The sequence below is a fragment of the Salvelinus alpinus genome, chromosome 1, assembly GCF_045679555.1.
Source record: "Salvelinus alpinus chromosome 1, SLU_Salpinus.1, whole genome shotgun sequence".
NCBI lineage: Eukaryota > Metazoa > Chordata > Actinopteri > Salmoniformes > Salmonidae > Salvelinus > Salvelinus alpinus.
The window spans coordinates 45,989,918-46,050,561 of record NC_092086.1 but is presented as its reverse complement, the minus strand read 5'-3'; the positions used below and the strand labels follow the sequence as shown (position 1 = coordinate 46,050,561).

The 60,644-nt window shown below is 41.7% G+C and overlaps 1 protein-coding gene across 1 annotated transcript; it reads right to left on the bottom strand.

Annotated features, from left to right (window-relative positions):
• Window positions 1–17,490: 17,490 nt before the first annotated feature.
• Window positions 17,491–52,752, bottom strand: LOC139577820 (protein shisa-9B-like). The gene is made up of 4 exons (XM_071404992.1): window positions 51,810–52,752; window positions 49,777–49,892; window positions 27,874–28,032; window positions 17,491–21,654 (listed from the first exon to the last, which is right to left on the bottom strand). Exons 1-4 carry the CDS (start codon window positions 52,328–52,330, stop codon window positions 21,236–21,238), a joined length of 1,215 nt encoding a protein of 404 aa, XP_071261093.1. The 5' UTR covers window positions 52,331–52,752; the 3' UTR covers window positions 17,491–21,235.
• Window positions 52,753–60,644: the final 7,892 nt, after the last annotated feature.

Below are 60,644 nucleotides of genomic sequence, written 5' to 3'. Positions count from 1 at the left end.
TTGAGTACATCTTTAGGCTTAAGTTCCTTGAGGGTTGTAGGCAGCAGAAAGTGTGGGAGCTTTAGATGGGATGATATATGTCAGTCAGGGATGCCAATTACAGGAGTGTGGATCCTCAGCATATGTGCTAAATGGAGCAGAAAGATCATCCCCTGAGTGCACCACGGCAGAGCCGATGAGCCATGTGGAGGCCAGGGAGAGAGTGGCCACTTGGGACCCAGCCAAAGACCCACCTATCCCATAGCTCAACTCTGTCAGTGTCACTCTCAGTGTCTCTTAGTGTCTCTCTGTGTCACTCATATAAGTATGTAGGCCTACCATACCCATCTCTGAGGGACACGGATAAGCAATGGGTTTAGGGTGTGAAACTCGTTGCGAGGTTCCAACACTACTGCATCAGCCAAACACTGGCATCACTGAACAACTTGTATCCCACATTAAACTAAGATATGAGGATGTATTAATCTTCAATAACTCCATAATATGTCTGTGCCAGATAAGGTCAGTAATGCAATGGGTAGTTTCATAGTAAAATATTCTATAAAAAGAAACCAGCAGAGAAGCCCAGACTCCTCCACTAGAGAAACCCAGAGTCCTCCACTAGAGAAACCCAGAGTCCTCCACTAGAGTAACCCAGAGTCCTCCACTAGAGAAACCCAGAGTCCTCCACTAGAGAAACCCAGAGTCCTCCACTAGAGAAACCCAGACTCCTCCACTAGAGAAACCCAGAGTCCTCCACTAGAGAAACCCAGACTCCTCCACTAGAGAAACCCAGAGTCCTCCACTAGAGAAACCCAGACTCATCCACTAGAGAAACCCAGAGTCCTCCACTAGAGAAACCCAGAGTCGTCCACTAGAGAAACCCAGAGTTGTCCACTATAGAAACCCAGACTCCTCCAACAGAGAAACCCAGACTCCTCCACTAGAGAAACCCAGACTCCTCCACTAGAGAAACCCAGACTCCTCCCAATCCATTGTCTCATTTACATTTTCGTCTCACTAGAGCTCTATCAATTCCACCTCTTCATGTGACATAGGGATAATGGGTCTCTGGTGCAGGCTGTGGCCAGGTACGTCTCTATAACTACCCAGGCAGAGAGATAGGAGCTAGCGATGCTATCTGTGGACCACATTAAAAACAAAAGAGTGTCGTAAAGACGCCCAGTGGGAAGTGACATGAATTTGACATGAAGTGGTCTCATCTGATGCAGCCTACAGTCTCCTGTGGATTCTCAAGACAGGCCTGTGAGAGTGAAAAATGTTCATCGCTACTCTCCAGCCTGGAGTCTACAAATGTAATTCTACTACAGCAGCGATTTCAGCCCAGATGCACTCGTTTTTTTGGTCGTTCATCAATCAAATGCCAAGCAGAAAAATCATCCAGAGACAGTACACTTGAGAAATCTGGTGCTTAGTAACCTACAGGACTTGACTGCAAATACCATAATATTTGTGATTTATTCAAAAATGCATTCATGATGCTTCATCTGAATATGCCATTCTGTCAGCAATATGATTTATCATACACAGTGGGGGCATGGTCATTTACTAAAGTATGACAGAATTAGGTTATTGAGCTGATTTAATTTCCAGAGGGAAACACCCCAGTGGAAAAAACATGAATTGCCAATTAACAATAATCTCTCCCGTCCTTTTCGGGGACATTACAAAAACTGCAATAGCTTTTTAAAGCTAGAGGTTTAAATGAAGGCACAGAGCATGTCCATAATCATGAGTAAACTCGGTGGAAATTACAGAATGTTAGTTGTTATATGCTCATTAGTTTCTCCAGCGTTGTGTTTATGTACAGCTGCTGTCTATTTGATAAAGACCACACTAGGTTAACCTGTACATACAGTATTTTATGATAAATCACACTAATATGATCAGTTCATGATTACAATGAAATAGACAAACGAGGATATTACAATAATCAGAATAAGCACTATTTGCTTTGAAATCAACCGAATACAGAATATAAGGGGAATGATGATGATGAATTATTGAACTATCAAGTGCATAAAGTGGGCCGTCATTGGAAATAAGAATTTGTTCTTAACTGACTTGCCTAGTTAAATAAAGATTAAATATAAATATTTAAACAGATTTTTTTCTATAAACATCTGTAGTTATGCAGAACAGGATGGTAAACAAAGTACATTATTTCCCAGCTGTCAGCGGCGCTAATGATGAGCCATTCAAACCCCTGCAACACAGTGAGGATGCTTTGACAAGTGGAAAATCAGAAAGATGACAAGTCATCTATAAAAATACTTACGCTGAAGATAATTAGTCATCTCTGCATACAACCATGAGTGGAATACCAAGTAGCTAGGCCTATAGCAAAATATATTTGAACATCAATTTTATGTGTATATTTTTGTAGTTTGGGGTCATCTTGAAATGGGGGGCCATTTTAATCAGGCAAGGGGAAACTGCTGAAAAAAATATGGTTTGGATTTTGTATGGAGAGCTAATGTATTTTGCTGACACATCTGCCTGGCTCCATCACAGAGCTTATGGTCTGCAGGTCCCAGCTGTATGCCAGCACAGAGTTCATGCTTTAGTGTGTTAGTGTGAAATGTTTGTGTGTGTGTGTGTGTGTGTGTGTGTGTGTGTGTGTGTGTGTGTGTGTGTGTGTGTGTGCGTGCTCGCGTATGTAAATGTGTGTGTATGTGTTTCTTTAAGAGAGAGTAAAACCAAATTGTGCATGTTTTACATGGTTGGGATGTGGGAAATGTGAGGGGGACTTGAGCAAAACGTGCTTTCATAGCTCCTATCTTGTCTTGTACATCTCAGTTTTTCAATTTCCTTCTGTTGCTGTAGCAGGACCCAGAGAGCAGGAAGGTTGATTTGACCTAATCAATGTTCTGAAGAACAATATACAGTACCAGTCAAAAGTTTGGACACACCTACTCATTCAAGGGTTCTTCTTTATTTTTACTTTTTCTACATTGTAGAATAATAGTGAAGACATCATAATTAAGAAATAACACATATGGAATCATGTAGTTACCAAAAAAGTGTTAAACAAATCACAGTATATTTTATATTGGAGATTTTTCAAAGTAGCCAACCTTTGCCTTGATGACAGATTTGCACACTCTTAGCATTCTCTCAACCAGCTTCACCTGGAATGCTTTAACAACAGTCTTGAAGGAGTGCCCACATATACTGAGCACTTGTTTACTGCTTTTCCTTCACTTTGCGGTCCAACTAATCCCAAACCATCTCAATTGGGTTGAAGTCGGGTGATTGTGGAGGCCATGTCATCTGATGCAGCACTTCATCACTCTCCTTTGACATTTTCTTAAAGTGCAGTTACAAAAACCATCAAGTGCTATGATGAATCTGGCTCTCATAAGGACAGCCACAGGAAAGGAAGACTCAGAGTTACATCTGCTACAGAAGATAAGTTCATCAGAGTTAACTGCACCTCAGATTGCAGCCAAAATAAATGCTTCACGGAGTTCAAGTAACAGACACATCTCAACATCAACTGTTCAGAGGAGACTGTTGAATCAGGCCTTTATGGTCGAATTGCTGCAAAGACACCACTACTAAAGGACACCAGTAAGAAGAAGAGACTTGCGTGGGCCAAGAAACTCAAGCAATGTACATTAGACTGGTGGAAATCTGTCCTTTGGTCTGATGAGTCCAAATTTGAGATTTTTGATTCCAACCGCAATGTCTTTGTGAGACGCAGAGTAGGTGAATGGATGATCTCCTCGTGTGTGGTGGTTCCCACCGTGAAGCATGGAGGAGGAGGTGTGATTGTGTGGGGCTGCTTTGCTGGTGACACTGTCTGATTTATTTAGAATTGAAGGCACACTTAACCAGCATGGCTACCACAGGAATTAGTTGGGATTAGTTGGACCGCAAAGTGAAGGAAAAGTAGCCAACAATTGCTCAGCATATGTTGGGACTCCTTCAAGACTGTTGGAAAAGCATTCCAGGTGAAGCTGGTTGAGAGAATTCCAAGAGTGTGCAAAGCTGTCATCATGGCGAAGGGTGGCTACTTTGAAGAATTTCAAATATAAAACATATTTTGATTTGTTTAACACTTTTTTGGTTACTACATTATTCTATATGTGATATTTCATAGTTTTGATGTCTTCACTATTATTCTACAATGTAGAATGTAGAAATAAAGAAAGATCCTGGAATGAGTAGGTGTGTCCAAACTTTTGACGGGTACTGTACAAAGCGAAAAACTTAGCTATAATGTTACAAGCTGTATAGCTGAATTTCCCATTCACTTGAAGGGAAAGATTTGTACCCATGTACCCATGTACCCATACATGTGTTATTCATATAGTGAGCTTCATTATCTCTCAGTTAATTGAAAATGCTGTGCTAATTATTTAATGATATTCCTCAAGAACATCTGACTACTGCAGAGACTACTGATCAAATAGCCAAGGACATTTTGGTTACTTGTACAGCATGTTAGGCTACAGCAAAGAGCATTACAGATTGAAAGGCTTTTGTTGATTCAGTAAAGACAAGGGCTTCGTGTTGTACTATTCCTGATGTGCAATGAGCCTGTAATGAATGCGGTGTGGAGAGAAAGGTTATTCTGACCCCCAGCCCTGCCAAGTCTTAACATTTCTTCACATGTTGTCACCCCATTAGGTAGCAGTAATTTTGGATTTCACAGGGTCTTGCACTGTTGTGCATTGGAGACCCCCTCACCCCCCATGTTTGTACTTGTTTTGACACATAACAACCCACAGTCCTGTCTTTTTTATGATTTGACTGTATTACACTGTCTTTCAGTGGGCAAAGACAAAGCATATTTATATTGCAGTGTTAGCAGGGTCACTACAGATCTGGGTTCGATACCAGGCTGTGTTTCAGCTGGCCACGACCGAACATCCGACTTCAAATATATATATATATATATATATATATATATATATATATATATATATATATATATATACTGTATATACAGTTGAAGTCAGAAGTTAACATACACCTTAGCCAAATACATTTAAAATCAGTTTTTCACAATTCTTGACATTTAATCCTAGTAAAAATTCCCTTTCTTAGGTCAGTTAGGATCACCACTTTATTTTAAGAATGTGAAATGTCAGAATAATAGTAAAGATAGTGATTTATTTCAGCTTTTATTTCTTTCAACACATTCCCAGTGGGTCAGAAGTTTACATACACTCAATTAGTATTTGGTAGCATTGCCTTTAAATTGTTTAACTTGTGTCAAACGTTTTGGGTAGCCTTCCACAAGCTTCCCACAATAAGTTGGGTGAATTTTGGCCCATTCCTCCTGACAGAGCTAGTGTAACTGAGTCAGGTTTGTAGGCCTCATTTGCTCGCACACGCTTTTTCAGTTCTGCTCACAAATATTCTATAGGATTAAGGTCAGGGCTTTGTGATGGCCACTCCAATACCTTGACTTTGTTGTCCTTAGACCATTTTGCCACAACTTTGGAAGTATGCTTGAGGTCATTGTCCATTTGGAAGACTCATTTGCGACCAAGCTTTAACTTCCTGACTGATGTCTTGAGATGTTGCTTCAATATATCCACATAATTTTCCAGCCTCATGATGCCATCTATTATGTGAAGTGCACCAGTCCCTCCTGCAGCAAAGCACCCCCACAACATGATGCTTCACGGTTGGGATGGTGTTCTTCGGCTTGCAAGCCTCCCCCTTTTTCCTCCAAACATAACGATGGTCATTATGGCCAAACAGTTCTATTTTTGTCTCATCAGACCAGAGGACATTTCTCCAAAAAGTACGATCTTTGTCCCCGTGTGCAAACCATAGTCTGGCTTTTTTATGGCGGTTTTGGAGCAGTGGCTTCTTCCTTGCTGAGCGGCCTTTCAGGTTATGTCGATATGGGACTCGTTTTACTGTGGATATAGATACTTTGTACCTGTTTCCTCCAGCATCTTCACAAGGTCCTTTGCTGTTGTTCTGGGATTGATTTGCACTTTTCACGCCAAAGTACGTTCATCTCTAGGAGACAGAATGAGTCTCCTTCCTGAGCGGTATGATGGCTATGTGGGTCCATGGTGTTTATACTTGCGTACTTCTGACCCACTGGAATTGTGATACAGTGAATTATAAGTGAAATAATCTGTCTGTAAACAATTGTTGGAAAAATTACTTGTGTCATGCACAAAGTAGATATCCTAACCGACTTGCCAAAACTATAGTTTGTTAACAAGAAATTTGTGGAGTGGTTGAAAAATGTGTTTAAATGACTTCAACCTAAGTGTATGTAAACTTCCGACTTCAACTGTATATATACTGTATACTGTATATAAAAAAACATATGATGGAAAAGTGACTTACAGTATGTTTCACGTCAGTCATTTAGCAGACACTCTTATCCAGAGCGACGTACAGGAGCAATTAGAGTAAAGTGTCTTGCTCAAGGGCACATGGACAGATTTTTCACCTAATCGGCTTGGGGATTCGAACCAGAAACCTTTCGGTTACTGGCCCAACTCTCGTAACCACTAGGCTACCTGCTCAGTGTGAGACCACCTTAAGCAATTCTAGCCATTAAAAGAAAATATACATAATGACACACACAAACACACACACACACACACACACACACACACACACACACACACACACACACACACACACACACACACACACACACACACACACACACACACACACACACACACACACACACACACACACACACACACACACACACACACACACACACACACACACACACACACACACAGCTGCACCTGGGCGATAAATGGATATTTAAAGGGCTTTGGGTTACGCAAAGCTACTACTATATGTGACCCTATATAACAACACATTTCACTGCACCTATCCAGTGTATGTGACACTAAAACATATTTTTAGTTTTTTTCAGTAAAGTGCTATACATTTGTGAAATGTGTTTCTGCATGGCTGGGTAGTCAGTGGGCCTGACAAATGAACAGTGTTCACACTGATGATAGCACCATTATGGGAGCTCCTTGGAGAGGGACAGCAGAAACTCAGGTCCTCCTTGCTGGCTGCAGCTATCTATTACACTCCATCTAAATGGCTCTCTGGGGGAAGAGGATGATGAAGAGTACTAGAGGGGGAAGCAAATATTAAAATACAATACATAAGACTTGTGGGTAGACCTAACAGTTCAGGCAACCTCAACTTGGGATGCCTCAATGAGAGCATTAACGGGAGGGTTTCGTCTCAAGTCCATTACTGGAATACCTCATATGAACGTGGTCAAATAATGATCCTAGTAATGTCTGTTATTATAATGTCCTATTTAATCATACCGCTCTCTCCACCACCAATCGTTAATGAGAAAATGGAGCTTATATTCCCCAAAAGTTCTTCAGTCGACGATGAAACTATTTTTCCTAGTAATGGGGGTGTATCCTGAATCCAGAATGTCCAGTCAACAAGTTTACAAAATAAATGTGAGCCTAGCAAAACATGGCTAAAGGGCTGAGAGCACATTTTTAATTCATTTAACCCAGAAGTAGCAGCTTGTCCTCCCACCCTGCCATCTGTGTGCTGGCCACCGGCCCGCTCCTCCAGGTAGACAGCAGGACCAGGTCGACCAGGCAGGTCCACAACACTACACTGTGTTCCTTCTCACAGAAACACTAGCTTTACATTGACGTGAGAGATGAGTGTCATACTGTTCTCTTGATGTCACTGTACAAACAGGCACTTTATGGTGGTGGTGAACTCCCAAGGGGTCCTAACTGAGGATGAGGAAACTGTTGCTCCAAGCATTTTTTTAAATAGATATATATATTTAATTTAATATTAAAACATACATTCTACCTGCTCAACATTTACATTACATTCAGTCATCTAGCAGACACTCCCATCCGGAGCGACCCGCAGGAGCAACCTGGGTCTAACTCCCCGCCCAGGTCAAATCGGGAACCCGGACCAGCGACCTGTTTTTTTTATACGCCATATATCTTTCAACTAATGCTGTGATGTTTAACATACAATTAGAATCTATCTAATCGAATAGAATCCACACGTTTGTTGTGGAAGTTGAAGATAAATACTTTTACTAAGAGTATTAGTATATTAGTAATTGACTGACTAGGTCTCTTCAAATCTCCCAACAATGCTATTTCTAGGGTACATTTTAGATTAATGTTATGCTATTTCAGCCATTCCTGAACCTGAGACCAGAAACAGGCTACCTGAGGGCAATATCAGAAGAAATGATCTATTCGTTCTGTATCCTCACAATAAAATCTGCAGAGCTGCGATGATTGTATGCCACTGATATTCAATATTGTTTTGGTGGCAAGAATTCTGTACAATCATTTTAGCTGAAAGGCACAAAGTTTTGAATCTTGTGTCATTGTATATATCAGCTCAAACACCCTGTGCCATGGAATCAGTACATCAAAAAATCTCTTACCAGCTATTTTGCACAGCTGCACAGCTGTCAACCTCCTGGTCCTTAAATGAAACTGGTATACTTTCCTATTTATGCTATTTTTGTCCTGCTACTATTTTTGTTCCAGTTTTGGCCTTTATATTGGGCAGACAGACCAGTATCCTACCTCCTCCCGCTGCCACCTGCCTCCTCCATTTTTGGGGTAATGCTGTAATCAATTGGTTGTAATATTGGATTGAGTAGACCTTACCATACAATTCCAATAGCTCCATAAAGGACATAACTTTACCATTCCAATTTACAATATAATTTAAAAACAAAATACCCTTTTTTTTTACATAAATTCCAGTCTTTTATCAACCAGCACATTTGAGTTCAACCATAACATTTTTTGTAATATATTTTCTGGGGGATGAAATTGCAATTGTAACCAGCTCTGCAATGATTGTTTGAAAAGAGAGATACTTTGAACAAGGTTTCATTTTCAATTAATTGAAAATGAGACATGGAAATCTGCACAGAGGCAAAAATGCAATTTTTAACAAGGGATGGAGCTTTTCTTAGTAATCTACTTGAGAACCATTTTGGGTTCAAGTAAAGCTTTTGTATTCGTGAAGCTTTTAGAAAGCGGTTTAGTGCTTTGATATTTAATAATCTCAGTCCAACCAGGTCATATTCATTGTATAGATAGGCACGCTTTATCTTGTCTGGTTTAGCATCCCAGATAAAGCAAAATATTTTTTGCTCATATGATTTGAAAAGTGAAACGCCATAAGTAAGTGAGTAAACTGAAATATGACTAGGGAGTTAAATCAGTGTAATTTTTCCATAAATAGACAGGTATTTACCTCTCCATGGGTGCTGGATCTTGTCTAATTTTACTAGTTTTCTATTGGAATTCATTGTGGAGAGCTCATTTATATATTTTGTGTTATGAATACCAAGTATGTCTACTTCACCGTCAGCCCATTTTATAGGTAAACTGCAGGGTACTGTAAAAGTTGTGTTTTTTAAAGAAATATACTGTATGTCATATGGTACACTTATCATATTTTATGTTTTAGTTGAGAGACATTGCATGGATCTAGCTTGCAGACTTAATATAAAACTTGAGTCATTGGCATACATGGACGCCTTTGTTTTTAAGCCTTGGATTTCTAATCCTCTAATGTTGTTATTTGATCAAATTTTAATAGCTAGCATTTCGATGGCCATTACGAATAGATATGGTGACAGCGGATACCCTTGTTTGACTCCTCTTGACAGTTCAAAACTCTGAGAAGTAGCCGCTATTTACTATTTTACACCTGGGGTTGCTATACATTACTTTTCACCATTGAATAATAGACTCACCAAAATGTATTTCTATAAAAAATCCAGTCTTACTGCATCAAAGGCCTTTTCAAAATCTGCTATGAATAACAGGCCTAGTTGTGTTGTAAAGTTTTGTTGTAAAGTTTTGACTAACTTAAGAGCAATCAGATCAGAACCAGAATATCAGTTGAATCCAGTGTATACGGTAACTTCCATTCTTTTGGACAGACTTTCTGTTACTAACTATAACTTTCAGAACATTCCCAACTAAATGTACAAGAGTATAGTTACTCGTCTAATGTGTGGCTGAGACATCTTACAAAATGAGAGGGAAAAAATCTTGTCAATAATGCATGCATACTGACATTTCATGAAGGTAGGATGATCAAAGAAGACTGGCATCCACCAGGATGTTTACTTGTTTAACGGAAGGTCAGCAAATCAAAGCCCTGATGAGCTTCGGTAGGAAACCAATTCCATTGATCCTGAGGTGCAAATTCCACCCATCCCGGAACTTTAATGGGTGATCTCAATCAAGTGCAACTACACATACAATAATCATTTTGAAGTCACTCAGGTTTAAATTCAAGCACCTGCTGTCAGAGCATCAGCTTGTGAGCACATTGTCCAATGTTAACATAGCAGATATAACTACAACCGCTGCCATGCTGACAGACAGAAGGCTCACACTCCGATGTTCACCAAGTCCAAAGCACCATTCATTCTCAGTGTACATGATTGGACAGAACTAGCTTGCCAGGGGAATCATGCTTTCCATCTGAAAGCAACTCTCCATATAACCTGACCTGCACTCTCCCTCAAAATACCTGTTTGTTCCTCTCAGATACAGTACATCTTCCATTTTACTTCATTAGTCTGGATTTAGCTCTAATTGTGCAACTACAGAAAATATTGGTTTAAAAATAGATGGATGAAAGGTGACTTTCGGAAGGCAGGAAACTGCCAATTTTAGTCAATTTCAGGAAGTCCACTTCCACGCAGCCTTTCTCTGTACATCATCCTGATCCACAGATGAAATTGCTTCTCATTTCAGGAATTAGGATGTTCCAATCAAATTAAATCTCAAAAGGCCCTGTGTGTGAGTGAGACAATAGAAATTATATAATTTTAAAATGGCTCCCCAGTAGAGTTCTTCACGGGTTCGGGTCTGAAATTGAAATTTTTCCATTGGGTACGGGTTGGATCTGGGTCTGATTATCCTCGGGTCTGTTCGAGTCCAGATCCAACTTTTTGGACCCGAGAAGACCTCTACTTCACAGCCCCTCAATGTAAACCACACAGTACATCCCCCAAGGAGGTGTCACACATTAGTCTGCATCTTTATTCTGCTGCTATTCAACAATATCATATCTCAGTCATCTACATTATAGCACATGTCAAATCAAATCAGATTGTATTTGTCACATGTGCCGAATACAACCTTACAGTGAAATGCTTACTTACAAGTCCTTAACCAACAATGCAGTTTTAAGAAAATACCTAAAAATAATGAAAGAGCAGCAGTAAATAACAATAGCAGTGCTATATACAGGTGGTACCGGTACAGAGTCAATGTGCGGGGGCACCGGTGTTGAGGTAATTAAGGTAATATGTACATGTAGGTAGAGTTAATAAAGTGACTATGCATAGATATTAACAGAGAGTAGCAGCATCTTAGAAGAGGGGGGGGGGGGCAATGCATATAGTCTGGGTAGCCATTTGATTAGATGTTCAGGAGTCTTATGGCTTGGGGGTAGAAGCTATTTCGAAGCCTCTTGGTCGTAGACATGGCACTCCGGTACCACTTGCCGTGCGGTAGCAGATGGAACAGTCTATGACTAGAGTGGCTGGAGTCTTTGACAATTTTTAGGGCCTTCCTCTGACACCGCCTGGTATGGAAGTCCTGGATGCAGGAAGCTTGGCCCCTGTGATGTACTGGGCCATACGCACTACGGCCCAGTACCTTGCGGTTGGAGGCCGAGTGCCTTGCGGTCGGAAGCCGAGCAGTTGCCATACCAGGCAGTGATGCAACCCATCAGGATGCTCTCGATGGTGCAGGTGTAAAAACATTTGAGTATCTGAGGACCCATGCCAAATCTTTTCAGTCTCCTGAGAGGGAATAGGTTTTGTCGTGCCCTCTTCATGACTGTCTTTGTGTGCTCGGACAATGTTAATTTGTTGATGTGGACGCCAAGGAACTTGAAACTCTCAACCTGCTCCACTACAGCCCCGTCGATGAAAATGGGGGTGTGCTCGGTCCTCCTTTTCCTGTAGTCCACAATCATCTACTTTGTCTTGATCACGTTGAGGGAGAGGTTGTTGTCCTTGCACCAAACGGTCAGGTCTTTGACCTCCTCCCTATAGGCTGTCTCATCGTTGTCGGTGATCAGGCCAACCACTGTTGTGTCATCGGCAAACTTAATGATGATCTTGGAGTTGTGCCTTAGGCAGGGTACCTTACTTTTCTTGGGCACAGGGACTATGGTGGTCTGCTTGAAACATGTTGGTATTACAGACTCAGACAGGGAGAGATTGAAATTGTCAGTCTAGACACTTGCCGGTTGGTCAGTGCGTGCTCGGAGTACATGTCCTGGTAATCCGTCTGGCCCTGCGGCCTTGTGAATGTTGACCTATTTAAAGGTCTTACTTACATCGGCTGTGGAGAGCGTGATCACACAGCTGAACAGCTGATGTGCTCATGTATGTTTCAGTGTTACTTGCCTCGAAGTGAGCATAGAAGTTATTTAGCTCGTCTGGTAGGCTCGTGTCACTGGGCAGCTCTCAGCTGTGCTTCCCTTTGTAGTCTGTAATAGTTTACAAGTCCTGCTACATCCGACAAGCGTCGGAACCGGTGTAGTACGATTCGATCTTAGTCCTGTATTGACACTTTGCCTGTTTGATTGTTCATCGGAGGGCATAGTGGGATTTCTTATAAGCTTCCGGGCTAGAGTGCTGCTCCTTGAAAGCGGCAGCTCTACCCTTTAGCTCAGTGCGAATGTTGCCTGTAATCCATGACTTCTGGTTGGGGTATGTACGTACAGTCACTGTGGGGACAACGTCATCGATACACTTATTGATGAAGCCAGTGACTGATGTGGTGTACTCCTCAATGCCATCGGAAGAATCCTGGAACATATTCCAGTCTGTGCAAGCAAAACAGTCCTGTAGTTTAGCATCTGCTTCATCTGACCACTTATTTATAGACCGAGTCACTGATGCTTCCTGCTTAAATTTTTGCTTGTAAGCAAGAATCAGGACGATAGAATTATGGTCAGATTTGCCAAATGGAGAGCGAGGGAGAGCTTTGTTCGCGTCTCTGTGTGTGGAGTACAGGTGGTCTAGAGTTTTTTCCCTTTGGTTGCACATTTAACATGCTGACAGAAATTAGGTAAAACTGATTTAAGTTTCCCTGCATTAAAGTCCCCGGCCACTAGGAGAGCCAACTCCGGATGAGCGTTTTCCTGTTTGATTATGGCGGTATACAGCTCCTTGAGTGCGGTTTTAGTGCCAGCATCGGTCTGTGGGGGTATATAGACAGCTACAAAAAATACAGATGAAAACTCTCTAGGTAGATAGTGTGGTCTACAGCTTATCATGAGATACTCTCAGGCGAGCAAAACCTTGAGACTTCCTTAGATATCGTGCACCAGCTGTTGTTTACAAATATACATAGGCCCCCGCCCTGTGTCTTACCAGAGGCTGCTGTTCTATCCTGCCGAAATAGTGTATAACCCGCCAGCTGTATGTTATTAACGTCGTCGTTCAGCCACGACTCGGTGAAACACAAGATATTACAGTTTTTAATGTCCCGTTGATAGGATATACGTGCTTTCAGTTCGATTGAACGTTAGCTAAAAGTACGTATGGCACAGAGCGATTAGCCACTCGTCGCCTGATCCTCACAAGGCACCCCGATCTCCTTCCGCGAAATCTCAGTTTTTTTCTCCAGTGAATGACAGGGATGAGGGCCTGTTCGTGTGTTTGGAGTATATCCTTCCCTTCCAACTCATTAAAGAAACATTATGTGTCCAATTCGAGGTGAGTAATCGCTGTTCTGATGTCCAGAAGCTCTTTTGGGTCATAAGAGACGGTAGCAGCAACATTATATACAAAATAAGTTACAAACAATGCGAAAAAAACTAACAAAATAACACGGTTGGTTTAGAGCAAATAAAACGGGAGCCATTCTCTCCGCCGCCATCTTTCTAAGAGCAAACAGGGATTTGACTTTGAAGTCTGTAATCTTAAAACGACTCATGATGGAGAATAAGTTGCAGTGTAGCATCCACGTGGACTTTCCCTCTGCGGGCTGGCCAAGTTCTATTTGTACTTTTTGCCATACAATTGAAATTATGTTAAATGTTGGAAAGTGGAGTAAATTGCTTTTCTTTGACAGCCTACTGGGAGTGCAAACCTGAGACCGTTAGCTGTTATGAATTACATTGGCCTATTTAAATGAATTTTCTCTTGAGTCCATCAGCACTTAGGTGCTTTTGTTTGAACATTTTTCTGTCCAAAATAGTGAGTGGCCCACTTCCTCTCACTGAAAGGTTGTCCTTTTATTAGACTGGACGTTCAGATCTGGAATGCTGCTTTGGCCTACATACAGTATATTCAAGCACACACACACACACACGCACGCACGCACGCACGCACGCACGCACACACGCACACACACACACACACACACACACACACACACACACACACACACACACACACACACACACACACACACACACACACACACACACACACACACACACACACACACACACACACACACACACACACACACACACACACACACACACACACACACACACACACACACACACACACACACACACACACACATATGTTTGTGCTGGGTCACTATATTATTTCAAGAATAGTTTTTCTTGGAAACACATGCCTTTCATCTATGTTCTTTCTCTCTCTTTCTATCTCTCTCTCTCTCTCTGCAGTCAAATGAAACACATGTCAGTCTTTCTTCCACTTCTGACGTGAGATGTCATGAAGGTTATCCTGCACCTGCAGAGCCTGAGATCAATGAACAAACAACCACAGAGATGCACTTCCTTTCTTTTTCCAGAACGACATATTTGTATTCTTTGGAGCAGATAGTTCTAGCAGAAAAAGTTGAATACTTAACCAAGAGCAATAATAAGATGTCTGTGCTGTGGTTGTTTTTGGAATGTTATATAGCAGAAGATATTTTAAACTCTATGAAGTTTAATCCAAAGTTGGAACCTCAGTTTTGGTCAGTGAACCTATAACCTACCCACTGGGCACCGACATCAGTTCAACTTCTAGTTTTGATTTACATTTGGTTGAGTTGTTGAATTCAACATGAAATCAACAACCATAAAATCACCATGTCATTGGATATAGGTTAAACGTTGAGTGAAAAAAAAAAAAAAATTCCCTTATGTTCATGACTTTTTTCAAATTCAATTAGTTTTGCATGTTGATTCAGCGTTATCACATTGACTTTTTTGTTTGAAATGACGTGGACATAACGTTGATTCAACCAGTTTTCTCCCAGTATCTTCACTCCGAGGCTAGAAGATGTGAAATACAATGCTCTTTATGGGAAGCCTGTGTGTCAGCATCACAACTGAAGCGGTACATTATAATACAGTAACACCTGCTTCAGTGTGGCCTTAATTACTAGAACATTAACTGTAGTAATTAGGCCAAGCCCACAGCAGGTGAGACAGTGGCAGTTGGAAGGTTGTCTGGTGTCGCGTCATTGTCATTGTCATTAAAGAGGGTTTGTTTAAGAATGATAACAGGCTGTCACACTGTTGATATACCATGTCTTACTGGGTTTCTAGGTTAATACTCAAGTGTTCTGCAAAATGAAACGAAAATAGCATGGCTTTAGGACAAAAATATCCTTTATCCTTTGAAAACCATATTTGAGGAAAGAGAGACATCCAGTTCCGTTTCGTTTGCTTAGCTTTTGAGCGAGGTTGGTTCTTTGAATGTAGTTCATTGATAAATCAGTATCACCTAATAAGAATCAATGACACAGCCTCATTACCCTTTATGACCCTTAACACCTCTCAGCGAATTACACTTGACCTTAGTGTGACGTTTGTCAGTAGCAGACATTTAAACTTAAAGGGATGACAAACAAACGTGCCAAACTCAAAAATTGAGCATAGATGTATGGACATGAGTCACGGATGCCAAAGTAGTTCTGTGAACAGTGAAGTTTCATTGCGACATGATTAATCAGATGAGCAGTCTGGATTAGTCTGAGTCGGGTCTCTGTTGGCAGCATCTGTGGTCTTGCTGAGACCAGATAATGGTTCTTGAGCAGATGTCCTTGTTTCATAAGCACAGATAGCAAAACAAGGTATTCCAGATGGTCTCGGAACACAACCACTCATAGCATTAGAATGACTGTGCAACCACTTGCTAGTCTCAGCGAGCCTCTTCCAACATATGGGTGTTAAAGGGATATTTCAGCCAAATTATGAAATTTCATATTTGTTTCCTTACTTTGAAAGCAGTCTACGGACAAGGAGGGACTGCAAACGAATCCACGCTATGGGTTTGTTTACCTAGCCACTGCCACCAACTGCTAATAGTTACTGGGGGTCCTGTCCTGCACAATGGCATCCCGTTAAAGATAAGACATGGAAAGATTTTCTTTGACTAATTGCTGTCCAGGTGCCGACTACTCAAGACTGAAGTTCTCTTGCGCTAGTCAGTCACACTCGGATCCAGCCATTTAAACAACTACATCGTGACATCCACAGGCTCATTGTCTGCTGGGAGCCACAGGAATGATTCCAGTTCTATATTTATCCAAGCTGAAGCAGGAGATTAGCTCGTACTGACCACTTCACATGAGAGTGACATAGGCACTTCAACATCTGCCATCTCCATCTGTAATAAGACCGCAGTCAGCACGCCAATATTGGCTAATCTCCTATACGACTGGCTGGAAGGTGGAGAATTTAAGAGGCTCCTACAGTTTTAGCCAATGGTAATGACTCAATCAGGGGAGTTAAGTCTGTGCAACTGTTTTGAAAATCATCAGTGTTGAAAATGTTGCTCACTGTCTTAGAACATAGTCAAATTTAATCTGATTAGCCAGATAAACTGGGTTAAAATCGGTAGAAGAAAAAGATTTCTCTGTATCTAAACTTACCCCACTCAATGGCCAATTTGAAGATAGAAAAGAATGAAGCTGAGTGTCCTAATAGTACCTCTAAAGTACCTGTAAAGACCTTCTGTTTGAGCAAACATGTAATGTGGCGCTGACACCGTAGCCTTGCTGCTGATGGATGGTGTCGAAGGAGAACAATCTCCATAGAAAGGTCAGCAGAGTTGTGTGTTAATAAAAACGTCCAGGGACAGATTGGGCTTTAATGAAGAGCCATCTCAACATGAAGAGAAAGCTCATCTATCTCCTGCTGATAGATGAGCTAACAGGGCTGCTGAATGATCACACTAGACAACCAGGTTAACTCTCACTACAGGGAACAAGGCGTGGCGTAGGACGACGGGTTTTATTAGCTAAGTTGAATGCATGGGAACACAATCAGTCTACACTGAATGGCTGCAAGTGGATGCTGTTCAAAGGAATTTCTGCAAGTTTACGATGATCTATGCACCCTCCTGTATGTTCTCTAGAAACGTTAACGGGATGAGTGACCGATTGGGTTCTAAGTGTTAGCCCTCTAAACTAAAGCCTAATCATAGTAAGATCAAGAGAAATGCAACATTCAAATAATGCAACCATGGAAATACTGTACCTCACCACAAACATCTTGAGAAGAAACAGATTTATTGTAAATATGATTTTAGATGTGTACAATACAATGGAGTTTCCTCTTCCCAACTTGCACATACATATATGACAAGTAATATTTCATTTTGTTAGAATACAAAATCAGTTGTGCTTCACGAATAACATGATCCACTGACAAAGAGCACCATCATCTTCCCACTCCTAAAGGTTGGAACCAAGACCACTAACTGCATCATGAATGCAATTCAGCCTCAGCCAGGGGCACAATTTAGTTCAATGACGATTAGGTAAATAATGTTTTTATTTAGATTTAGAAATGAGCAAAGTTTGGATGTAAATAGTTAAATAATTTCATAGGACATGATTTAGAATCAATGGCCATTGTGTTATTACTTTACATTTTGCCATTATGTAGCATGATGACCAGTCAGCTGGAATGTTAATTTACACGTCATGTACATGTTTTATGCTATTATATCAGTGGAAGCTATTTTAGTGAGGGAGTTATACTTCACTACTACACATATAAGTGTTACTGTAGGTTCCCTCCATGACTAAAATTATGACAAAATATCTCATTCAATGCACTGTGGATGCATACAGTATAATAGGTGCACTCTATCTACAATCAATGGAGCTGTGGACATGTTTTAACACTGAGAAACCAGATACATTATCTGGTGATTATAGTTAAAAAATGAACTCTTGTTGGATATTATATTGTTATTGAAAGGGTCCTCTGAAGTGGAACAGTGATTTCATATCATGCTATACAGTATAATATTATGCATCAATCTGTTCATAGACCAGTCAGTATTTGGACAATTAAATCAGGTGAACATTTCATTTGGACACAAGGCACAGACTTATTCTATGGCCTTACCAAAACATCACCTTAACTATGTACTGTACAGCCATACTAAATATGTCTCTATATTTATGACCTAAAGAATCAGCCCTTTTGCAGTCAATGCAAATTTGCAGTACTTTTCCTTACCATTTTCATTGTGGGACATTGTTTTGTATAGACAAATGTAATACACAAATACGTATACCTTTTTTTGCGTCACATCATTGGAATTCTGAAGTCTTCTGTCTTATTGGCGCAAATGTTGAACTGATATGCGTTGCATATATGCCAAAAATTGCATATATGACTAGTCTAGTCTAGAAAATTCTACATACAAGTGGCTTGTGTGATGAAACCACAATACAACGTGTTGCAGTTTGTGTGACTGTGAGTTACGTCAGGCAATAGCAAAATAAAGATTTGAACATATTCATTATGAGAAATGTAAGATGGTGCCTTGGTTGTTAGCATATAGCAGCAATCTATAGTATCGGTGCATTACGTTTCACTGACAATGTGATAACACACTCAAAACATATAGTTTTGTGCCTGACTATACAATACATATCTGGTTCAAATGTGGTTAAAAATACAAGCACTTATTGTATAGTAGGCCTTAGCAAATCACTATTGATGATTGTTCCCTTAGTCTAATCCAAAAATGTCAACTTGTGTTTTTTCATACTGTACCAACCACAAATTAAAAACTTTTTGTCCACCTCTAATGCTTTCCAAAGTTCTAAGAGTAGGGAATGTGACTCACGGCTATTCTTACCAGATCTCATGTGGTGAGTAAAAAAAGAAATGTAAAAATGTGAGTAAGAGAATGAATGACAAGCTGCTGGCTTTCACTCCTCCAGCCATTAGAGTCACTTTGTCACTGGTAGACAGACAAATGGACAGCGGAAAGCCATGGAAAGTTGAGAGGCATGATTAAGACATACGGACAAAGTGTGGGCTGCTCTTGAATCAGTGGGCAGTGACAAACGCAACACATGGCAAATTGCATCAGAAGCCCTTTATTAAAAAGCTTTTTTTGGTAAGTGTGGCATGCTAATGCACTGTGCTGCTCATGTGGTCTCCCAAGAATGGAGTGTTGGGAGAAAAATGTACTATTTTTCATCTGATGATGCACAACTAGCCCAATGGAAAAGACAGGCACATCTTGACCTGTGTGTTTGTACATGGGTATTCTCAGATGTTTTAGTAGGCTACTCCAGATTTCCAAAAATAACACATTTTATTTGTATGTGTATATCTTATAAAGTTGATGAAAATGTAGATTTTCTTTTTTAAATAATAATAATAAAAATAATAAAAAAATAATATTTTGTTATGAATAATTAGTACATAACGTATTGCAATTTCTCTTTTACAGATAGTTAAAGTTTGATTCGTGCATGCAATGACATCAGCTCATGGTGATTTCAGAGGACCTTCTCTGTCTTAATCCAGGGCTTGATCTCATACTAAATGAAATCCATCCACTCTATTTACCCAGGCTGTACCTTTTATGGCTGTTTCAGGAACACCCACTACCCTTTAACATCTCTCTGGGTAGCCGTAAAGGAGCCCTCAGTAGTTTTCTACTGCCACAACAGTCTGAGCTGGGGGCTCTAGGCCATGTAAAGATTTGGTAGTATTGATGGAGGTGGGTGAGAAAAAGGCACCCCTGCACAACACGAATCCCATACTAATCAATTATGGAATTATCATAAATATATAGGCAATATGTTCACTCATTTATTGGCAGTGACGTTACATGTATGGAAAGGACACAATTCCTTCTGTGTTTTCTCTGTCATTGTTCTAAGGTACCAAGGTAAACACACACACACACACACAATGCATTGTTGAATGGAAACAGAAATAAAGAATGTTAAGTGATAGATGTAACTCACCGTTTTCAACTGACAGTTGTGGACCTGTTTGCAAGATGAAGACATTTAAGTAAATTCCACACCTTAAACAATGGTTTATAAGACGAGCTCTTTGATTTGAACAGTTTTCTCAGAGAAAGGCACAGCCCTAACACCAGAGAGAGCAGAGTAGGGTGTGTATAACGCTGTGGCTACAGAACTGGTTTGGTGCAGTCTCATCCACCTCATGCTCTGTAGGCTCTGAATGAGAATATACAGTCCATATCTGAAATTGTTACTGTTTCCCTATAGATGCAATCATGAGCCCGAGGTTCCGAGCATGAGCATTACCAACAAGTCCCCCCACAGTATATACACTACACAACATCTGAGGAAATGTCAATCAATGTTGAGGAGAACAATGTATCCCTTTGCTGCTCCACTCCTCTGCTCCACTGCGTCTAGTTCAAACCTACTGGCTTATCCGAGGTGGATTCAGTGGAAACTACATGAGATGATACACATTTTCAGGCCCTTTGAGATCTCAGTTAATACTGACAATAGGAAAAGTCTATTGCCACTGGGCTTTTGTACAGTTCCAGTCTCTTCCACCGCTGCATGGCTCCAGACTCATCCTGGCTAATCTGTCCATCAGAGGTCAATCATTGCTATGCTCTGCTCATTAATGTTAGTCTGACTTGCAGTATATGATTCATTTGTATTAGTTGCAATATAATCATCAATACAGTGATGACCGGAAACTTGGAGGTTTGGAGTATGTTGTTCTGGTCACTCTCCTCCCACTGGCAGGAGTCCCACACATGCCTGTCACCTGCACAGTCAGCCACACGCATTAGTAGACACACAGCACCCCTAGAGAGGTGCACTCAATCCAGGACTGCTGTCCAACTTCAGCCTCTACAGCAACCTTCTGACCAACTCTCTCTCTCTCTCTCTCTCTCTCTCTCTCTCTCTCTCTCTCTCTCTCTCTCTCTCTCTCTCTCTCTCTTACAGCTGGGGTTATAGTGGGTATGGTGGTGGGGTGGGCTCTCAGATCAGACAGTCACTTCTGTCTTGCTGTTGCTGACAAAGTAGGGCTGCGGAGGCATGTAGTGCTGGCTGCGCGAGGTGCTGTGCATCTCGTTCACCTGCTCTATGGTGCAGTGTTTCTTAGTGCCGTGGCTCTGCCGGCGGCCCACCGTCTCTGAGCCGTCCCAGTTCTTCTGCATGCCCGGGTTGGCGATTGTGTTGGAGCCATAGGCCAGGGTATGGGAGCTGCTGCTGTGGCTGCTGTGGCCCTTGGTGCTTTTGGATTTGTGTCCGTTCTGCTTTAGGGAAGGCTGTAAGGGAGGGCTGTAGGGGTTGCTGGGCTCCTGCTCTATGCGGTGCATCGGGTGCATAGGGAGACTGCCCTTGGCTGCCATCTCTACCATGTGCCGCCGGTTGGTGTAGAAGTTGTCATTAACCTTCTCCGCTGGAAACAGACATACACACATACACAAGAGCAAAAAAACATAAATGAAAAAATATTGGAATGACAGCCATTTTGTTAATGTCATGCACAGGCAATAGCAAATGTTCCGGTCTTTGCTTTGGTGAGATTTATTTAGATTAGTTGAGATATTGAAGTATTTGAGGATTTTGGACTGTTTACAAATCTATATTTTTGTAAATGCAATATTAATGCCATATTAATCCTAAACTAGGATAGATTACATATTGTCATGTGGGGTGAGGAACATTTGAGAAAATGGGAGCTAAAGGTTTTTTAAAGGATACCGAGGTGAAAAATACATTTTGCCTGAGCCGTGTTGAATGTTGTTGATCATCATATAAATGTAAATGATTTTCCCAACAATGCCATTATCATCTGGAAACATGCAGGCTTTAGCTAATAGTAAACAACCCCCTCCAGATTGGTTGGAGAGTTTGCTCTTTTCAAAGCTGGTTGTGTGCACAGTTGTATTGTAATATGCAAATGAATATGTCCCTGAGCATTCTGGAATGTTTACTTGATTTCTATAGTATATTTTATGCTATGTGTATAATATATCCTTTAACTATCGGACATCATTTGCCCATAACAGCCACAGCCACTGACATTGTTACATGGTGTCATTTGACATGTCCAATCTGGTGCAGACCTGTTCTGAAAACATGATCCCCTCACTAATTGTGGAGCAACACCATACTCTACAGCGTTAGTCATTTCGCTGTGTGACATTTCAGACTTTCTAATTAAATGTCCTGCCGTTGACCTTTAATCTGTTATGATACCCCGGTGGGCGGAGGCAGAGGCAGACGGCCTCAGCCTCAATGTTCTGGATCAGACACCGCCACATTAGAGTGAGACTCGTCTCAAAGAAGGGAGGAGCAGTGCAGAGCTCCCTCTGAACAAAGTGCTTTCATAGCGTACACATGAATGGCCCACAGCTTAATACATATCAGAGAATCAGAGAGGAGGGAGAGGACCACATTGGTTTACATAGACTCAACCCAAACAGTTTAATAAGTTTCCCCACCGGCACTCATTCCTCTGTTCTCCCTCCCATCCCCCAGTCACCGGGCAGCTCTCATTAGATACACTACCGTTCAAAAGTTTGGGGTCACTTAGAAATAGCATTTTTTTTGAAAGAAAAGCACATTTTTGTCCATTAAAATAACATATAATTGATCTGAAATACAGTGTAGACATTGTTAATGTTTTAAATGACTATTGTAGCTGGAAACGGTAGATTTTTTATGGAATATCTGCATAGGCGTAGCTAATCCAAGTGTGTTAGCTAATCGAAGTCTATCATTTTAAAAGGATAATTGATCATTAGAAAACCCTTTTGCAATTATGTTAGCACAGCTGAAAACTGTTGTCCTGATTAAAGAAGCAATAAAACTGGTCTTCTTTAGACTAGTTGAGTATCTGGAGCATCAGCATTTGTGGGTTCGATCACAGGCTCAAAATGGCCAGAAACAAAGACCTTTCTTCTGAAACTCATCAGTCTATTCTTGTTCTGAGAAATGAAGGCTATTCCATGCGAGAAATTGCCAAGAAACTGAAGATCTCGTACAACGCTGTGTACTACTCCCTTCACAGGACAGCGCAAACTGGCTCTAACCAGAATAGAAAGAGGAGTGGGAGGCCCCGGGGCACAACTGAGCCAGAGGACAAGTACATTAGAGTGTCTAGTTTGAGAAACAGACGCCTCACAAGTTCTCAACTGGTAGCTTCATTAAATAGTACCCGCAAAACACGAGTCTCAACGTCAACAGTAAAGAGGCGACTCCTGGATGCTGGCCTTCTAGGCAGAGTTCCTCTGTCCAGTGTCTATGTTCTTTTGCCCATCTTAATCTTTTATTTTTATCGGCCAGTCTGAGATATGCCTTTTTCTTTGCAACTCTGTCTATAAGGTTAGCGTCCCGGAGTCACTGTTGACGTTGAGACTGGTGTTTTGCGGGTACTATTTAATGATCAATTAGCCTTTTAAAATAATAAACTTGGATTAGCTAACACAACGTGCCATTGGACACACAGGAGTGATGGTTGCTGATAATGGGCCTCTGTATGCCTATGTAGATATTCCATAAAAGATCTGCCCGCTTCTAGCTACAATAGTCATTTACAACATTAACAATGTCTACACTGTATTTCTGATCAATTTGATGTTATTTTAATGGACAGAAAATGAGCTTTTCTTTCAAAAACAAGGACATTTCTGAGTGGCCCCAAACTTTTGAACGGTAGCGTACGTTTCCCCCCAGTCTTTATGTCCCGTAATGATCCATCTGCAGCTTGACGCCTCTTCACTAGATTAGCAGCAGTCAGAGAAGTTTCATCTGATTGTCTATGATGTCACAGAGAGAATCTGGTGAATGTTCCACATGCCCGCCGCCACATCATCCTCTGTGGGATTGTGCCTCTGCAGCTCTGACAGCTGCAATCTCATCCAGACCCATTTATGGCGAGGGGCTTTGAAGTTCCTTTAGTTGAATCAGGCAGAATCCATAAGGAGACCCCTGTTTAATTAGGGTGATAAACGCTATCAAATATGTCTCCTTCACTTCTTTTAATTCCCCATCAGAAGCAGAGATGGTTTCTGATGCCTCTCTCTCTGGTTTATTAATCAGAGCGTTTATCAGCTCTGCTAGCTCACTTTCCTGTTTCTCCTATTGGTCTATGGAGAAAACGACTGACTGTTTGAGCATCAATCAGTGTAAAAAAAAAACTTAGAGATAAAGTCAACATGCTTAGACATTGCTTTCCTGTGAGCCTAAGTAATCATTCCCTTTTTCTACATTTCAGAGGCATTAGTTCAGCACCATGACATTTTGCTTCTAATGGAGAGGCGAAGATAACAGGGAAAGTCTCTGACATAACTACATGACGAGGAAATCAACAATATCCCCTGGCACGTGACACCCATACATAAATTAGAATCCCAATCTAATTCACTGTCTATGGCATACACACAATGCTGAAATTGCAGAGATCTTCATGTAGACTTGTATCCTAAATGAATGCATCAAAGAGAAGGCTGCTTGCAGAATTGTCATGTTCAACTCAATTATAATTACAGCTTTTTGGAGAATGGCATGAGAAATAATTATCCTAGTGTTTACAGCCAGAAGAGCGGCAGGCAGATCCAAAATATCTTCAGACCACTCCCCGATGGGGCTGCCGCTCCTTTATAAATTAGCCAGTTCAGATTGTAAACGTCTGTGAGAAATCCAGTTCTGTGACCTTACAAAATCACTGGGTGGACAGTGGGAGAGAATAATTGATTGCTAGATTTTGGTTTATCATTTCCCAAACCTTGGATTTATCACTCAGGGAATTTAGAGGTGAGGCATAAGACATATTTCAGTTAATAATGGGTCAAGCTGGGATGTTTACTTTATTATACTCGCCCTCTCAAAATGTTATAGAAAATCAATTTTCCAATATAATGTTGAAGGATAATTCAAGAGACATGGTTTCTTGATCCTAATATTGGTTCTGTGGTCAATAAGAGCTGACTCAATGTAGATCTTCAATAGTTGATTTAGGTGCTGTAACAGTGACTGTCCAACATTTCACAGGGTTCTTCATATATGATGTGCAGCAGCAAAACTATAGGTGATATAGAACGTATTTTTATTTACGGTTATCATTGGCGCCTAAGAGCAACAAAGGCAAAACAATGGATAGCCTTGAGACATGAAATTTGAAAGACAAATCAATTACAGTAATTTTCCTAAAAGCTAGGCTATTTTCCTCCCTTTCTTAAAGGCAAAATTCGACATCTGTTATCCTGTCTAATCTGAAATAAACCGTTTACACAGTGTAAATATCTTTGTTGAGAGCCTCTCTTTCTTTGAGGTTTTTCTTTAAACGGAAAGTGTCACATAAACATAGTGTCTCTCAGTAAGTAACCATACAGCATGCTAGGATGGAGACGGAGACCAGGCTAACTGATAATTACAGCAGGCAGCAGAACATATCTACATTAGCTGCTTGGTGTTTTTTGCTCATCATTCGAGATCTCCATTGTGTTAATTAGCCCACATTTAATCATGTTATTTGAGTGTGATTACATGGAAGTTCGACACTTCAGAGGCGTATGCTCATTTGCGATCTCGGCTGATATTCCTATCCTCACGTCCTCTTTTATGAGAAGAGATGCCTTCAATTTAACAGATGGCCAAATAAATACTGTACCATTCCCATCCATTTCAGTGGAATGGTTTCCCTTTCTCACATGCTATAGGTATGAATGATTGATATTGATATTGCATGGCATGTGCAGTAACAGTTTGGACACACTTATTCATTCAAGGGTTTTTCTTTATATTTACTATTTTCTACATTGTAGAATATTAGTGAAGACATCAAAACTATGAAATAACACTTATGGAATCATGTAGTAACCAAAAAAATAAATAAGAATGGCACAGGAGAGGATGGCTGCCTTTTTATTGGCTCTTAACCAACCGTGCTATTTTGTTTGTTTTTAAGCATTTCACTGTAAGGTCTACACCTGTTGTAGTCGGCGCATGTGACAAATAACATTTGATTTGATTTGAAAATTGTTAAACAAAGCAAAATATATTTTAGATTTTAGATTCTTCAAAGTAGCCACCCTTTGCCTTAATGACAGCTTTACACACTCTTGGCATTCTCTCAACCAGCTTCATGAGGAATGCTTTTCCAACAGTCTTGAAGAAGTTCCCACATATGCTGAGCACTTGTTGTCTGCTTTTCCTTCACTCTGCAGTCCAAGTCATCCCAAACCGTCTAAATTGGGTTGAGGTCGGGTGATTGTGGAGGCCAGGTCATCTGATGCAGCACTCCATCACTCTCCTTGGTCAAATAGCCCTTACACAGCCTGGAGGTCTGTTTTGGGTCATTGTCCTGTTGAAAAACTAATGATAGTCCCACTAAGCGCAAACCAGATGGGATGGCGTATCGCTGCCGAATCCTGTGGTAGCCATGCTGGTTAAGTGTGCCTTGAATTTTTTATTAATCACTGACAGTGTCACCAGCAAAGCACCCCACACCATCACACCTCCTCCTCCATGCTTCACGGTGGGAACCACACAGGCGGAGATCATCACCTACTCTGCGTCTCACAAAGACATGGCAGTTGGAACCAAAAATCTCAAATTTGGACTCATCAGACCAAAAGACAGATTTCCACTGGTCTAATGTCCATTGCTAGTGTTTCTTGGCCCAAGCAAGTCTCTTCTTATTATTGGTGTCCTTTAGTAGTGGTTCCTTTGCAGCAAATCGACCATGAAGGCCTGATTCACACAGTCTCCTCTGAACAGTTGATGTTGAGACGTGTCTGTTACTTGAACTCTGTGAAGCATTTATTTTGGCTGCAATCTGAGGTGCAGTTAAGTCTAATGAACTTATGCTCTGCAACAGAGGTAACTCTGGGTCTTCCTTTCCTGTGGCGGTCCACATGAGAGCCAGTTTCATCATACCGCTTGATGGTTTTTGCGACTGCACTTGAAGAAACTTTCAAAGTTCTTGACATTTTCCAGATTGACTTACTTTCATGTCTTAAAGTAATGATGGACTGTCATTTCTCTTTGCTTACTTGAGCTGTGCTTGCCATAATATGGTATTTTACCAATAGGGCTATCATCTGTATACCACCCCTACCTTGTCACAACACAACTGATTGGCTCAAACGCATTAAGAAGGAAAGAAATTCCACAAATTAACTTTAAACAAAGGCACACATGTTAATTGAAATGCATTCCAGGTGACTACCTCATGAAGCTGGTTGAGAGAATGCCAAGAGTGTGAAAAGCTGTCATCAAGGCAAATGGTGGCTACTTTGAAGAATCTCAAATATAAAATATATTTTGATTTGTTGAAAACGTTTTTGGTTGCTACATGTGTCCGTATGTGTTACTTCCTAGTTTTGATGTCTTCACTATTCTACAATATAGAAAATAGTAAAAAATAAAGAGAAATCCTGAAATCAGTAGGTGTCTCCAAACTTTTGACTGGTACTTATATTGTACTGTGAAATATATGCATTTCGCTAGATTTGAAATTAGAATTAAATTACATATTACCCCTTTTGATTAGCTGATGAAATCTGATTAGCTATTTTGATTGTGAAGTTAATCAGAGAAGCAGCTCAGCGCTTATTCCTGTATTCCCATATCCACATATCTTAGAATGAGCAATAACTGTGTCTCTTACCGACAGCCTTGAGGGAGGCGTACTTATTGAGCTCTTTCCCAGGTTGCTGTTGCTCATAGGGGCTAGTGATCTGTCCCATGGAAGGGTAAGGGTGGGGAGGAGACCCTAAGCCTGGCATTAGTGATGATCCTGGACCCACACTGTTCATCTGGTTAGCCTCTGGAGGGAGAGAAAGAGAAAGATGGCAGAGAGAGAGGTGTCAGTCTGGCAGAAAAAGTAAAAGATGTCATTAAATATTGATGTTCTATCTGACTGATTGAGATTATGGGCCCATATAAATGCTACAATGTATTTAGAAGTTAGCCAATTCGATTATGCACTGTTGTATTGTTTTCCCACATAAGTGAGGCAATATTTTTTACATTCTACTGCAGTGGGCTAAATCAGGGTCACACAGTGTTTCTTGGTAGTCTTAAGTCACCGAAAATCCGGTGTTTCTATCTGAAATGGTCTTATGTAATGTATTTAAAGTGTAATATTGGGATGCAAACTCAAAATGTAATACATTTCAACTAAATCTGACATGGTACAGGTGTTTTATTTTTTTAAGCCCATAACCATGTGAGTGAGGTTTCAAAGTAGATATGTTTAAAAAAAAAAAAATTTTTAATAGATTTTGAAATTATGAAAAATATTAATAACATTCCACCCATGAGGCCACTAGGTAATTTGGCTGCATGAGATGTCAGTCTTGTCAGTGGTGAGATGTAAGAGCTGGTGTCTCCCAGGAAAGCTGTGGAAGTCGAGACCTGATAGACCCCACATAGGCAGCTTACACTATCTCATTGACCTGCCAACACAATTGTTATAGTCTCTTCATGTTAGCCCCGGGATACAAATCATTAACCGTCCATCGCTCCAAGCTAGATGGCTCCTCTAGCCAACTCACTGTGCTAATCCTCTTCCAATCGAATCTCTTTGGTTTCCTCCAAACAAGCCTCAGCCAAAACCAACAGCAACGTAGCTCAGCCCCCAGCTGATATGTCTCTCAATAGGTCTGATCGAAATCAATTTGACAGATGGATAAGAATGGACAGAGGTAATTGCTTCAGATCCTTGGTAACATTGCACCCCGTGCTGGTTGGCCTTCCCTGGGGACTCAGCTGGAGAGAGAGAGTGTGATGACTGCTCTTTATAAGATGGTACTAATCCAGCATCCAGCATGCAGACATCTGCTTAATTGAGGAGTGCATGGAACCATGGCAAATTGACTGGCCCCCTGCCTGCTGGCATGGCAGAGCAACCAGATGTTGTGGGCATCATTTTCAACTGGCCCCGCAGGACCCAAAGGAGGTCAGGAGACAGCAGACTGCACCCACGCCCAGGTGGCAGTTTGGGGGACGGTGAATGCCACCTTAATAACTCCAGCAATACTACAGTAGCTATCTGCAGTAGAAAATCAATAAAGTAAAGTTAACTAATAGCTCAATATTGATATTGTGTGTAATAGCAGAGTTGTATAAAATGCATTCCGCCAGTTTGGCTGTAGCAGTTACTGATTGGTCAAGGTAATACTGTACATCCATTCAGCCCATGTTGTTGTTGTATCTGTATTCATGTTGCACATGTAAACATAAGTCTCTTCCATTACTGATGTCCACAGCCCACTGTGGGGAACAATACCAGGACCTTGAGAGAGTAGAGTCATTGTAGTTGACATTGTAAGTGACCATAAACTGTTGCTTGGGCATGTTGAGAACACGAATGAGTTTTCAAAGTACAAGCAATCTGTTGAGCAGCGGATTGAACCTATGGCACGAAATGCTGTTAGTCACAATAGCTTCCTATGTATGACCACATATTCAACAAGTAATAGAATGGTCCAGCACTGCTTGAAGGTTGGATTCATTTGAAGGCTACTACAAATTGTAAATATCATCTGTTTGAAAAAGGGAAAATAATGATCTGACTTCTTATGGGCCCTGTTCTACATTAGATATGAATTAGTCTACAATCGTTTTGATTTTCACAGCACCATCAATAAGTAACTGAGTAATATAAAAGCGATATTAAGTAACTGTTTATTATTATTATGATTAATCAAAAGACATAGGTCATTCAATGATTATTTATAGTGAAAAAGTATTCATTAAAAAGAGTCAATGAAAAGGAGTTACCTTGACTGTACCTTTTTGAGACTGAGATCAATGAAGAACTATAAACTGCTTTAGAAAATAGAGATGACAACCTCCAGTTCAATATTCATCTCACAGATGTGAACGTAGAAGAACTGGCAACATTTACTCTAGTGTGAATGCTTTTTTAATATATAACTGTTTTGTTCTTACTACGACACAAACAGTAATAAATTATACTTGAAACAGAGATAACGTTGACATGACTTTCTCGTTCAAACTCAAGTTCAAGCACAGTGCGTTCATGCGCAGGCGCAGTACTCAATTAGTATCAATTCTCTAGGTTCCACAATAACAACATACAGTAGTGCCTATGATGAAAGCGGTATAATAGTATCACATTATATCATACTTAACAAGGATTCCAGAATTCAATCATATCTACAGTGTGACCACCCTCCTTTCCCTAGTCATGATGATCAAAACAGGATGTCAACTTGTATGTTACACATAATAACTGGCTGTGATTAGCGGCATATTTGCGGAGGCACACTGAGGCCAATTAACAACTTAACGACTCCTTTTGCAAGTCAACAAGTCAACATTTTCTGAGAGCAGATTTCTCTGGCAAGTTTACACTTCAGTAGATTGGGAGGATAAAAGGTGAAAAGGACATACAATCCCCATTACTTATGTCCCAAATCTTTAACTGTATGCTACTGTACACATACATCTCTCTGCTGCGCTGATGGTATGAGGGGAGAATACAGACATGGCCATCACTGAGTAGTCAACATCAATGTTTGTAATGTTTGTAATGATAAAATACAGGTTAAGTCAAATAAAATGGCTTATCTGTAAGATCTGTTGCATTATATTACCTCATTTTATTGTTGCCATGCAACATCTAATCAGGCACACACACCACAGTGTGAAAAGCAAAGAGCCTCTTTCGCTCGGTTTCATGTTAGTTAGTCGATAAGGAGGTCAGTGGACGTGGAACCCTGTTTGTCAGTGCTGTAACTAGTACAAAATATTCCATTCTAATTAGCTCCACAACTAATATACTAAATACATTTGCATTTGCACATTTAGCTGAACACTACCATCTGCTTTGGACAGTGGACAATGAGCCGTGAAGAAAATTGATAAAAAGATAATCAAATCATGGCTAAAATGGTTCTGTCTGTCTGTGAAAAGACTGATGCCAAGTGGACTGAAATAGATGTTCTGATTTGAAACAGGGTCTTGGTAGCAATGACCATTCGTCAGGGAAGAGATGTCAGCTATCGCTGAAATGTCACCAGAGCTTTTGTTCTCCTCGTCTTCCCGGCTGGCAGGCGATTTGATTGGATTCTAGTCTATTTTTCCCAGACAGTTACTTAATGAATATGCCAGCTTTAGTTACGCATGCTTCCTTGCTCATGACTCAGCAGCAGCCACTGGAAGGTTTCTCTTCTCCAGATGATGAACACAATCATCGCTGGATCTACAGGTCCGAAAGGCTGAAGGCAGCAGCGATGTAAGCAAAGATGTCTAGTCTGACTAGTCTGACAGCCGGGCCAAGAGTGCTTTAGCCAACAGCAGGTGCATTAATCAATTTTGGTTGGAGAGGAAAGAAAAATATGTTTCATGATAAGAAAAGTTGCATGATCTTTCAGAAGTTCAGAACCAAAATGTAGGAATGGATGGCTTGAAATCATCGTATCCCCAGAAAAATACAGCATCAACAGCAAAAAAATTGCAGTTCAAAATCAACTTTTGTTTTACTAAAAATAAATTATGAAGTTGATCCTTTGTGTTTATTTTCATGCTCATCCACAGGGGAATAAATATGAAGAATGGGAAAAGTTCATAGAAACTACCCTAGCAACTTGCCCACCAGATTTGGACCTAAAGGTTCCCTGAGGGCTACTGACTATGATAATCAGAAACTTTGGAAATTCTTATGAAATACTACACTGCCTCCTGGAAACATATTCCCCCTGCTGCACAGTGGTCCCAATAGATACGCTCCAACAGGAGACGGTTCAGGAACAACAGGGGAGGAGAGCATTCAACAGAGGTCTGGAGGGACCCCAGCATGAATGAATGATGATTGTTGAAACGTTCCAGTGTTTTCTGTGGAAAAAGACGAGGGTTTAAAGAGGAAGAGACCATTGCACAGAACTACAATATACTTTAAAGAGAGGAGAAAATGCTTTTGAATGGAGAATAGGGAAGGTGTTTATTTTCCTTAGCAAGTCCAATTAATATGAAAGAGGATAGTGTAGCAAGAGTTAAAAAGTGGGAGGAGGGCAGTGGGAGAATAAGGTCAGGGACAGGAGGCGTGAACCAAACATGAAACAACTGTCAGCACCACTTCAAAATGACTACTGTACTCTCCTCTGCCACTGAAAAATAAAAGATGGTACAAGTTTAACATTCTAACTTTTTTAACAAGTATCAACTTTTAGCTGTTCAGAGTCCACTATGCCATGGAGCAGCCTCTCCATGATAATAAAAAATATAATAATAGTAAAATAGGCTAATTAGAAGCTAATTTCCCACCGGTCAAATAGATGTTTCTGTGCTGTGCTAATTACTTTGTAAAGGACCATGAAATGATCAGTGTTGTCTCATTAAAATACATATACAGGGAAGCTTTACAACTCTTTCACTACACCTGCTAATAGCGGGTCAGGTATGGCTCTGTGACTAGGTGAAAACAATGAGTGGTTTTCAAGAATCATTGTTCTCTGAAATTACCCCACCTCTGGAAATCTGAAGTACAAGCTGTTACTTTGGCATTGAGCAGCTAATTTAAGGAGTAATACATCTGTCCATCCATTGTCTGTGTACAACGGATAAAATCCCATTTCATCTGCCAGACATTGGTCCTCTTCACTTCAGTTCACTTTCCATCTGTCTGCCACTGGTAAAAAGTGGTCCATTTGTGATAACTTTTGTAAGGTTAAAGACTCAAAGGTTGTTGCAGGAGTAAGTGAATCAACACTACAGACACAGATACCTTCCAAGAACTCATAAAAAATGCAAGAGTGTATTTTGGGAGCTGGATGCCCCAAAGGGATAGATGGTACAATGGGAAGGACACTCATTCACAGGTTATTTCCAATTGGGGAGTGAAAGTCTGCAGAAAGATTAGTCCTAAGACCTCCAATAACATGTACTGTATAATTTATTAGCAATACTTCATAATATTTGATGCACGCTTGTAGTTTCATCAGATGTTTTGGCATTGCTTTGTTGCATTGAAATATTTCAGATTCAATAAGCATGTACAGAAAATAACCTAATACAGTATATGCATACTTCCAATATACCTACTGCAAGGAATGTGATTTCAATACTTTGCACAGTTTGTCCGTATTTGATGTGGATTTTCACAAATTAATTTGTCTAGAATAGTCAGTGTGACATTTAACATTGAGCCTCTCGCAGAAACCTACCCCTGCTAGACGGATTTACAGGGTATTAGACAGTGCGCAAGAAGAAAGTCAGTCAGTCACTCTTATTGCTCTGATGGAAGAAGTCTATATTCCATGTAAATGTGTGTCTAGCCCCTGGCTTTTCTTCTTTATACTCATAAAGGTTGGACAAGCTGAGAGATTAATAGCCAGGTCTTGAAGATTGATGAGAAAAACATTTGACTCACCAGGGTAAATCATGACTTGACAGGTCATTTAATAGGTTGAATTTCCTCAGATGTAATTTACATAAAATAGGCATATGCAGTGATGGAACATAACCGATCTGGGTGCAGATGATGGCATAGAAACAGTATGTCTCTGAATTCCTACAGACTGAGGAAAGCCATTGTCTGCGTAATCCAATCTGACAGGTAGAGCTCACTGTGAGATAAAAGCAGCAGAAGAATCAATAACGCCTCCTCTCTTCTCCTCTCTCGGAGCATTGTTCACTCCTTCTCTGTGCTCTACCTGCTTCCATTACCTTAAATTCATACGCATTCATCAGCTCACCTCTGAAATGTAGCCTACGCTTCCAGACTCGGAGTGTTATTGAGGGCGACACTTCACTTTGTAAATGTTGATGTTTATGGCTTGATTGGCAAACTAGGTGAACAGGTTTCTCTCCAGAGGCAAGTTTGACTACGTCAACTAAGTAATGGAATCTCCAACTTACAATGGCCTGTCTCCATAGTTCATACATTAACCAGTTGGCAACACCCACATGGGTAACAGTTCATACTCCCATTATTTATCTGCTGAGGGAGAACAGGCTCTGCTGCGCTCACAAAAAGCCTGCATGAAATTAACATTTAATGAATTTATATGCCGGCACTATGTAAATCTAATGTATAAGCTTTGTCTTTTTGTATTACTGAATGAAATTGACGTTCCCCTATGCTAAGAGTATATTGGATGGACAACACAATTATTTTGTCAAACTTATTAATTACAGTGACACCATTGCATGTGCTTTATGAATGGATAATTCAGTAAACAGTTAGGTAACAATACAAGCACAGAATAACGATTTGCAAAAGGTACATTAAATATAGATAAAACATATTCACTATTTTGTGCATTAAGATGTATGTGCTGTGGTCTGGGTGAACTACTTAAAACCATGCATGATGGTGGGTTTGTGTGCACTATTTGTGATAATGCTAATCTCCATGCCACCAGTTGGGTCAAAGTTGTCCATGCATGGAAACGTGCATTTCATTCGTCTATAGTACAGACACAAATGTGACTTCTACAAAATAAATAATATGCCCATAGCAATGCAAAAGCTAATCACTATCTGCTCATCCAAGTGCTTGCATATTGCCATGTGCTACTTATGGTACATTAAATACATTAGTTTAGACAAGAGAGAACTTCATTTGTATTCCATTAGTTGGAGTAAACCCTCATCTCACTTTTCAACCTTGTTGTATCAAGCTTCTCTTCTCAGCCTGCGAGCTTGACAAGGTGTTATCATTCATGTCAGGTACCAACAAAGATATAGAACTACAGTTTTGGTATGCAGCACCAGTACTTTTAAAGGAGGTTTGGCCCTTAGGCGGAAGCTTAACTAAAGTGTCTCAAAATGATCACAGCATTCTTTTGTCTAAAACCATTCAACAAGGCAGATATGAAAAGGAAGAGGAGATACAAAATGCCCTGTTAAAAAACAGGCATGTAACTGGAAATAAAGGTGATGTTTTGTAACCGTTTTCCATTCATCGTTGTAGGTAGTAGTAACCCATTTAAATACAGTTTCCTGTGACACTGTCTTGTGGGGAAGGGCCTGCCAGACCGTCCGGCCGTATGTGTTGGCAGCGAGGGAGAACTTTCTTCTCTTCGGCTGGCTGCCTAGAGAGAAAAGAGGCCAAGTGGCCACAGGTGCCCCTTGCTCACACAGGCAGGCCTGGAGGAGAGGGACAGGACAGTGCGTGTGGCCAAGATGGCCCCAGCAGCACACAGGACAGAAGTTGAGTGTAGCCTAGCCGCCAGCCAGCCACCCACCCAGAGGAGAGGCAACAAGAGGAGAGGAGAGGGAACTAGAACAAAGCCCTGTCTGTCTGAGAGGATTGGGTCATCTGTGACGCTGACACGTGTGAGAACTCCCTCTGGACCATTTCACTCAGTGCCAACCAGGCACCCACAACCCCTGCCATAGAGGCAGTATCCATCCTAGGGAGGCAGCCCTGGCATGGGTACACTTGGCAGTGCCAGACATGGCTAGAGGACGAGGAGGGGAACAGGCCCTATAGACACACCACTCTACCCCCTGCCCAGAAGTGAGTCAAAGAGGCAGAAGCAAAACGCCAGGGAGAAAATAACCATTTTAGTGGAGCTGTTGTGCAGTCAAAATAACTACAGTCCTCAACACATAAGATATGGGAAGGAAGCACAAAGCATTGTCTCCCGACAATGTATTGTCAAGGCTATAATCTCAGGGATATAGCAGACTATATTCTGTATACAGGGTACAGGATTTTGTAAAGTGTTTCTGAAGGCTTTTTCTGATGATTGGGAGAAAGGACACTTTGTATGCTTTGTATGCTAACAGGCTTTGTTGTTCTATTGTAATATCTGTCCGTTCTAGCTAGTTGATCTAATGTTATAAATCCATCTGTGCTGCCCCGTTTTCCTGAATCTCACATACTACTGCAGCTGAACAAGGGGATTAATCTCCTGAACGCTTACCAACCAACTGAAGAGGGCTCAGTCACATAGCTAGTGCTGCTGTTCCTGTCGGTGAAATTATTTACCTCTCATGTCCAGTTGACAAAATTAGATCCTTGTGTGTGTGTGTGTGTGTGTGTGTGTGTGTGTGTGTGTGTGTGTGTGTGTGTGTGTGTGTGTGTGTGTGTGTGTGTGTGTGTGTGTGTGTGTGTGTGTGCGTGCGTGTGTGCGTGCGTGCGTGCGTGCGTGCGTGCGTGCGTGCGTGCGTGCGTGCGTGCGTGCGTGCGTGCGTGCGTGCGTGCGTGCGTGCGCGCGCGTGCGTATGAAAGCCATACCTTGATGTTCTCAAATACATCAAAACGACAGTGGCGGTGATAGATTTCCCTGTGGTCGAACACAGAGCACAACCCATTTTGTTGCAACCAGATGCAAACCTGGCATGAAAATCTAAATAACATGGGAGGTATGTTGTTGTACAACTGAGGCATTATCTACAAAGAGAGAACTACCAGACCCCGTAGAGATTTAATGCTAGTGTACTACAATGACTGAACGTTGACTGGGTATTACTATGCTGCTCCTGAACTCAAAGTGCTGCTCCTGAACTCAAGGTGCTGCTCCTGAACTCAAGGTGCTGCTCCTGAACTCAAGGTGCTACTCCTGAACTCAAGGTGCTGCTCCTGAACTCAAGGTGCTGCTCCTGAACTCAAGGTGCTGCTCCTGAACTCAAGGTGCTACTCCTGAACTCAAGGTGCAGCTCCTGAACTCAAGGTGCTGCTTCTGAACTCAAGGTGCTACTCCTGAACTCAAGGTGCAGCTCCTGAACTCAAGGTGCTGCTCCTGAACTCAAGGTGCTGCTCCTGAACTCAAGGTGCAGCTCCTGAACTCAAGGTGCAGCTCCTGAACTCAAGGTGCTGCTCCTGAACTCAAGGTGCTGCTCCTGAACTCAAGGTGCTGCTCCTGAACTCAAGGTGCTGCTCCTGAACTCAATGTGCTGCTCCTGAACTCAAAGTGCTGCTCCTGAACTCAAAGTGCTGCTCCTGAACTCAAGGTGCTGCTCCTGAACTCAAGGTGCAGCTCCTGAACTCAAGGTGCTGCTCCTGAACTCAAGGTGCTGCTCCTGAACTCAAGGTGCTGCTCCTGAACTCAAGGTGCTGCTCCTGAACTCAAGGTGCTGCTCCTGAACTCAAGGTGCTGCTCCTGAACTCAAGGTGCTGCTCCTGAACTCAAGGTGCAGCTCCTGAACTCAAGGTGCTGCTCCTGAACTCAAGGTGCTGCTCCTGAACTCAAGGTGCTGCTCCTGAACTCAAGGTGCTGCTCCTGAACTCAAGGTGCTGCTCCTGAACTCAAGGTGCTGCTCCTGAACTCAAGGTGCTGCTCCTGAACTCAAAGTGCTGCTCCTGAACTCAAAGTGCTGCTCCTGAACTCAAAGTGCTGCTCCTGGACTAATAAGGTCTGGTGGTTTTGAGGCTGTAAGATGCATGGTTGTGATTGTTTGTGTTTCTGTTCTGACAATGACCATTTCTTTCCCAAGCGTCCATTTGTTACAATAAACGTCTGGTCGTCTGTTGACATCTTTGCTGACCTAGTAATAATTACAAAAGAGTAATGTTTACAAACACTATGACAAGCATTGTATGGTCAAAAACAGCAATATATTTTTCAGAGGGATGTGTTTCCTATGGTATTGTAGATCGTGGATACTATGATGCCAATGATGCACTAATATTGCTCATGATCTAACATGGGCTGTGCTTCATCTACATTTAAATCTGTTTATAAATGTAGATATTCATCATTTAGCTGGGAGTAAACTTAAACACTTTCCACTTAAGAGGGACTTGTCAGCACTTACCAACAAAGAAAAGATGACCAAAGAACCCTCTTTAAAGAGTAAGTGAAGAAAGCCCCCTTTGAAGCTGTGACCATTCTCAGTGGACATTAATATTAATATTACATTACATCGGATGTGTTAGAACCCCCAAAAGGCCCTCTGTGTAATTTCCCAATCACCAGCCAGCATGGAAGCAGAGTATCCTGAGTGGTGTGAGGATGATCAGAACAAGCGATCTAAGGTATCTGCAGTAACCCCCATGTTAATGAACTACTCAAAAATGCCGTTAGGCAGTCCTAAAATAAATCCTTGTCATTGGTCATACATGAGGGCATTGGGTATTGGGGTCTGATTGGCAGTCTGGTATATGATAAACCTACAACTTACTTTTAAAATACATTGTTGAACATGGTGTGTTGTTTTAATGTACTGTACAGGGAGGGATTCATGCTAATCTTTTTCTGATTACATTTTGCTGTAGGTTTAAATGTAGCTTACTAATAGCTATACTATGACCCATCAGTGAGGCAGTCATAGGCCACAGTGCTGAAGCTCCCATCCCATCGCTAGCTGCTCCTGAACCTCTAATTTCCATCACCTACCTGTCAACATGTCGGCTGGCTGGTAATGAACGGATCATTATTCCAGGAGGGGGCACGGAAGAAAAAAAGGGGTCTCTGTTTAAAGAATGATTAATTATTCGCCTGTCATGGCAGCACCAAGAACGCCTGAATTCATTAAAGAGAATAATAATAATTTCAGCTGAAGGAGAAAACTCATCTCGTAGGCATACCTTGAGGTACAGTAGGCTTGATGTTCAGGGTACTATATGCCTGTGACAACCAGGCAGCTGTTTTCTGAAAGATACTACCTTGTACACACATTTACGTACTCTACTTTGGTGGGTTTTGATGTAAGAGGAGAAAGTGGAAGCGTTAACCAAAGAAAATGCTTACTCTACAGTTGATGTGTTGAAAACAAAGAACTATGCTGCCTATTAGGAATGTTCATTCCTTATTAGTATTTCCCTCAAAGCATGATTATTATGATATTTAAGGGTGCCTCAAATGTCTATATGTATAGTTTTCCTCAGGGGAATTTCCCTAGATTAGTCTTTTTTTATCAGCTCAGTCTGAAGATGAAAGGGGCAGAAAGAAATCAGTGTCAGCACAATTGTGTGAGATTGCCATGGATACAGGCATGCACAATCCTATACGAGTTGACAGTGGAACTGCAAACTGCAAGTGTATAATCAGGTCCTTTTTCCACTGTGGGGAAATTAATTCAAAGTCCGATATAATGTATTCTGCCTCTTAAGTTAGTGTAATTCAACAACAATCACTTTTCTGCTCCTATCTATTTTACCTACAACAGCAAAAATCCATGGACAGGCCACTTGGTCGTCATACCTTCGTTTCCATGGAGATGTCATGCATATTGGCACCATATGTATTAGTTCCATCATGTGACATACGGGCATCAGAATGGAAACCACCTGAGCCATATACAGTGCCTTCAGAAAGTGTTCACTGTATCCACGTTTTATTGTGTTACAGCCTGAATTTAAAATTGATTAAATTAATATTTGATTTGATATATTACACATTGTATGGTGTATCAATACACCCAGTCACTACAAAGATACAGGTGTCCTTCCAAACTCAGTTGACGAAGAGGAAAGAAACCGCTCAGGGATTTCACTATGATGCCAAGTGTGACTTTATAACAGTAACAGAGTTTAATGGCTGTGATAGGAGAAAACTGAGAATGGATCAACAACATTTCAGTTACTCCACGATGCTAACCTAAATGACAAAGAAGGAAGCCTGTACAGAATACAAATATTCAAAAACATGCATCCTGTTCGCATTATTAAGGAGCTAAAGTAAAACTGCAAAAAATGTGGCACAAAAATGCACTTTATGTCCTGAATACAAAGTGTTATGCTTGGGGAAAATCCAACACATCACTGAGTACCACTCTTCATATTTTCAAGCATGGTAAAGGCTGCATTATGTTATGGGTATGCTTGTAATCGGTAAAGACAAAGGGGTTTTTGAGCTAAAAATAAATGAATGGAATAGAACTAAGCACGGGCAAAGTCCTAGAGAAAAACCTGGTTCAGTCTGCTTTCCAAAAGACACTGGGAGACAAATTTACCTTTCAGCAGGACAATAACCTAAAACACAAGGGCAAATATACACTGGAGTTACTTACCAATATGACATTGAATGTTCCTGAGTGGCCTAGTTAGTTTTGACTTTTTTAAATTTAATTTAATTTCACCTTTATTTAACCAGGTAGGCTAGTTGAGAACAAGTTCTCATTTGCAACTGCGACCTGTACAAGATAAAGCAAAGCAGTGTGACACAGACAACAACACAGAGTTACACATGGGGTAAACCATAAACAAGCCAATAACACAATAAACATGTCAATGACACAGTAGAAAAAAGAAAGTCTATATTCATTGTGTGCAAAAGGCATGAGGAGGTAGGAAATAAATAGGCCATAGGAGCGAATAATTACAATTTAGCAGATTAACACTGGAGTGATAAATGAGCAGATGATGATGTGCAAGTAGAGATACTGGTGTGCAAAAGAGCAGAAAAGTAAATAATATAAAAACAGTATGGGGATAAAGTAGGTAGATTGGGTGGGCTATTTACAGATGGACTATGTACAGCTGCAGCGATCGGTTAGCTGCTCAGATAGTTCATGTTTAAAGTTGGTGAGGGAAATAAAAGTCTCCAACTTCAGCGATTTTTGCAATTCGTTCCAGTCACAGGCAGCAGAGAACTGGAAGGAAAGGCGGCCAAATGAGGTGTTGGCTTTGGGGATGATCAGTGAGATATACAGTGGGGAGAACAAGTATTTGATACACTGCCGATTTTGCAGGTTTTCCTACTTACAAAGCATGTAGAGGTCTGTAATTTTTATCATAGGTACACTTCAACTGTGAGAGACGGAATCTAAAACAAAAATCCAGAAAATCACATTGTATGATTTTTAAATAATTAATTTGCATTTTATTGCATGACATAAGTATTTGATCACCTACCAACCAGTAAGAATTCCGGCTCTCACAGACCTGTTAGTTTTTCTTTAAGAAGCCCTCCTGTTCTCCACTCATTACCTGTATTAACTGCACCTGTTTGAACTCGTTACCTGTATAAAAGACACCTGTCCACACACTCAATCAAACAGATTCCAACCTCTCCACAATGGCCAAGACCAGAGAGCTGTGTAAGGACATCAGGGATAAAATTGTAGACCTGCACAAGGCTGGGATGGGCTACAGGACAATAGGCAAGCAGCTTGGTGAGAAGGAAACAACTGTTGGCGCAATTATTAGAAAATGGAAGAAGTTCAAGATGACGGTCAATCACCTTCGGTCTGGGGCTCCATGCAAGATTTCACCTCGTGGGGCATCAATGATCATGAGGAAGGTGAGGGATCAGCCCATAACTACACGGCAGGACCTGGTCAATGACCTGAAGAGAGCTGGGACCACAGTCTCAAAGAAAACCATTAGTAACACACTACGCCGTCATGGATTAAAATCCTGCAGCGCACGCAAGGTCCCCCTGCTTAAGCCAGTGCATGTCCAGGCCTGTCTGAAGTTTGCCAATGACCATCTGGATGATCCAGAGGAGGAATGGGAGAAGGTCATGTGGTCTGATGAGACAAAAATAGAGCTTTTTGGTCTAACTCCACTCACCGTGTTTGGAGGAAGAAGAAGTATGAGTACAACCCCAAGAACACCATCCCAACCGTGAAGCATGGAGGTGGAAACATCATTCTTTGGGGATGCTTTTCTGCAAAGGGGACAGGACGACTGCACCGTATTGAGGGGAGGATGGATTTGGCCATGTATCGCGAGATCTTGGCCAACAACCTCCTTCCCTCAGTAAGAGCATTGAAGATGGGTCGTGGCTGGGTCTTCCAGCATGACAACGACACGAAGCACACAGCCATGGCAACTAAGGAGTGGCTCCGTAAGAAGCATCTCAAGGTCCTGGAGTGGCCTAGCCAGTCTCCAGACCTGAACCCAATAGAAAATCTTTGGAGGGAGCTGAACGTCCGTATTGCCCAGCGACAGCCCCGAAACCTGAAGGATCTGGAGAAGATCTGTAGGGAGGAGTGGGCCAAAATCCCTGCTGCAGTGTGTGCAAACCTAGTCAAGAACTACAGGAAACGTATGATCTCTGTAATTGCAAACAAAGGTTTCTGTACCAAATATTAAGTTCTGCTTTTCTGATGTATCAAATACTTATGTCATGCAATAAAATGCAAATTAATTACTTAAAAATCATACAATGTGATTTTCTGGATTTTTGTTTTAGATTCCGTCTCTCATAGTTGAAGTGTACCTATGATAAAAATTACAGACCTCTACATGCTTTGTAAGTAGGAAAACCTGCAAAATCGGCAGTGTATCAAATACTTGTTCTCCCCACTGTACCTGCTGGAACGTGTGCTACGGGTGGGTGTTGTTATCGTTACCAGTGAACTGAGATAAGGCGGAGCTTTACCTAGCATAGACTTATAGATGACCTGGAGCCAGTGGGTCTGGCGACGAATATGTAACGAGGGCCAGCTGACTAGAGCATACAGGTCGCAGTGGTGGGTGGTATAAGGTGATTTGGTAACAAAACGGATGGCACTGTGATAGACTGCATCCAGTTTGCTGAGTAGAGTGTTGGAAGCTATTTTTTAGATGACATCGCCGAAGTCGAGGATCGGTAGGATAGTCAGTTTTACTAGGGTAATTTTGGCGAAGGAGGCTATGTTGCGAAATAGAAAGCCGATTCTAGATTTGATTTTGGATTGGAGATGTTTAATATGAGTCTGGAAGGAGAGTTTACAGTCTAGCCAGACACCGAGGTATTTATAGTTGTCCACATATTCTAGGTCGGAACCGTCCAGGGTGGTGATGCTAGTCGGGCGGGTGGGTGCGGGCAGCGAACGGTTGAAAAGCATGCATTTGGTTTTACTAGCGTTTAAGAGCAGTTGGAGGCGATGGAAGGAGTGTTGTATGGCATTGAAGCTCATTTGGAGGTTAGTTAGCTAGGTGTCCAAGGAAGGGCCAGAAGTATACATAATGGTGTCGTCTGCGTAGAGGTGGATCAGGGAATCGCCCCGCTGCAAGAGCGACATCATTGATATATACAGAGAAAAGAGTCGGCCCGAGAATTGAACCCTGTGGTACCCCCATAGAGACTGCCAGAGGTCCGGACAACATGCCCTCCGATTTGACACACTGAACTCTGTCTGCAAAGTAGTTGGTGAACCAGGGGAGGCAGTCATGCGAGGCAGAAAAACCAAGGCTATTGAGTCTGCCGATAAGAATATGGTGATTGACAGAGTCGAAAGCCTTGGCCAGGTCGATGAAGACGGCTGCACAGTACTGTCTTTTATCGACGGCGGTTATGATATCGTTTCGTACCTTGAGCGTGGCTGAAGTGCACCCGTGACCGGCTCGGAAGCCGGATTGCACAGCGGAGAAGGTACGGTGGGATTCGAAATGGTCAGTGATCTGTTTATTAACTTGGCTTTCGAAGACTTTAGATAGGCAGGGCAGGATGGATATAGGTCTGTAACAGTTTGGGTCTAGGGTGTCACCCCCTTTGAAGAGGGGGATGACCGCGGCAGCTTTCCAATCTTTAGGGATCTCGGACGATACAAAAGAGAAGTTGAACAGGCTGGTAATAGGGGTTGCAACAATGGCGGTGGATAGTTTTAGAAAGAGAGGTTCCAGATTGTCTAGCCCAGCTGATTTGTACGGGTCCAGGTTTTGCAGCTCTTTCAGAACATCTGCTGTCTGGATTTGGGTGAAGGAGAAGCTGGAGAGGCTTGGGCGAGTAGCTGCGGGGGAGGCGGAGCTGTTGGCCGGGGTTGGAGTAGCCAGGAGGAAGGCATGGCCAGCCGTTGAGAAATGCTTATTGAAATTTTCGATTATCATGGATTTATCAGTGGTGACCATGTTACCTAGCCTCAGTGCAGTGGGCAGCTGGGAGGAGGTGCTCTTGTTCTCCATGGACTTTATAGTGTCCCAAAACCTTCTGGAGTTAGAGCTACAGGATGCGAATTTCTGCTTGAAAAAGCTAGCCTTTGCTTTCCTGACTGACTGTGTATATTGGTTCCTGACTTCCCTGAACAGTTGCATATCGTGGGGACTATTCGATGCTATTGCAGTCCGCCACAGGATGTTTTTGTGCTGGTCAAGGGCAGTCAGGTCTGGAGTGAGGTCAGGTCTCTTTAATCGGCTTGAAAATCTATGGCAAGACTTGAAATTGCAGTATAGCCATGATCAACAACCAACTCGACAGAGCTTGAAGAATTTTAAAAAGAATAATGTGCAAATATTGTACAATCCTAGTGTGCAACGTTCTTAGAGACTTACCCAGAAAGACTGACAGCTGCAATCGCTGCCAAAGGAAATTCTAACATGTATTGTGTCAGGGGTGTGAATACCTACAGTTGAAGTTGGAAGTTAACATGCACCTTAGAAAAATACATTTAAACTCAGTTTTTCACAATTCCTGACATTTAATCCTAGTAAAAATTCATTGTCTTAGGTCAGTTAGGATCACCACTTTATTGTAAGAATGTGAAATGTCAGAATAATAGTAGAGAGAATGATTTATTTCAGCTTTTATTTCTTTCATCACATTCCCAGTGGGTCAGAAGTTTACATACACTCAATTAGTATTTGGTAGCATTGCCTTTAAATTGTTTCACTTGGGTCAAACATTTTGTGTAGCCTTCCACAAGCTTCCCACAATAAGTTGGGTGAATTTTGGCCCATTCCTCCTGACAGAGCTGGTGTAACTGAGTCAGAGTTGTAGGCCTCCTTGCTCGCACACGCTTTTTCAGTTCTGCCCACAAATTTTCTATAGGATTGAGGTCAGGGCTTTGTGATGGCCACTCCAAATCCTTGACTTTGTTGTCCCGGAAGTATGGAAGTATGCTTGAGGTCATTGTCCATTTGGAAGACCCATTTGTGACCAAGCTTTAACTTCCTGACTGATGTCTTGAGATGTTGTTTCAATATATCCACATAATTTTCCATCCTCATGATGCCATCTATTTTGTGAACTGCACCAACCCCTCCTGCAGCAAAGCAACCCCACAACATGATGCTGCCACCCCCGTGCTTCACGGTTGGGATGGTGTTCTTCGACTTGCAAGCTTCCCCCTTTTTCCTCCAAACATAAAGATGGTCATTATGGCCAAACAGTTCTATTTTTGTCCCATCAGACCAGAGGACATTTCTCCAAAAAGTACGATCTTTGTCCCCATGTGCTGTTGCAAACCGGAATCTGTCTTTTTTATGGTGGTTTTGGAGAAGTGGCTTCTTCCTTGCTGAGCGGCCTTTCAGGTTATGTCGATATAGGACTTGTTTTACTGTGGATATAGATACTTGTGTATCTGTTTCCTCCAGCATCTTCAAAAGGTCCTTTGCTGTTGTTCTGGGATTGATTTGCACTTTCGCACCAAAGTATGTTCATCTCTAGGAGACAGAACACGTCTCCTTCCTGAGCGGTATGACTGCTGCATGGTCCCATGGTATTTATACTTGCGTACTATTGTTTGTACAGATGAACATGGTACCTTCAGGCATTTGGGAATTGCTCCCAAGGATGAACCAGACTTGTGGAGGTCTACAAATTTTTTTCTGAGGTCTTGGCTGATTTCTTTTGATTTTCCCATGATGTCAAGCAAAGAGGTACTGAGTTTGAAGGTAGGCCTTGAAATACATTCACAGGTACACCTCCGATTGACTCAAATGATGTCAATTAGCCTATCAGAAGCTTCTAAAGCTATGACTTCATTTTCTGGAATTTTCCAAGCTGTTTAAAGGCACAGTCAACTTAGTGTATGTAAACTTCTGACCCACTGGAATTGTGATATAGTTAGTTATAAGTGAAATAATCTGTCTGTAAACAATTGTTGGAAAATTACTTGTGTCATGCACAAAGTAGATGTCCTAACTGACTTGCCAAAACTATAGTTTGTTTACAAGAAATTTGTGGAGTGGTTGAAAAACTAGTTTTAATGACTCCGACCTAAGTGTATGTGAACTTCCGACTTCAACTGTACGTAAATTAGATATTTTTGTATTTCACTTTAAATACATTTGCAAAAATTTCTAAAAACATGTTTCAGTTCGTCATTATGGGGTATTGTCTGGGTGAAAAAAAATCTATTTAATCAATTTTGAATTTAGGCTGTAACACAACAAAATGTGGAATATGTCAAGGGGCATGAATACTTTCTGAAAGCACTGTATAGCATGCATGATCTGAAGCACCGGAAACCACGGACTCTTCTTGTATGAAAGAGTGGACTTTGTATTGTGAATGTCAAAGTCCTTGGAAAAAAATGAATAGCCATGATCTAATTATAACACAGTTCTTTCATAATCAATTAAAGTTCTGACGAGGGTTAATGAAGGTTTCAAAATTGGTCTTTGAAACAAAGGCCTCATTACTTGAATGAACTTGAAGTCTATGACCATAACAATGGGAGAAAGCTTTCCCACTGGGCACAGACATCAGTGCAACGTCTAATTTTGATTTACATTTGGTTGAGTTATCGACTAACTTGAATTCAACGTGAAATCAACCAAAAATGTCCTCCTGTCATTGGATTTAGGTTCAAAGTTAAGTGAAAAAAAGACTAAATTCCCTTTCGTTGATGACTTTTTGCAAATCCAAACAGTTTTCCACGTTGATTCAATGTCATCACATTTGAATTTTGGGGTTGAAATGACTTGGAAACAACGTTGAATCAACACGTTTTTGCCCAGTGGGTTGCTTAAAATCATATTGTACAATTACAAAAAAGCACAATATGCAGATAAAAAGGCCAAGAAAAAAACTACTATTTTTTATGATACCTTGATATTGACACAAGTAAGCCTTTCACCATGCTAATGAGTCTCTTTCAATTGAACCCTCAGTGCATCAAGTGTCCAGTGTAATATAACATCAGATTGAAAACCCAGGAGGAGATGATACTCAAACACATGCAGCCTCACATTAACCTAATTACTTGTGCTGCCACCTCTTCAGAGTGCTACTCTCTCACAAGACACAGTTCACACACAGACAGTCCTCGTTGGCAGTCAATGCATGCCATGGGGTGTCACATATATGGACATAAGCCTCAGACTAGATGAGATACCCTGCATAATTCACATCCAGTGGAATAGCCTGTCTAAGTGAGAGCTTCTGCTAGCGTAGTGTGCTTGCTTCACATGTGTGATAATGAGATTCATTCACCAGAATAACACTCTTCAGGCGCTTCAGCCCAAAGGGTTTGATTCCATTCTGATTGTATTGATGCTGTATGAGGGAAATTTGAAAATCTATTTGAATTAAATTATTTCCCTTGTTCTGATTGTATCTTTTCTTTTTTTTTACACCACTATAGCAACCCTGATTATGCTCTCTAGTCTCGTGGCTGAGGTTTCTTACTATTCTTGCTGAGGTACCATGCTACCATAAAAAGCCCTGTCAATTTCCTGACTTGATGTCTGTCTACTAAGCTGCACACAGTGGGTTACCTAATTCAAAACAATCACACACTGTGTTGCTGCCTGCGAGTATGTGCCTGCCACCAGTCAGACTCAGCACTTGCGACTTTAAGCACTTTAATGGCATTTCAGACTGGAGAACCTCAGTAATGTAAAGGTTTTTTTAGTCCCAGTGCTCTATGAAATGGCCCTGCTCCCAGCACAGTCACACACCCCACTCTCTGGGTTATTACCCCTCAGCCTGCATGGAGATGGAGTCAGCTCTTTAACAGCACAACACCTGGGTGTCTCCCCTCACACACCTCCCTGCGCCTCTCCACATCTTCAACAGGGAGCTCACTGGGTGAAGCTGTTCACACTGATACAATAACCCATCACATCTTCTCATGAAACAGCAAGACACTGCTCTGCCTGTGAGACTTTTTACAAGAGAACAGTCAGTGTGGGAATGAGTGTGAATAGCTGCTCAAAGAAACCTGTGCGATCATCCCACTTTATTGAATAAGGGTTCCAGTTAGCATAACTAAACAACACTACCTATATTACAACACAGCGCACACCTTAATGGTGACAAACTGCTCCTTCTGATTCCATAATGCCCACATTATGCCAAACCAATAAAAAACTGTGTGTTGAATTCTAGTGGAATCACACACTGCTTTCACCCAATCCCTGGCCTTCTAAGGACACCTGAAAAGCTCTGTCACACTAAATTACACATCCCTTTTGTGAGCCAACACAGTGGAGATTGAAGAGGTCCTTGTTGCTTCAACTTGTTGTGATAGACTAAGAGATATAATGCTGTGCTAGGAGGAGGTAGGAGGGCCACTGACAAAGGAAGAGATTACCCAGAACCCACCTCGCCACTCATCTACCCTCTCCAATCCACAGTGCTATTGTGTGAAAACGTATGGATCCTTCCCAATACTGTGAGGAGAGACAATGCCAATGTGTGTCCATGCAGCCCACCTGATTGCAGAACTGGGTCTCCAATCCCTTTGGTAATTCCTACCCAAGGGATGGGAGAGAAATATGCCAGCACTTCACGCGAATACAAGCTACAAGCTTCAATTATCGGTGGAAGCTACATTCAGCTACACTCAAGAATCAAAGTGGAGGCTCTTGACCCAGAGCTGCCTCATCCACTTCAGTTTTTGACAAAAACAAAAAAAACACACTGTTGCCATACGCTTATGCCGTCAACATAAAACTAGTATTCCCATTATCATTCTCTCCAAGTCCAATTTGTCCGTCTCACACAAACAAACAGCTTGTTTTTCATGTCATACATTGACACTCCTTTTCAGCATGAAAAATGCACTACCACAAGTAAACATGTCATTTTACTTCTCTCCAACAACAGACAGCATGCATTACAAACACTTCCAAACAAGCAAATGGGGAAAAGTCTGTCCATTGCCATTAGTGACTAAAGCCTAGCCTGTGTGATTGCAACTGGCAGCCTGAGACATGCAATCCATAATAAAAATAATACATCCTGCATCATCCATGTGTGAGTGAGTGAGTGAGTGAGTGAGTGAGTGAGTGAGTGAGTGAGTGAGTGAGTGAGTGAGTGAGTGAGTGATTGAGTGAGTGAGTGAGTGAATTCTTGCAGGTCTGTGTATAGATGTGTGCCTGCCTGTTTGAGAGAGACTAAAAAGAGAGGGATGAGAAAGAAAGAGCAGGTTGTAAGAGATGGAGAGCAGCGAAAGCCTTATACTACTATTAGTCAGCGGCGGTTGATGATGATAATTATCCCAGTGTGTTAAATGATTACTGAGGCTGTGATTAATTGCTTCAGCAGCTCACAGGACTCTCCAAAATGGACTTCTTTCACAACTCTCTTATCTGGAGCAGCTAAATCAGGCGAGCCAGGAAGGCAAAGGGTGGTGGTGAATAAGCCTTTTGAATTTCACAGCTGCCTCACTACAACCACAAAGACCAATCGGAGACTGATGGGCAATTCAATAGGACTCCAGCATAGAATTGATGAAAATGAAAATGTCAACGTTCTCTTGCGTGATAAGGTTTACTGGTGGTGGCTGTTTGAAACATTGTGTGTATGTGTGTACTGAGGTAAAGATTGTGCATGATTAGTCTGATCACAGCAGTCAGACCCTCAGGATTCTGCAGATGGCATCCTGTTAATACCATCTCTGTATCTCAATCATGACCATACCCAATGCATTGCAGAGCTCCACATAATAGACTATGCATCTTACCATTGGTTGTACTTTCCAATGTGTATCAAAACTATTGTTGTAGTGGCTATTCTCTATGAAATGAGACATTGGATGGAAGAGGTCTACTTACGGAGACTGTTAGCAGGTACCCTGTTGGCTTGCATGTTGTCATAGTGCTGTCCATGCACTCCAATGTCTTCTGAGTGTTCTCCTGGACCAGGCTGGCGCATCACCTGGGCTAGAGCCCTGACAAAACACAAACACCTCAATCAGCTGGTTCACTCAATAATAAAGCATGACAAGGAAATCAAAATAGCTACGAAATCTAGCAAAATTACAGTAGCTCAAACGCTGTAAACCTCGATATTTATCTGATATTTACCGGAAATCCTTACAGGTCTTAATGTTTGAATAATGTAGATTAAATCAAATCAATTACTCTCATGCTTGTAGATGAACTACCAATGACCAATTAGCACATGCTCAAAGGGTTTTCATTGATATGCACAGTACCATTTATGCTATATTGGGTTAGTGTGATCACCTTCCTTTGTGCATTGATAATATAGTTGAGAATTATGACAAATCACAATAGGGATCACAAGGCATGTTGAGACAAAGGCAGCCCACTGAGCACAGACGTCAGTTCAACGTCTAGTTTTGATTTACTTTTGGTTGAGTTGTCAACTTACGTAAGTTCAACGTGAAATTAGTCATCACATTGAATCTTTTTGTTGAAATGACATGGAAACAACATTGAATCAACCAGTTTTTGGGGGAAGTGAACCTTAAGTTCGCTTCCCCCAAAAAAGAACAATGAAGCTAATTAAAATGCTGAAATCTAGGGCAGTCAGATAATTAAAAACAATTGGAGGTGTAATGGAGTACAAAAGTGGCTTTTAATGGCACCATGTTGGTAGATGACATCAAGGGAGAGGAGAGTATGGCTCATCACACATTACTACCTACAACACGTCTTGTTTTACCAGGACGTAGTGAGCATGGCTCATCACACATTACTACCTACAACACGTCTTGTTTTACCAGGACGTAGTGAGCATGGCTCATCACACATTACTACCTACAGCACGTCTTGTTTTACCAGGACGTAGTGAGCATGGCTCATCACACATTACTACCTACAGCACGTCTTGTTTTACCAGGACGTAGTGAGCATGGCTCATCACACATTACTACCTACAGCACGTCTTGTTTTACCAGGACGTAGTGAGCATGGCTCATCACACATTACTACCTACAACACGTCTTGTTTTACCAGGACGTAGTGAGCATGGCTCATCACACATTACTACCTACAACACGTCTTGTTTTACCAGGACGTAGTGAGCATGGCTCATCACACATTACTATCTACAGCACGTCTTGTTTTACCAGGACGTAGTGAGCATGGCTCATCACACATTACTACCTACAACACGTCTTGTTTTACCAGGACGTAGTGAGCATGGCTCATCACACATTACTACCTACAACACATTTGGTTTTACTAGGACACAGTGAGCTCATTATTATTCAGTATAGAGTTCTCAATCATTCAGAATGAAAAGTATGGCATTTCGATGGAATCTCAAGACATCAGCGCAATTGGACAGGTATTCACAGTCACTCACAAATAAAATATAGTAGACTGCATCGGTATTGGCTATGATTGCCAATCAAATTGTGGTCAGAAGAACTGACTGAGCATGTATATTTATTCTATACTTTAACACTTCCCACTAGGCAAAAACTGATTGGATCATGAATCAATGTTGTTTCCATGTGTATGTGACCAATACAATTTGATTTGATTAGATTTCAACTAACAAGTCTATGTGATGTAGGAAAAACGACTGGATTTGAAAAAAGTCATCAAGGTAAGGAAATTTCTTATTTATTTCACCCAACTTTTAACCCGAAATGTTTTGTTGATTTTTGTTGTGGATTTCAACCAAATGTAAATCGAAACTAGAAGTTGAACTGACGTCTGTGTCCAGTGGGTTATCACCTATTTTAACAAAACAGCATCTTTAATGCATCTACATATTTTAAAGAAACTTCTGACACCCAAATAAAAGTTAAATTCCTGCATTCATTTAGGCTATCCAAAGTTGTTACTGCATTGCGCACAGGGACTGCTGATGTTGTTTACTGTACACACACCTTGACATGTTTTCTCTGTGTGGACGGTGCGCCTTTTCAAGTCCAAGTTTTGTGAAAATCCCAACGAGGGCCATTATGGCAACAACTCCACATATTATATACACAATTAAGTTTGTTTTATCCTTTGTGGGGTCGTGAGTGGGGTCTTTTTTCTTAGGCGGGGGTCTGCCTGTCATCATCCACGGCGGGGTGTCATAGTTTTTGCAGGTGGTCTGGTCCAGCCGCGAGCTTGTAAACTCACAGCAGAATCTGAAGCCACAGGTCCCGCAGCAGTACAGGTAACTGCCCGTCTGGCACACAAACGGCGGATCCCACTGGCCCATCACATCGTAATAACCCCGGCACCTGTCCTCTGTATGCGGACTCTCCGAAACGCTGTTCTCTCCGTTCAATTTTGACTCGTTGGTACCCGTTTGTACCATAATAAAGCCGTCTAGCTTCTGCCCTGGCTCCCCCTCCGCGTCGCATACAAGAACTTTCACCAAAAAGTAGCCAAGCAACAACCCCGCGCTTCTCATCATGTGCGTCCCTTTGTTACTTTTCTTCTCCACTGTAGACGAAGGAAAGGCGATAACCAGGTATCATAACAAGCTTGTACGCATAATCCAAGAACATGAAACACAGCCATCCACAATGATTATCATGATTACGCACCGCAACTTCTGCGCGTAATTGTCCATCAGCGCACGGTGATGTTGTATGGGAATGTGTGTAAATGTTAAATCTGTTCCAATTGCTTACAACAACAAAAAACTGACGAGATCTTTACACTGATGCGACAACAACACTTTTACAGTTGCTACAGGTATCTTGAATAGGTTTAGACAATTTCTCTGCGCTGCGCCACAGACATCCTCCGTTGACAGTCGGAGTCCTTATTGGTAGTTCACTCCAGGCAGTAGGAATATTACCGAACCGATTACCGAGAGAGTGGGAGAGTGGGGAAGAAAAAGGAGGTGGAGACACTTGAGGTAGTTGGGAGAGAGACAGGCAGAAAGAGCGAGATCTGGTGTATGCAATCTGTTGTTTATATACAGAACAACAAGCTCATGCTCAGATTTCATTTTTTCATAGTAGCCTACTGCAGGCTACAGAAAAATATATACTGTATTCAGACAATACAATACTGTCCGAATATTTCTTTCTTTATATGCCTATAAAGTCGCAGGGTGCATTGAAATGATAGAGTTGCAATGTTGCTGTTGTCTGTCAAGTCAAATGTGATTTCATGCATGTTGTATTTGACTGCTATTTGTGGCCAATATATTGCACCTTATTTGTATCATTACGTATTGTTCAATAGGCCACAGCTATGAAAAGAGGATATAGCCCAGGCAAACAAGGTGTGATTAGTATTGTTGTGACCTTTGTCATTGCAGTGCTGTAACTGTATTGTCATTTGAGGTGATGAAATAGGCATAATCAATACAATTCGTCTGACTAATGCATTTGATTTGTATACCTGTACATTTTGGAATTCTGAATGTATATCCCTTGATTGTACCACACACAAAAGGGTGTGGTACATATCATTATTTCTATAAGACGTGATTATTGAGAACAACTTCCTAGTCAAAAAATCCTAAAGGATTCCAATAGAAAAATCCTATTACAATCCAAAAGTAAATCCTATCAGATTTTAGAACCTATCCTATAGGATTTGATTCCTATAGAATCCTATAGGGGTCCATTTGGACTGGTTCCAATAGTTGTTATTTTATTGGAATCCAATAGGAGTTGTTGACTAGGGAGATGTTCTCAACATTAAAGTGCTTCAGAGGTCTCAACACTCACAGTAAAAGTCCTAAATAAATAATTGCATGATCATGCTATTTTGTGTGTGGTACAATCAGGGGAGATACAATACATTCAAAATTTCAAAATCCAGTGGTGTAAAGTACCTAAGTAAAAATACTTGAAATACTTAAGTCGTTTTTGCTGGTATCTGTACTTTACTATTAACATTTTTTGACAACTTTTACTTTTACTTCACTTCATTCCTAAAGAAAATAATGCACTTTTTACTTCATACATTTTCCCTGACACTCAAAAGTATTTGTTACATTTTGCACGCTTAGCGGGACAGGAAAATGGTCAAATTCACGGACTTATTAAGAGAACTGCTTCTAATCTGGCAGACTCACTAAACGCAAGCTTCATTTGTAAATGATGTCTGAGTGTTGGAGTGTGCCCCTGGCTATCCGTAAATGAAAAAAAAAAAAAAATGGTATGGTCTGGTTTGATTAACCCTCCTTATGGGTAAACAATGGCCCGCCACTATGTATAACAGCAGAGAAAACGCCCTAAATTATTTTTTTTCAATTGGAAATTTGATGACTTTTCCTAGTGACCCCAACATTAGAAAAAGTGAAACATCGCCTTTGTCCATATTTCCATGAAAGCTGTACACCACCAGGGTACAAAGGTTGTCTTTGGGTCATTTTTGACCCGGCAGTTCTAAAATCATTTACACACCACAAAAATCACAAAGACACACACACACACACACACACACACACACACACACACACACACACACACACACACACACACACACACACACACACACACACACACACACACACACACACACACACACACACACACACACACACACACACACACACACACACACACACAATGATAAATTGAGATTATGTCTGCTACTGATTGAACTCATATAAAACTAAAACTTTCTTGTGCATGTGCAGCATCTCCCCTCCACGACCCCACACATGACTGAAGTTCACAGACAAAATAAAAACTGTTTCAGACAAAATAAACAACATTTCAGACAAAATAAGCATTTCTTGAAAGCATTGTTTACTAATGGAGGGTCACTAAAGGTGCTGCAGATGACAGTCCCCCCAGTTCTCTCTTTGCTGAACCATGAGTGCACGTTTCAGTGGCCAACAGGTCGTATATCTGATTTTTTCAGATGTCCAGGAGGAACAAGAGAACAATGATTTAGAAGAGGAGGAGGAGGTATATGAAGAAGAAGATGGGGAAGAATACAACCCAGAGCACGATGCATCATCTTCAGATGAAGAAGAAATCACCCAAGCTGAAAGAGAGACATTTTTGTCAAAGAACAGCAAAAATAATATGGTCCTTGTCACCATATGACAACCAGGGCAGGATGGCAGCACAAAATGTCATAAGGAGGACCCCAGGGCCCACAAGACATGCAGTTGCCCATGCCCAGGACATCGCCTCAACATTCTACATGTTCATCACACCAGCCATCGAAAGAATCATCATGGAAATGACAAATTTGGAGGGTTTCATGGAGAATACTGGAAAAGGATGGATGAGATTGACCTGCGTGCCTACATAGGGCTGCTAATCTTAGCGGGTGTGTATAGGTCCCGAGGCGAGGCTACATGTAGTCTCTGGGATGCAGAGAGTGGAAGGGCGGTTTTCTGTGCCACGATGCCACTGAAAGTCTTTCACACTTTCTCAAGAATGCTACGATTCGATAACCTTGAGTCAAGACCTGCAAGACATGTGAGAGACAAACTGCAAACCATAAGAGAGGTCTGGGAGAAGTGGGTGGAGCGTCTGCCATACCTCTACAACCCAGGACCTGAAGTAACAGTGGATGAGAAACTGGTTCCATTCAGAGGTACATTTTCATTTTCATATCTGTAATGGTAGTGATTTTCAGTGTCAATTTTATTATGTATTGCTGTAATATCATTGATTTATGTGATTGTTTTCTGTGACACTGATACTAATTACTGATAGTGATCTCTTTTGTCAAATGGTCGCTGTCCTTTCCGGCAGTATATGCTCAGCAAGCCAGCAAAGTATGGCATCAAGATATGGGTGGCCTGTGACGCACAATCCAGCTATGCTTGGAAGATGCAAGTCTTCACAGGGAAGCCGACCAGTGGAGGCCCAGAGAAGAACCAGAGGATGAGGGTTGTGCTTGATGTGACAGATGGACTGAGGGGGAACAATGTCACGTGACAAATTCTTCCCCTCTTATGAAATCAGCCAGCAGCTCCTGAAGAGGACGATCACCATGAATAGCACAGTTAGAAAGAACAAGCCTGAGCTCCCCCCTGCACTCCTCACAACAAGGGGGAGAGAGGCCTTCTCATCAAAGTTTGCCTTCACCCCCACCACCACTCTAGTTTCTTACCTCCCAAAGAGGAACAAGAGTGTGGTCCTCCTGAGCACACTGCAAAAAACGGCTGAGATCAGTGATCGTGAGGACAGGAAGCCAGCCATCATCCTGGGCTACAACCACGTGGACAACCTGGACAAGGTGATTGGAACTTACAGCTGCAAGAGGATGACTGCCCGCTGGCCCCTGGTCATCTTCCATAACATCATTGATGTGTCCTCAAACAATGCCTTTGTTATATGGAACAAGATCAACCCTACCTGGATGCCTGATAAGCAGAACAAGAGGAGGGTGTTCCTGGAGCAGCTGGGAAAGGCACTTGTAACCCCACACATTCAAAGAAGGGAGTGTCTCCCCCGCACAGCAGCCTCTGCAGCACTTGTGAAAGCTGTTCAGGGGGCTGAATCTTGTCCTGATGCAGCTGGGGCAGGCAAGAGGAGGAGATGCCTATTCTGCCCCCAAAGAAGGACTGTAAAATAAATACTATGTGCTGCACATGTGAGAAATACATCTGCAAAGTCCATGCACACACACTGCATACTGTCCTACATGTGCTAATTAGAGTTGATTGATTTATGTTCTTCCCTTTTTCTTTTTGTATCTATTATCTTATTTTATTCTTATTTATTGTTGTTGTTTATATACACCTTGTCGGTGGGGGCAATGGTTAATAAAATGGGAGAAGACTAGTATTTTGTAGTTGAATTCCTCATTGTACATGTTGTACATAAGAACATGTTGCCCAAAAAGTTCAAGACTGTTATTGTTTCCCTTCAATAAAATGCATTCAAAAGTACTTTTTGCACATTTCTGCTACTTTCTTAGGCTATACAAGTGTTATCTCTTGCTAAAAAAATTATGTTTACACCTATGCAGTACCTTTAGCAATAATAATAATAATAATAAACCTCTACTTTAGTAAAGAAAACAATTATGTCAGATGTGTTGTAATAACAATTTGTGGTGTCCACTGATTAAATACAGTCTTTCTGAATTGTGAAGAGGGAAAACCCAGATATTCACAAAGTTTGTGATGAATGACAGGTTGTTTCTTCATGCAAAATAGATTTGGGGTTTAAAATTCAATTAAGCTTCTTTATTTTAGGGGTTTAGTGAAGGTGGGTCATTTTTTACCCTTAGGACAAGGGAGCAAGGGTATGAGTAATTTTAAATTATTTATACTTTTAATTTGACTTTTGATACTTAAGTATATTTGAGCAATTACATTTACTTTTGATACTTAAGTATATTTAAAACCAAATACTTTTAGACTTTTACTCGAGTACTATTTTACTGGGTGACTTTCATTTTTACTTGAGTCATTTTCTATTAAGGTATCATTACTTTTACTCAAGTATAACAATTTGGTACTTTTTCCACCCCTGCCAAAATGTACAGTCATTCAAATCAAATGCATTCACAAAAGTGTGCCCCTAACCGATAGGATTGTATTTTAGAATCCTATAGGAGTACAATAGGACTAGTTCCAAAATCTGATAAGATTTCTTTAGGGGGGAATCCTATACTGTAGGTCAAATGTAATTTTTTTTAAATATATATTTTTTAGGAGATCAGAGTTATTTATTTTTTTACAGGACAGATATAAGTAGAGGTATGGAGACAGATATATGGAAGGGTACAGAAAGTGCTTAAGGGCACAGACAGTCAGCCGAGCCTTGGCTCAAACCCCTGTCGCCGAGTGGGCATGTGGTCTGGAGTCGGGAGCTTAGACCGCTACACCAGACTCCAGTACACTGATAGGACTTTTCTGTAAGATTATGATCCAATAAGAATTCAATGTTTTTTTCTCCTATAGGATTTCTATTGATTTTGTCGATTGCAATTGTATAGATATTTACATTACATTCTAGAGGATTTATCCTCAAACCTTGGCTATACACTATAGTTAACTTCACTGCTTAATATAAGGAGCACCCACCCTCCAAACCTTTTATAAAAGTACCTACAGTATGAATATGGACAGTAACACATGTGAACTACTGTATAATAACATCATAATCAACGAATATTGAACTACCACCATTGCCACTTTAGATGGTGACCTTATAGTGGGGAACCGCGGCAATGTCCCCTCTACCCAGTAGCTGTCTCGTGCAGCCCCATCCCCCCATGGTCCAAGGGACATAACGTGAGTAAACATTTGCATCTGGTGCATCTGCATCACACGTTCAAGTTATTGTGCCAACAAGTAACAACAATAAGCTCTGGGGGGGAGGGAGAGAGGGAGGGACAGAGGGGAGGGACAGAGGGGAGGGAGGCAGGTAGGGAGGGAGATGAGTGGTACAACCCTGGGAGGAAGGAGTTGGGGGGTCTCATTATCTTCAGGTTTTTCTTTTCCTCCACTTATCCCAACATAAAGAAGGTAAAGGGAACATTCTGTTTTTTGTATGCATAGCTGACTATTATTGTAACGGCTGTCGTCTTCCTCCTCATCTGAGGAGGATAAGTTGGAAGGATCGGAGGACCAATGCGCAGCGTGGTAATTGTGCATCTTGTTTTAATAAAGGTGAACACTCAAAATACAAAACAACAAAACGTGAAAATCGAAACAGTTCTATCTGGTGCAGACACACAAAGACTGAAGACAACCACCCACAAAACCCAACAGAAAACAGGCTACCTAAATATGGCTCCCAATCAGAGACAAATGACTAACACCTGCCTCTGATTGGGAACCATATCAGGCCAAACACAGAAACAGGAAAACTAGACACACAACATAGAATGCCTACTCAGCTCACGTCCTGACCAACACTAAAACAAAGAAAACACAAAAGAACAATGGTCAGAACGTGACAGTACCCCCCAGCCCCCCCCCCCCCCCCGAGGTGCGGACTCCGGCCGCAAAACCTGAATCTATAGGGGAGGGTCTGGGTGGGCATCTGTCCGCGGTGGCGGTGGACCCCACTCCACCATAGTCTTTGTCCGCTTCAGTGACGTCCTTTGAGCGGCGACCCTCGCCGCCGACCCTGGAGATGCACAGTAGGCTTGGTGCGTGGTGCCGGAACTGGTGGTACCGGACTGGGGACACGCACCACAGGGCGAGTGCGGGGAGCAGGAACAGGGCATACTGGACCCAGGAGGCGCACAGTAGACCTGGTGCGTGGTGTTGGCACTGGTGGTACTGGGCTGAGGACACGCACCTCAAGATGAGTGCGGGGTGCTGGAACTGGAGGCCTGGTACGTGGCGCCGGCACGTACCAGGCCTCCTGGTGGGGCTGCCACAGGAGAGCTAGTACGTGGGGCTGCCACAGGAGAGCTGGTGCGCTGAGCTGGCACAGGACGTGCAGGGCTAGGGAGGCGCACAGGAGGCCTGGTGCGTGGGGCTGGCACAGTCTTCACCAGACGGCTTGCACGCACCTCAAGACGAGTATGGAGAGCTGAATCAGGTGACATCAAATCCCCGACACGCTCCATCGGGCGAATGTCGTGCCTCATGCACCAAACCAGCACCTCCCTCATAACTCTCTCCTCCAATCTCCCCATGAACTCCTTTACTGTCTCTGCTTCGCTCACCTCCAATACCACCCTGACCGGCTCTGGTTCCATCCTTGGCTCCTTACGGTAAGCAGGGGGAGTTGGCTCAGGTCTGACTCCTGACTCTGCCACACTCCCCGTGTGCCCCCCCCCCCCAATAAATATTTGGGGCTGCCTCTCGGGCTTCCAGCCGCTCTGCCGTGCTAGCTCCTCATAATGCCGCCTCTCTGCTTTTGCTGCCTCCAGCTCTGCTTTGGGGCGGCGATATTCCCCTGGCTCTGCCCAGGGTCCTTTGCCGTCCAACTCGTCCTCCCATGTCCATTCCTCCTTCTCGCGCTGCTCCTGCTGCCGCTGCCTGTTACCACGCTGCTTGGTCCTTTTTTGGTGGGTGGTTCTGTAACGGCTGTCGTCTTCCTCCTCGTCTGAGGAGGATAAGTTAGAAGGATCGGAGGACCAATGCGCAGCGTGGTAATTGTTCATCTTGTTTTAATAAAGGTGAACACTCAAAATACAAAACAACAAAACGTGAAAACCAAAACAGTTCTATCTGGTGCAGACACACAAAGACTGAAGACAACCACCCACAAAACCCAACAGAAAACAGGCTACCTAAATATGGCTCCCAATCAGAGACAAACGACTAACACCTGCCTCTGATTGGGAACCATATCAGGCCAAACACAGAAACAGGAAAACTAGACACACAACATAGAATGCCCACTCAGCTCACGTCCTGACTAACACTAAAACAAAGAAAACACAAAAGAACAATGGTCAGAACGTGACAATTATATATTAAATTACAGAAATGCTCTTATCTTTGTGTTACTGTACCTAAAATTGTAATTTCCTTCTAGTTTATATTTGCATATAAGCACTGTATAGATACTGTGCATTCAGAATGTTGTGTTATTATAACATTGTATGTAGTATTGTATGTTATATTGTAACATCTCCAATCCAAAATCAAATCAAGAATCGGCTTTCTATTTCGCAACAAAGCCTCCTTCACTCACGCCGCCAAACTTACCCTAGTAAAACTGACTATCCTACCGATCCTCGACTTCGGCGATGTCATCTACAAAATAGCTTCAAATACTCTACTCAGCAAACTAGATGTAGTTTATCATAGTGCCATCCGTTTTGTTACTAAATCACCTTATACCACCCACCACTGCGACCTGTATGCTCTAGTCGGCTGGCCC

What these genes read in the sequence shown, in the direction of transcription:
- LOC139577820 (XM_071404992.1), bottom strand. Translation starts at nt 52,330, where the DNA reads ATGATGAGAAGCGCGGGGTTGTTGCTTGGCTACTTTTTGGTGAAAGTT. An exon ending in GGTACCTGCTAACAGTCTCC is followed by an intron (nt 28,033 to 49,776) that starts GTAAGTAGACCT and finishes CTCTCCCTCCAG; the next exon opens with AGGCTAACCAGATGAACAGT. An exon ending in CGCCTCCCTCAAGGCTGTCG is followed by an intron (nt 21,655 to 27,873) that starts GTAAGAGACACA and finishes GTCTGTTTCCAG; the next exon opens with CGGAGAAGGTTAATGACAAC.